Source organism: Copadichromis virginalis, linkage group LG16 (assembly GCF_057382275.1).
Source record: "Copadichromis virginalis isolate Kocher_CV1m ecotype Utaka linkage group LG16, C_Virginalis_male_GT1.1, whole genome shotgun sequence".
Lineage (NCBI taxonomy): Eukaryota > Metazoa > Chordata > Actinopteri > Cichliformes > Cichlidae > Copadichromis > Copadichromis virginalis.
In genome coordinates this window covers 27512754-27584842 of record NC_140633.1, presented here as the reverse complement: position 1 = coordinate 27584842, position 72089 = coordinate 27512754, and the positions used below count along the sequence as shown (strand labels likewise).

The 72089-nt window shown below is 41.0% G+C and overlaps 2 protein-coding genes and 1 long non-coding RNA gene across 4 annotated transcripts; all 3 read right to left on the bottom strand.

Annotated features, from left to right (window-relative positions):
* Nucleotides 1-3257: 3257 nt before the first annotated feature.
* Nucleotides 3258-6323, bottom strand: LOC146690983 (uncharacterized). The gene is made up of 4 exons (XM_085435101.1): nucleotides 5373-6323; nucleotides 4794-5135; nucleotides 4623-4715; nucleotides 3258-4373 (listed from the first exon to the last, which is right to left on the bottom strand). Exons 1-4 carry the CDS (start codon nucleotides 5793-5795, stop codon nucleotides 3258-3260), a joined length of 1974 nt encoding a protein of 657 aa, XP_085291227.1. The 5' UTR covers nucleotides 5796-6323.
* A 38077-nt stretch (nucleotides 6324-44400) lies between these two features.
* Nucleotides 44401-71537, bottom strand: LOC146690981 (neuroligin-4, X-linked-like). The gene is made up of 9 exons (XM_085434227.1): nucleotides 71147-71537; nucleotides 68919-69881; nucleotides 67953-68102; nucleotides 64980-65165; nucleotides 63008-63458; nucleotides 58937-59150; nucleotides 57600-57724; nucleotides 54273-54882; nucleotides 44401-47431 (listed from the first exon to the last, which is right to left on the bottom strand). Exons 2-9 carry the CDS (start codon nucleotides 69391-69393, stop codon nucleotides 47024-47026), a joined length of 2619 nt encoding a protein of 872 aa, XP_085290353.1. The 5' UTR covers nucleotides 69394-69881; nucleotides 71147-71537; the 3' UTR covers nucleotides 44401-47023.
* Nucleotides 47893-50612, bottom strand: LOC146690982 (uncharacterized). 2 transcript variants are annotated; one of them, XR_014915514.1, is made up of 3 exons: nucleotides 50262-50612; nucleotides 48595-49252; nucleotides 47893-48506 (listed from the first exon to the last, which is right to left on the bottom strand). It is a non-coding gene; the product is annotated as an uncharacterized LOC146690982 (long non-coding RNA). The 2 variants fall into 2 exon arrangements; XR_014915515.1 differs by having other exon boundaries at nucleotides 50271-50612.
* Nucleotides 71538-72089: the final 552 nt, after the last annotated feature.

Genomic DNA, 72089 nt, shown 5'->3' with positions numbered 1-72089 from the left:
GGGAGATCCTCTGTTGGTAACATGTGGTTCCATATTTTCAAGTTCCACTAAAAATTTATCTAATTTTCAGGCACCACGTGGCGATTACACCTCCTTCTGTGAGACTTAAATGAAGGGACAGCAAAAATAGACTGATGCTCCTCAGCTGTTGTCCCCTTTAAGTAACCCCACCCCCATTTGTCACAGTAAGTTAGTGACAAGCGAGTACACCTGGCAGAGGCTCTTTGCATTCCTTTAGGTCATTAAAGCGATATTTCTGAGAGAGAAAAAAATCACCTTATTTACCCTGGACAGAAAAACTGCTTGAGTTTCTAGGTCTCTCAATAAACTTTTCCAGCACAACTGAAAGGTTTTGTTTTTTTTTACTCACCACAGGGGGCAGCAGTACTGAAGTGCAGCAGCAGATGTGCAAATAAGGTCACCACTGAAAAGTTTTGAAGAATTCACATCAGCTTCCTGAATAATGGATTGTTGCTCTAATCCTGAATGACTGTTCATACCTGCTGGCTTGACAGTCGACAAGTGAACATCCGCAGACATCTGAGTGGATGGGATTTGATGCTTTACATTCACCAGCAAAATTCCCTCTGATGTTTTTCAACAGATGATCCAGTCTTCACCACCTTATAACCCTTGTCTCTGCAGGCAGTGTTGGCCTGTGAGAGCTTAGCAGCTCTCACATGCTGCACCGATTCCCTGTAGCTGTAATATGACTGTAAAAAGCATTAGGCCCAGTCCCAGCTCACTTCATTACAATACTTATCACTGTTATTGGAATGTATTGGACCATAATAAATGAATCACTGTCTGTCTAACTGGAAACAAGTAAGGAATGAAGACATAATGTAATATAAAGGCTCCTTGGGGGAAGAGAATGAATGAAGGGAGTCAAGAGAAAAAAAGAGGAGCAAAGAGAATGAGGGTTAAAGGCACTATGCTTTTGGCTTATGGAGAATGACCCACACTATTAAGTAAATGGTTTACATGCTGCATAAACAATTAGCTCCCGTCCCTTAGCTTCTTTTTTTTTATCACCAGTTATAGGCTTGGTTTTTGTGTTTTTTCAGTTTTGTAAAGTGAAACATGGCATCTTTACCTCAAATGTCCAATTTTCTGTATTTAACAAGTGAGGAAATAAAGGATGCTATCAGCGATGCTATTTGTGTGCTATCGGCACACAGAAAATAATATTTACCGCTCTCAGGCCCCTGGTTCTAAGAATAAATAAATATTTTAGTTCGAGAAGCTGGCGGCCAAGAGTTTTGAGGTATTTACTGACAAATTTCTCTGAGCTGAATTGAAAGCTGCAGTAATACACTAGACAAAACCAGGTCATACAAAAAAAAAAGACACCCATCCTGTCAATAACACAGAGTTACCACAAAGTGTGTTTCTCTAGACCTAACAATTTCCCTCAAACCCCCTAGTCCCTGCACCAAGCAATCACATCTGTCCACCAAATGCTTGGAGATGAAACTGAAATCCTTCATCATCATGCCTGCCAACACCAAAAATGTCAAAGTAAAGGAGCCCTACCAGAATATACTGTATGTAATTTTAATTTGTACCCAGCCATTGCTGGAAAAAAAAGATCTCATTTGCATGTTACTAAGGCAAGGCAAGGCAAGGCAAGGCAAGGCAAGGCAAGGCAAGTTTATTTGTATAGCACAATTCAACAACAAGGTGATTCAAAGTGCTTTACAGAGACAGGAATGCATTGCTTGCTCACTCCACAGCCTGCAGTCACTTCAAGATAAAAATTAGATCCCCTCACTTTTGCACGCTTAACCTCTTACAAGTGTAATTTTCATTTACTAAAAAAGGCAATTTTTCCAACCAAATTGGTTCCGTAGAAGAGACCTGGGCTGCTGGGAGTTTGTCAAACTGCATTTAAAAGACTCTGAGAACATGAGAGGAAAAAAGTAATTTAATGTGATGAGTTAAAGTCTGAACTATCTGGACAAAACTCCAAATACTATGTCTGGCAAATCCCAGTAAATGTAACGATGTTCATAGGAATGCTTAAATGCAATACAGATCGAAGCCTGCAGACTGCAGAGCAGAACCTGCGCGATGGGTGCAGGGAATGCATTATCTTTGAAGACGCTCTGTTCCAGGACAGACACGACCTGAGATTGGAGTGATGTTTCACCTTTCGGCACAACAGTGAACCAAAGTAATCAGCCATGACAGTACTGCAGTGCAATGGCCATCTGCAAATCTTCCAAAGATTTAAATACTTTTAAACTGACTATTTTGATTATTGGTAAACTTTAAATGAATTTAAATAAAATTCTATTTGTAAAGGCATCTTAAAGCTTTTTGAAGGAACTTTTCTGTATTCTGGTTCTGTTTGTCTCTCTTGGTGAGATTTTTTAAGAAAGTACATTGGTCATCAGTGCTGTCTAATCTCCTGGGTTTGGTGTTATCTAGGTCAACTACTGGAGTGCTGACTCATGAATTCAGGAAGTATACAGCTCCAGGAGGAGAGAAGTTTGCTGATACTGTCACGGCTGGCGGAGGGAGCCGTGTGGTGTGGAGGAAAAGGAGGACCCAAGATGCAGCGAACTGATGACAGAGTGATGTTTATTTACAAGGTGGTGGTGGTGGCAAAAACAGGCAACTCAACATGAGCAATTACAAACCTAAACTGGGAGAAACTAAAGACAAACCTGAGACCATACAAAAGGGGTGCGGGGCAGAGAGACGCAGAGACAGGAACGAAACACCATAGAATGCAGAGCTACACGGAGGAACGCAGTGATACATGGATGAACGCAGACGAGCCGACGAGGAGCACAGGCAGACACCAACTATAAATACACACACCAGGTAATGAGGAAATGGCACACAGGAGGGGACACAGCTGGAACTTAATGGGCATAACGAGACACAGACCTACAAAGTAAAACAGGAAATCTAGAACCCGAACCGGACACAAGGGGGGAGGACACAGAATAACTAGAACAGAGGGAAATAGTCACAAAACACAAAACGCTGGGTCAACGACCCAGGACCATGACAGATACATAATTTCAAATCATGTACATTATGTATTCTTTTTCAGCTGTCTTTCATGTATGAAAAGAAAAACTTTTTGAAAGTCCTGGGAGAGAAAAATCTGTGCATTTCATTAACTCTCAATTCTTGTTTTTCATTATTCAATTTTCTTTTTTTTTCAGCATTTTGGTTCTTTAATTGCTGTACATGTTCTCTGAGTTCCCCTGTGTTAGTAAAGCTGGCATGATAAAAATATATCACCGAACAAAACAAGCTCCAGCGGACCGAGGGAATTGTCCAAAACAAAAACACACATGCTGGAGTACCAGGACAAAACACAGTTCAGGAGGCCGGCCCAGAGGCTCACAGCTCAGAAGTCCAGGACAGTTTATCTTCTGAGGCCGGCCACGTCGGCGACACAGCTCCGAAAGCCGACCGAGTGGAAGGCAGCGGTGGCGGAGCGGAGGCAGTTCAGGGGGCCGACCGTGCACATGGCAGCGGCGGCGACGAGGAAACCGTTCAGGCGGCCGACCGTGCGGACAGCAACGGCGGTGACGAGGAAACAGTTCAGGCGGCCGACCGTGCGGACAGCAACGGCGGCGTCTAGGAGGTCGTCCATAGTGACGATGACGCTCCACCAGCGGCCTGGCAGATGACCGCCGATGTCGAGGCGGCAGTTTGGGACCCGAAGGTGGCGTGGCCGTCGCAGCACCAGACGAGACCGAAGCAGAGGCTGGACCAGACGAGGCAGCTGATGAGGATGCTGAAGCAGAGGCCGGACCAGGCGAAGCTGAAGCAGAAGCCGGACCAGGCGATGCTGACGAGGATGCTGGAGCCGGGCCAGGCGATGCTGAAGACACGAAGGCTGGAGCCGGACCAGGCGAGGCTGAAGACACGAAGGCTGGAGCCGGACCAGGCGAGGCTGGAGCAGAGGCCGGACCAGGCGAGGGTGAAGCAGAGACCGGACCAGGCGTGGGTGAAGCAGAGGCCGGACCAGGCGTGGGTGAAGCAGTAGCTGGACCAGGCGACGGCGTGGGTGAAGACACAGAGGCCGCAGCTGGCGAGGATGGAGACACAGAGGCTGCAGCTGGTGGCGATGATGGGTCTTGGGGCTGGACGGGCTCCTCGGGCCCCCCAGCTGACGAGACAGGAGGCTGGCTAGGTTCTCCTGAACCTCCAGCTGACGAGTCTTGAGGCTGGACGGGCTCCTCGGGCCCCCCAGCTGACGAGTCTTGAGGCTGGACGGGCTCCTCGGGCCCCCCAGCTGACGAGACAGGAGGCTGGCTAGGTTCTCCTGAACCTCCAGCTGACGAGTCTTGAGGCTGGACGGGCTCCTCGGGCCCTCCAGCTGGCGAAGCAGGAGGCTGGACGGGCTCCTCGGGCCCTCCAGCTGGCGAAGCAGGAGGCTGGACGGGCTCCTCGGGCCCTCCAGCTGGCGAAGCAGGAGGCTGGACGGGCTCCTCGGGCCCCCCAGCTGGCGAAGCAGGAGGCTCAGCTGGCGAAGCAGGAGGCTAGACGGGCTCCTCGGGCCCCCCAGCTGGCGAAGCAGGAGGCTCAGCTGGCGAAGCAGGAGGTTGGACGGGCTCCTCGGGCCCCCCAGCAGGCGAAGCAGGAGGCTGGACGGGCTCCTCGGGCCCCCCAGCGAAAACAGTCTCTGGACCAGTGGGCACCGGGGCCCCTGGAACACACAGGTCAGAACCAGCAGGCGCACGGGCCTCTGGCAGGCACAGAACAGAACCAGTAGGCACACGGGCCTCTGGCAGGCACGGGTCAGAACCAGCAGGCACACGGGCCTCTGGCAGGAACAGATCAGAACCAGCAGGCGCACGGGCCTCTGGCAAACACAAGGCAGACTGCAGCTGCACAGAGCATTGACCCAGCTCAGGCAGCGACAGCCGGATACAGTCCTCAGCTGGCTTCTTAATCTCCAGGGGTCCAGAGTCGGCCGGGGGCTGGGACCCAGCCTCTGGGGAGGCCCTGGAGTGCGTCACAGTCGCTGGGCTGGCCAGCTGTTGCGGACTGACAACTGCGTTATGTGGTGTGTCTCTCTGCTTGACATGAACAAGTGAAAAACAGTGCTTTTCCGGTTGGATGGACTCGACTTGTAATACAGGCGGAGCTGGTGAAGATGATGGCTGAATAGGTGATAATAAGGCGGATGAGTCTCTTGCCAACTGAGCTATGGACTGTAACCAAGTGTCTAATAGGTCTGGCTGTGACTGTAATGGAGGTGGCGATTGAGTGGCTAACAGAGCTAGTGGCTGCTGGGCGGCTAACTGAGCTACCTGCTGGGCAGCTGGCTCAACAAACACAGCCCCGGAATAAACAGTCATTCGAGCTGGCGAAACAGACGGAGTGTCTTTTCCACTCACCACAGCCGGCAGTTCCGAAGTCCTACTCTCCGGCTGTGGGGCGATGCGCCGACGGCGCGATCGTCGCTTCCTCCCGGGCGAAACCTCCGGCGGGCCGGGCGAAACCTCCGGCGGGCCGGGCGAAACCTCCGGCGGGCCGGGCGAAACCTCCGGCGGGCCGGGCAAAACCTCCGGCGGGCTGGGTTGGGAAGCGGTAGCGGCTGGAGGGCGAAGGTGCAGCTCATGAAGGAGGAAGTCCCGTGCCAGCGGGTGAAGCGAGTCTAGCAGCCAGGAGTGTGCAGAGAGTAGCTGCTGTAGCCTGGCTTCTACAGCGCGGTGGAACTCTTCTTCCTCCTGCTCGAGCCACAGGTTTACCAACCTTGCGACCGTGTCGGTTACCTCCTCCCGAAACTCCTGGGTAGGTGCGAATGCTGCTGGGTCCATGTTGGTCGGCTCGTACTGTCACGGCTGGCGGAGGGAGCCGTGTGGTGTGGAGGAAAAGGAGGACCCAAGATGCAGCGAACTGATGACAGAGTGATGTTTATTTACAAGGTGGTGGTGGTGGCAAAAACAGGCAACTCAACATGAGCAATTACAAACCTAAACTGGGAGAAACTAAAGACAAACCTGAGACCATACAAAAGGGGTGCGGGGCAGAGAGACGCAGAGACAGGAACGAAACACCATAGAATGCAGAGCTACACGGAGGAACGCAGTGATACATGGATGAACGCAGACGAGCCGACGAGGAGCACAGGCAGACACCAACTATAAATACACACACCAGGTAATGAGGAAATGGCACACAGGAGGGGACACAGCTGGAACTTAATGGGCATAACGAGACACAGACCTACAAAGTAAAACAGGAAATCTAGAACCCGAACCGGACACAAGGGGGGAGGACACAGAATAACTAGAACAGAGGGAAATAGTCACAAAACACAAAACGCTGGGTCAACGACCCAGGACCATGACAGATACATAATTTCAAATCATGTACATTATGTATTCTTTTTCAGCTGTCTTTCATGTATGAAAAGAAAAACTTTTTGAAAGTCCTGGGAGAGAAAAATCTGTGCATTTCATTAACTCTCAATTCTTGTTTTTCATTATTCAATTTTCTTTTTTTTTCAGCATTTTGGTTCTTTAATTGCTGTACATGTTCTCTGAGTTCCCCTGTGTTAGTAAAGCTGGCATGATAAAAATATATATCTATACAGGGAGTGCAGAATTATTAGGCAAATGAGTATTTTGTCCACATCATCCTCTTCATGCATGTTGTCTTACTCCAAGCTGTATAGGCTCGAAAGCCTACTACCAATTAAGCATATTAGGTGATGTGCATCTCTGTAATGAGAAGGGGTGTGGTCTAATGACATCAACACCCTATATCAGGTGTGCATAATTATTAGGCAACTTCCTTTCCTTTGACAAAATGGGTCATAAGAAGGACTTGACAGGCTCAGAAAAGTCAAAAATAGTGAGATATCTTGCAGAGGGATGCAGCAGTCTCACAATTGCAAAGCTTCTGAAGCGTGATCATCGAACAATCAAGCGTTTCATTCAAAATAGTCAACAGGGTCGCAAGAAGCGTGTGGAAAAACCAAGGCGCAAAATAACTGCCCATGAACTGAGAAAAGTCAAGCGTGCAGCTGCCAAGATGCCACTTGCCACCAGTTTGGCCATATTTCAGAGCTGCAACATCACTGGAGTGCCCAAAAGCACAAGGTGTGCAATACTCAGAGACATGGCCAAGGTAAGAAAGGCTGAAAGACGACCACCACTGAACAAGACACACAAGCTGAAACGTCAAGACTGGGCCAAGAAATATCTCAAGACTGGTTTTTCTAAAGTTTTATGGACTGATGAAATGAGAGTGAGTCTTGATGGGCCAGATGGATGGGCCCGTGGCTGGATTGGTAAAGGGCAGAGAGCTCCAGTCCGACTCAGACGCCAGCAAGGTGGAGGTGGAGTACTGGTTTGGGCTGGTATCATCAAAGATGAGCTTGTGGGGCCTTTTCGGGTTGAGGATGGAGTCAAGCTCAACTCCCAGTCCTACTGCCAGTTTCTGGAAGACACCTTCTTCAAGCAGTGGTACAGAAAGAAGTCTGCATCCTTCAAGAAAAACATGATTTTCATGCAGGACAATGCTCCATCACACGCGTCCAAGTACTCCACAGCGTGGCTGGCAAGAAAGGGTATAAAAGAGGAAAAACTAATGACATGGCCACCTTGTTCACCTGATCTGAACCCCATTGAGAACCTGTGGTCCATCATCAAATGTGAGATTTACAAGGAGGGAAAACAGTACACCTCTCTGAACAGTGTCTGGGAGGCTGTGGTTGCTGCTGCACGCAATGTTGACGGTGAACAGATCAAAACACTGACAGAATCCATGGATGGCAGGCTTTTGAGTGTCCTTGCAAAGAAAGGTGGCTATATTGGTCGCTGATTTGTTTTTGTTTAGTTTTTGAATGTCAGAAATGTATATTTGTGAATGTGGAGATGTTATATTGGTTTCACTGGTAAAAATAAATAATTGAAATGGGTATATATTTGTTTTTTGTTAAGTTGCCTAATAATTATGCACAGTAATAGTCACCTGCACACACAGATATCCCCCTAAAATAGCTAAAACTAAAAACAAACTAAAAACTACTTCCAAAAACATTCAGCTTTGATATTAATGAGTTTTTTGGGTTCATTGAGAACATGGTTGTTGTTCAATAATAAAATTATTCCTCAAAAATACAACTTGCCTAATAATTCTGCACTCCCTGTATATGTATATGTATGTGTAATGAATCTATCTATCTATCTATCTATCTATCTATCTATCTATCTATCTATCTATCTATCTATCTATCTATCTATCTATCTATCTATCTATCTATCTATCTATCTATCTATCTATCTATCTATCTATCTATCTATCTATCTGATAAATGTAATCCACCAGTCCCTTTATTAGGTACACCTGTTCCACTAATTTCATTTCAGAACAAGCATCAGTATGAGAAAGATTGGTGTTTTAAGTGACTTTGAAGGTGGCATGGTGGCTGATACCAGAGTATTTCAGATGATGCTGATCTACGGGGATTTTCGAGAACAATCATATTTACTCTGAAGCTTAAAAGGAGAAAATATCCAGGGAGCAGCAGTTTTCTGGATGAAAACACCTTGTTAATGCAAGAGGTCAAAGGAGACTGCTCAGAGTGCTTTGAGTTGACAGGAATACAAAGATACAACAGTGAGAATTTAGCATAAATTTAAAGCATCCATAAATCCTGCCTTATATCAACGGTTCAGGCTGCTGGCACTGTAATGGTGTGAGGGATATTTTCCTGGGACACTTTTGGACCCTTCATATCGGCTGAGCCACAGCCTACCCTGCTGACCAGAACAACAAAACGATTTTGGCCCACACCAACATGAACCAAAATCTCTGAGGAGTGTTTCCAGCACCTTGTTAAATCTACGCCACGAAGAATTATGGCATTTCTGAAGGAAGAGGGAGTCTAACTGTGTACTTGCAAGGTGTATTTAATAAAGTGACCAGTGAGTGAATACATACATGACAGTAAAACATAATTTAACTATGGCCAACTCTCTTGTAAACTTTTCAGATCTGTGGTTTGAATGACAGCTAAGCTTCCTGTAGTCTGACTTTAAAGGTGTGCTGCTCTATAAAGATGTGGCACTGGTCTGTTATTAATTTGAGGCTCCAGCACTCTATGGGGTCAAGGCCTGTCTGGCCAAATGAGAGGTGGAGCTTAGCCGCCCAGTGGGCAGTTATAGGAAGGCTCCACTCAGGTAGCTGTTGTATGGACTTAAGTAGGGGATCATTAAATCAGTCAATTATATTCATTTGTATATATATTATAACTTTTGTGTGACCTATTGTGAGTTTTGCTTCTAATCTGTTGGGTTTATTATTAGCAAACAAATTAAACTCAATGTGTTGCAAAGGGGTGATAGTCTGAAACTATAACTAAGCAAAAGGATAAAAAGATTTTTTTTTAAATTATATATATTATTAAAGACATATTATTAATATATTGCAGCAGACACAGGGTCATCATTATTTTGTATATATTTAGGGAGACAAAAGTCATCACTGAAAAAGCAGAAGTTGAGGGAGCTGAGGGGAAGGCAGCTGGATCTACCAGATCCAGATGTGGTTAGAGTAAAACAAAAAGCTAACATGTCATTTGATATCCTGAGGTCCTTTACAAATGCACCCCTGCATTAAACACCAAAATACAAAGTGTCATAGGAAAAGACCTCAGTAACAAAGGCTCGCGTGGGAAATTCTTCTCCTCCTTTCTCCATCACAGCTCTTTCATTCCCTCACACTGCTAAATATGTCACTCTGTTTCTCTCGTGTTTTTGCTCCATAGCTGTTTCAGTCAGGGGCAGCTCATTACGCAAGATTTCATTACACTGTGTAAGAGACACAACATAAATAACTTAATATTGTGTTAACTTGCTCTAATTAGGCCCATAAATTAGTCATGGCCACCTTATGAAAGATGATTTAATTTCACATGGCATCTATCAGCATGTTTGGGATAGTTATGAGTAGAATTTTAAAGAGAACACGGACCTGAAATTTGCTTTGCTTCCACATCACGACATTGTTATAAACAGCATGTATTATTTATTCAATGTAAAATAAACATTTGTCTTGCTTTGTCACTCCTTTAATTGTCTACTGGTGTGTTTCTTATAGACTGTGATTCTTAAAAGTATTTATTGGATCTGTATTTATGAAGCTATAACCAGAAGTCATTAAGCTTGTTAACTAATAAAGAAATAAATTAACGTACTCTTTATTCTTTCTGTTAAAGCTAAGCCACCTTTAAACACATGCTACTGTATTAACCTTTCAGTTGAACCCTACAATATGGGACTCTTATCACTGTCTGTTTCGTCATTAGAGATTCAGAATCCTTCAGGGGTCAGTTTCTTCTGCTCACCAAAAACCTCATCAGTACTGTTGATTAAATCCAGGTTCCAGTTTAAAAAAATCATAAAAAAAAATATTGTGGTATTTTACTGTGTAGTCACCATGTTTCAGCTCTTAGACAGTTGGTTACTCTAACTGATGCAGCTCACCATTCATGACCCTGAGATCCATTCACAGGAGGGTGTGAGTGAGCTGTTGCGCTAACTAGCTCAAACTGTGACTTTTTAGAGGTTTTTCTCGGCTCCCTTGAGCCCTTCAAGCCTTGTTTCCTACTCATGGCTGAAGGGTAAAAACAAACTGTGCTATTCTGTGATCTAACTCAGCTCAAATGTTGACATTCAAGACTCAGATAAAATATCTGAGGAGAAAACTATAAAGGAGAATATCACTTTGACTGCAATTGGGACTGACAGGATACAGCTGGGATCCAGTGGTTAAAAAAGGGGGTGGGCACTGTTTATTTTTATGCCCAAAACTGAAGAATTCCTCTACATAAATGTAGCAAGTCACACTTTTAATGGCTGGTGAAAGAGAAAAGTGGAAATTGATGCTATAAAAGAAAATCTGTTCTTTGTGCTTCTCTGTGATGACCATTACCACCAGATGTTTGCTGACATACGGCTTCTGGTGTGAGGACATTCTTACTAAAACAATAGCTTCTATCTATATATTTACAAAAATAAAATGCTGTGCAAAAGTCTTAAACCACCTCTCATTTTTCAATGTTCAATGTTTCAGTGTTTGCTAGGAAAATGGTACACGGGTGCAAAGATTGATTGAAATTTGCAAACATAAATGAACATGCAGTAAATAAGGTCAAAACAGAGTAACGAGCTTAAAAGTCAATATTTAATATGATATTATTTATACTTTAACAAAACCTGAACTCTCTACGGTAAGCTTTCTAGGAATTTCTTTAAGTAATCTTTAGGAATAGTTCTCCAGGTTTCTTAAAGGACATTTAAAGCTCTTTTTTGGATGTTGGCTGCCTTTAGTTCCATTCCTCTGTCAAGATGATCCCACGCTTTTTCAATAAATTTCAGCTCCGGGCTCTGCGGTGGTCAATCCATGACTGACAGTGATCCATAGTGCATTTTTCTCTCAAGGTGGAGTGTACTCTTACTTGTCCAGGTATGCACTTTGTTAGGGATCATAGTCAAAGACATGACTTTCATATAGGTTAATCTGCTGTACATGGCTTTTTAAGCCTGGTACTTTTCTTCCAGGTGTCTGTGCTGTAGTCCAGGCTGAAATATGTCAGGGTTTTGGCTCTTTGGAAATCCCCTATAGTGCAAAAAATACCGTGTTATGCCTGTCAAACTGTGTTAATATAAAGCATTTTTCATAATTTCACCTACAGAAATGGAGAAAATTATGTTTGTCATGTTTTGTGAGAGGCTGCTAATAACAAAGATATGATTTAAAAATTTCTCTATGCTATGTTGACTGTAATGTGTGGAATTTTTCTTTGTTAAGACACTTAACAAGTCACATCAAGGACTGGACTGAAAATGGGTGAAAAAGGACAAAAGATCTTCAGAAAGCATGGAGAACTATTTCTCAAGGCCAGTTTAAAAATACAGAAAAGTGTGTTTCCCTGAAATTCTAGCGTCTGGATATAAGGCATGTTAATTAAATGATTGGTAATAGTCATACATTTTAATTTGTCCAGCCCGCTCTGAAGCATTAATATCATTTTAGGCAAACACCTGCCTTACATCTGAAAGAAACTGTATAGTAATTTAATTAGTTTACTCAAAGAGTGCCAAAAATGACAGCCTACTGATCTCCAAAAAATAATAGCTCACGAGTTATATATGAGACAGTGACAGACCACGAGAAAACAAAACATCATAAATAACTAGCGATACAACACAAGATTAATCAAGCACTTCAGGGACATTAGTGTCAGATTGCAGACTGAAAATGATATACACAACAAAAAGCAAGAACTGTCATAACACTCACTCAAACACGCACACGCAGAAATGCTTTTCTCTCACTCTCGAGACATTCTTTTCTTTTTTTCGTCACACATAGACCTTCTGGATAAGCATACACTAATGTACCCGAGCAAGCACATTAGCCGTACTGCAGATCAAACACCAAATCTGTAATTATCTCAGTGGAACACATTTGCATTGAACCTTCACACACAAATTAAAATTCCCTAACGTTACAAGGTCTCGTCTTCCTCTGAAACATCTTGAAAACATTAATTCAACTCATTTCTGAGCATCACACAAATGCATCCCTTCTGATTAGATTTATATAATAATATATAACATAATATATGCCTGCATTCACTACACTGTACTGATTATCCTGCAACAACAAAATGAGATGCCACGCTGAGTAACAACCACTGTGATATTGTGGAATAGCTTAAAAATGTTATAAAATCACACCTGAAAAGCAAAAAAAAAAGAGTTTTGCTACGACTTGAAGATTAGACATTTATTCTCATGTAATGTCAGGACACCAGGCTCTGTTCTGCCTCATGGATTGGTCTCTATGCTGCATTCTTAGAAGTAGCATCCAGAAATATTATTCATTAACCACTTCACCACTAACTTTAAGCAACTTGCTCGTCACAACTGTGGAGCACATTGAGGCCACCTTTTCACGCCTTTAATTAAATCCTTTGTAATCCTGTAATTATACACATCACCCCCTCTCAACCTCCATCCTCTTACCCAGCAAGCAATACAGGCTGCCAGTGGAGAGACATAGTGATCCTGGTTACAGACAAAAAAGTGTCACTGCAATGAAAAAAAGAAATAAACATTTGGGCTGTAGCATGTTTGCTAATTAGCAAAAGAAAGCACTGATGGGTATAGCAGCTCATCAAATGGTTTCAAACGAACAGAGTAATGAATTAAACTAAACGAAGGCTCAACACAGCTGAATCCTGAATACGATAGAACAGCTTTCAGTTCAGTGGTACTGAATGACTCTTCAGCCCAAAACTGAAAAAAATGAAACTCAGACGATTGCTGTTTGATATTAATTTTTCCTGAACAGCTGCACAGTTTCCGTCTGGACGAGACATAATGATTAAAACCATGCTCTTTATAATCTTTTTTGTTGTTGTTGTTGTTTTTTTGTATATCGATTGTCTTAATTAAACTATCTTTGAAGCAGACACGTAAAGATGATTTGACCTTTTTCTCTTACTGCACATTGAGGGTTTGTAAACAACTGCTTCACTTCAACCTTAGCTAGGGCGTTTTTTACATTAAGGAGGACGGAGACTTCGGTTTAATTTTGTTCTAGTAGAAATATGATCCTTCATCTCCTACAAGAGCTTGTCCTTTGAATTAGCTATAAGAATGACTGAGATGAAAGGAGCTGATTAAACTCTCTGGACGACTCTATCCTTCATACCACTTCAAGAGCTTGTGTTCTTAATTAGTTCAGGCACTAAGTTGGCCATCTATCATACTGGCGGGCACTGTGCTCAGACTAAGTTCAAGGCTGGAAAGTGACTTACAGAGTAAGAAAGTTACCAATGTTGCTGTTGATTTTCATGCTTCATCCTTACTCCGAGTCATTGTGGTATATAAGGATATGTGCTTTCTAAATACCCGTAGAAAATATATATATATGCTGAGTGAGGTGGATTCACAGGCTGTATGCACACAGTCACAGCTGCTTGCTAATTTGGTGCTAATTAGAGCCAACCATTAGGCATCGTCGCCACAAACACTGCAGAGAGGTCCAGTTTAGTGACTCCAGTTAGCAGAAGTGAGTCAGCTATTTGTTACAGATGCCTACCATCCACCTGTAAATCAAAACAGTCCTAAAATGCATATTTTACTTATCTACTTAAAACTATCCAAAGAAACAAAAAACAACTATCCATACAATTGTCCAGAGGGGGAATATTTGTTCTGCTAAGGGCTAAAATTAGAGGCATGGCTGTTTGATTGATTAGTCTCCTGCCAGAGAGAGCTGCAGATGATTAGTGTCTGTTAGGCTGCTGAGTCACTGAATTGAGTCTGAGGATTGTGTTTGTGCTGTTCATGCCTGGTTGGAGTGTTTTATTGTAATTATCAGACAAATAACATGTGTTTTTTTTTTTGTAGTGCAATCGAAGACGTTTGAGCTTTGAGTTTTGGTGAGTGAAATTGTAACATGTCATTACTGTTACTAACTGTTACAGCTTGCTAAAAAAAAGCTTATTAGTGTTAGCTGATCAATTAGACACTTTAGTCCAAATATGGTAACTCCTGTGTCCAAAAATCAACTCCAGCATGGCAGCAGCCGTAATGATATATTCAGCGCTTTAAAGTTTGGAAACTGGAACCCAATGGGTGATATTATGGCCATGTCCATTTTTTACATACAGTCTGTGGTTTCGAGTCATATTAAATGCAATAAAATGGTCCCTGGTCGTGTCAAAAAGGACAATAAAGCAGTGTATGATTTAAGGCAGGTCCCTGTGACTCATGAGTTGCTTCCTCAGGTCCACCCCGTCTCTCATCACATGCAATTTCATATCATAAAGACAGAAATGACAAAAATATTCCACTAGAAGCTTTACAGGACTTCACCATCCAGTGCAGATGTTTCTGTCTTTTCTAAACTATATGGACAAAAAAATAAGGCCACACTTCTTAATCTTTGAATTGAGATGTTTTCAATCACATTGCCACTGGTGTATAAAATCAAGCACTTAGCCATGCAGTCTGCCTTTACAAACATTTGTGAAAGAATGCCACCATTACAACAAGTCAGTTCATGAAATTTCTGCCCTCCTAGTTATTCTGGGATCAGCTGTAAGTGTTATTATTGTAAAGTGGAAGCGTTTAGAAACCAACTCAGGCATACAGTGGCAGATGACATAAAGATAGAGAGCGGGGTTACTGAGTATTGAGGCACAAACTGTGTGAAAGCGAGCAGCGCTCCGCTAACTCAGTAATTGCAGAATTTTAAAACATCCTGAGTATAAAGCTATATGTGTGCTGGGAGCTTAATGGCATGGGTTTCCATAAGTGTTACATGGGGGTGGCAAGTGTTTCTTGTTTATAGGATTTAATAAATTTTGAAGGTAGCCTCAAGTGGCCATTTTTAAAAAAAACAAAACAAAAACAACTGTGATTTTTGCTGTTTGAGAGTCAGCCTGAAGCCTTGCTTATATTTTGTCACTAATAGCTGGAATCAAGAAATCCAAGTAGTCATTCCTGGTATTCTTCTTTGACGTCTTATTTATATCCACTGCCTGGCGTACGTGTACAGGTTTTGCATCCTAATGTAAATTCTCGGGGAACAAATTCCCACAGTCAGAAAACCAAACAGACGCACAGATGTCCACACAGACCCTCACGGTCACCATCTGATGATGATATTTTTATCTTTCAGACCTAAGTGGACCTTAGCAGACTCGCAAACCTGGAAAGTAGAATTAAGCCTCAATTTCAGCACTTGGTTCCAGCTCGTTCCACATCGTCCAGTCGCCAGTTAAGGGTCTCTCCTGTCTTGGCACAAGGTCAGTACTCATCACAAACTTTGCTACAGCTGAGATTTTGGGCCAAAGATGGTAAATGCATGCAATACGATGAGATTTAGATATACCAGGACCATCACATGGCATTAATACAAGATAATCTTCTGAATTATTGCATCTGAAAGCGATCACAGCACTTTGGCTCATCAGTGCATAGGCATGTCTACTGTGACATATTGTTGTTCTATAATGCACTTTTTGTTAATTTGTCTAGAGCCAGTTGAAAAATATTAAAGCTGTTGTAATCAATATTATAGATCAAATGACTCGGCACTGTATGTGTGTGTGAAAATGGGCACTTTGGGTGATAAACCCAAAGCTAATTATTCAACTCTGCAGTTCCACTCAGCTTTATGGAGCATAGCATCTTCAAACTCATTGTTTTAGTTTTCCTGCCAGCAGCATTTACTGTTTTAGTTCTCTCTCATCAGCGGTGTATCCAGCTGGAGCGGGCAGCTGTTTCCACCAAGACCCCACACTACCTTCCCACTGCCAAACAGCAGATGGACACGGCTTGCGGCTAGCTGGTGAGCAAAGTGGAGCGTTTAGCAGCTAAACGGCAGATATTTCCCCTCAGTGGCCGATAGCGATTAAAAACAACGCTTAAAGCGAACGCTAAACCTTTATTCACCACTTAGTCAAACACACAATTGCAAACGAATACTACAGTTGCAAACAATATTCCAACTCTTGTAGAAAAATGTCAGTGCACTGCTCACAGATGTTTTCACTCCCTTCAAGTGGTCCGAAAATCAGCTATTTAAGGTTCAATTTATAAATATGTATGAGGGCTTAAAAGAAACTGCATGCAATAGGGTGGAAATTTTCTGCTTGATAAGGCAGAAAATGCTGTCTTAAATCTGAACAAGATGAACTCAGATATACACAATAAATTCAGACTGTAAGTGTGCACAGGAGTAATTGCTTTGCATATATGTATTTGCAGCCACGCGTCACATAATGCAGCAGAATTTGGCTCTGAAAATGGAAAATAAACTTTTGTACTGGAAGAATCCGGAGACGAGCATGTGAGGACTGCACTGATGGCAGCACCCCTAATCATTAAAGTATAAAGGTGCAGACGACATAAGGTGCAGACGACAGGGAGGATTGAAATCACGTTCACCTTTAAACTGCTCATATATCTCTTTAGAATAATGTTGTTTTTTTTCTTATTTTCACCGTTTTTTGCACTACCCTTAAACCAATACATAATTCTGGATATGGAACATGTAATCATAAATAGATAAATAAATAATATGACAGCCTGTTTGACAGAAATAGTTCTGAAAGTGACACCCTGAGGAGATATAGGCATAGAGTCCTCATTAATGCACCTTCACTTTTTTCTCTCCCACAATAACTCACATTACTGTCTACCTGAGAGGAATAAAATCTGTTCTGAATAATGACAGCATGATATGTTAATGCCATTAGACGTCAGCCATATCTCTGAGCTCCACTCTGCTCTCTCCTTCTTCACCTCTGCCCCACCCCATACCCCGTTCCTTGTCTCGTTTCCTTTCTGGAGAAACATTTTTACTAGCATTAGGACAGTGTGTGTGCGCACAGGCACGTGTCTGTGTGCTGCTGTCGCGGTTTCTCAGCCCATCTCCAGATGTCAGGGGGCAGGAGGGCTGCAGATGGTTGTCATTCCCATCTGACAGCGGCAGGAAGAGCGAGACTGAGGGAGAAGCAGTGAAAGAGAGAGAGAAGGGGGGTGAGGGCGAGGTGGGGTAAAAGGAAAGAGAAATAGAGCGTGTGAGGAACAGAAGGACAGAGAGAGACAGCCATAAAAGACAGTAAAGATGCTACTCTTGTCACAATAGTGGCAATCTTGCTCACACTTAAACTCCACTCAGCTTGAGGGGATGTTCTGTACAGCAAAACTGATGGAGTGAAAACACATCAGAAATGTGTTTTTTACTATGGTAACACTGCACTGGAGAGGAAATAACACTTTTCCAAAAATCTGAACAGCATTGTTTTTTTATTTAGTTTTTTTCTAAAGCTGGACTCAAACATGGATGCTCAATATCTGGTTTTTATATGTGACCTGTCAAAGACAGTATTATTTCAAGATCAAAAGTTTCATAAATCTAACATTTTGTGGCTTTATATGAGGCTTTATACTTGCTTTCATTTAGCAGCTAAGTAAGGCTGTTTGCCTTAATATCGACAGTCTTTTCTTTCACGGGCTTACTCTATGTTTGTCAAAGTATACATCATTTGAGAGGTGTGTAAAAATTAAATTTTATTCAGACTAAACCTGGTAAACACATGTGAAACCGTTTGTTTTTTTTAATGGGAAAATGTATTTGAGTAGGGATTAAACGGCTGGGGAGAAAAAAAGCAATGTGTAACAGACAGAAATCTTTAATGAACGAGTAAATTCCCACGTAGGATATTCTTTGATGTGGATGCTGGCGCTTGCAGAGAAGTGAGAGGCACAGGTACTCGGGAATGTTGGATTCGACACAGAGAGGAAAGACAGGAACAGAAGGATGAAGTGAAGGTTAATGAGGAGTCTGACGCCGCAGGGAACCTGTCCTTGGCTCCAGACACGCACAGACACCTAAGCACTATGGTAAAAGCCCAATAAAAGCTGTTAACCTGTAGTTTAGCTTACTGGCCAATAACACAGGAAGGTGGCCTCATTAACACACCTAAATATACTCAGAAGACAACAGACAGTTTTGTGAGAACAAGAACAAGCGTCTGTGCAACAGATGACAGCGCACTGGCACTGCATGACATAGAAAGCAGTCATGATGAAGATTAAAACTCCCAAAGTGCCTGCGAGGAGCTTCATAAATAAAGGAGTTAAAAGGGTTGCAATTTAAAGTGCTGTTGTTTTGGCTTACTGCACATGTTACCACTCTTTTTAGTTGTGATGAACAATTTATTTTTGCTGTAAGCTACAGATAAATAATTTTTGACATCATCTGCAGTGTACAACAACAAGATTGAACGAACTGAAATGGAAGAATGGAAACAAGGCGAACTTGAACTTTTTTCTTGAATTCCATTTTTTAAATGTATCCATTTTTACTATTTACAGCTTTTGCTAAATATATCGTAAAACACTTGAAAATAGTAAAATTCCAACTTTATGCCTATATTGTTCCTTTTATACTCACTGACCACTTCACTAGTTACAGATTTCGAACTGCTCATTAACTCAAATATCCAATCATCCAATCACATGGCAGCAACTCAGTGCTTTTAGGCGTGTACTTATGGTCAAGATGACCTGCTGAAGTTCAATTGGAGCATAAGGATGGAGATGGCAAATGATTTATGACGCTTTGAACATGGCATCTTTCTGAAATTGATGATACTGGAATTTTCCAGTAGTCCGAGTGAAAATACCTTGTTGATGTCAGAGGTGAGAGGAGAATGCCCAGACTGCTTTTAGCTGAGAGGAATGCAGCAGTAACTCAAATAACTACTCATTACAACCAAGGTATGCAGAAGAGCATCTCTGAACACAGATGGACAACAGCAGCACAAAACCACACTGTATTCCACTCCTGGCATGCAATGTGTGGCATGCAGTGGCTACAAACTGAGCCTACAATTTGCATGAGCTCGCCAATATTAGACAAATTGCACACAGAACACTAAAAGGACAAGCTCTAGAGTATTTATCTCAGCTTCTTATTAAACACACTGTTGCTTCTTGTGTTCAGTCCAGGTTTGAAATTTGTTGTTTGATCCTTGTACAAGACTGAGGACTAGCGGGGACAGAGCCTTTTAGTCTGTGGCACCGACTTTCAATCTTCCACTTCAACTTCATTCAGCTGAGTCTGTGGACTCAGCTTTCTGTTGAGATTCTTATTGATAGGAAGTGTTTGAGTTTTTATTTTATTTTATTTTATTTCATTCAATGTTTTAACTGACTTTTGTATTGCCATTAACTATATTTTTTATTTTTCAATAACTATGATTATTCATTGCATTTTTATCCTGATTGTACAGTGCCTTGGGACTACAGGTTTTTATAAATAAAATTTACTTACTGCTATCACATGTGTGTACTCAAAACAACTATTGGTGTAAAAGTGAATATTCACTGATCAGGTATAGCATTATGACCACCTGCCTAATATTGTGTTAATCCTCTGACCGTCAAGGAATGGACTCCACTAGACCCCCAAAGGTGTGCTGTGGTATCTGGCGCAAAAAGGTTAGCAACAGAGCCTTCAAGTCCTGAAAGTTACGAGGTGGGGCCTCAGTTGATCAGACTTGTTTGTCCAGCACAGTCGACAGATGCTCGATAGGATTATCCTGTTGAAAGAGGCCACAGCTATCATTCCGCTTCCATGAAACAGTGTATATAGTCTGCAAAAATTCTTAGTTAGCTGGCACATGTCAAAGTAACATCCACATGGATGGCAGGACCCAAGTTTACCCAGCAGAACGTTGCCCAATGCATCAGACTGCCTCTGCTGGTTTGCTGTCTTCCCTGGCACTCTGGTTCCAGGTGTTCCCCAGGTAACCGGGTTTTCCACATAATGTAACAGAAAATGTAATTAATCAGAAGAACCCACCTTCTTTGAGTTGCTGCTTTCGGTATTGGGCAGGGGTCAGCATGGGTACTCTGACTGTTCTGCAGATATGCAGCCCTATACACGGCAAACTGTGAAGCACTGTGTATTCTGACAGCTTTCTGTCAGAACCAGCATTTCATTACTGAGCTACAGTAGCTTGTCTATTGGATTGGACTATTCGGGCCAGCCTTCGTTCCCCATGTGCATCAATCATCCATGATCCTGTCACTGGTTCACCACTGTTCATTCTTTGGACCACTATAGACACGGACCACTGCAGACTGGGAACACCCCACAGGAGCTGCAGTTCTGGAGATCCTCTTGTTGTCAAGCTTTCACAATCTGGCCTTTTATCAAACTCACTCAAATCCCTATGCATGCACATTTTTCCTGCTTCTAACACACCAACTTTGAGGGCAAAATGTTCACATGCTCCCTAATATATCCCGCCCACTAACAGGTGCCACAAAGAAGAAATAATCAGTGTTATTCACTTCACCTGTCAGTGGTCAATGTTATGCCTGATCGGTGTAATTGGCTGGGGAGATTGTGGCCTAGGCATTGGCAGAATCCATCCAGCTTACTGTACCCCACCTTTACATTCACACACATTGCTCAATGGGAGTCATTACTAACAGGATTGTAAACACATATCACCCTTACTATTCTCATACATTAGGCATGCCTGTGCTGCAGTAAACAGGAAACAGAGAGTGGCTGCTTGTTGAAAATTCAGTGGAGGAAAAACAGCAGTGTAAAATGAGAATAGAATTTCCAATGAAAGTAGCAGCAGTTATAAGTAGGGTGTAATTGTGGCAGTAAACACAGATTAGAAGTTGACACAAAGAAAATAGTGAAATATTAGAGCAGGAAGAAAAGCATTATCCACTGCAAGAGGAAGTGAAGGTGATGGGAAAGGATGAAATCACAAAAACCCTTTTTTTTTTTTTTTTACTGCTATGACCAAGTCAAGAAACAAACATGTCACCACTGCTTTCTATTCATTCCAGGAGCTTAGCGGTGTTTCTAAAATTCTTTGTCCTAACAGTGCTAAAATACCAGATGAGGCTAGATGCGTAAACAGTGAAAGAAATTGTCAAACTGCCCCATAGTCTTATTTAAGCAACCTTGCTCTATACCTGACAGTTCCTTTGTAAGACATCCTACAGCAGAAATACAACAAAGAAGCAGTTAAGATGAAGACTCATTGCTTTGTAGATCAACCTTGCAAAATCAAATTTTCATTGATTCAGTTTAAATATCCTGCCTGCAGGACCTTTGATCAACACAGACTGTCTCTACCGCTCTGTCCTTAGCTCTTCCCTGGAAGCTAAATAATGAAGACTTCCCTCTGCAAGCTGCATTCAAAGACCAAGTGTGAACTAAGTGGGCGTCAATTGTCAGTGGGCACAGTGGATGTGTGTTTTGGTGGAAGGGATACTCTTTAATCTTTGACCAGCTGGAGAGAAGACAATTGTGCTTCATCACTGAAGTGTGAAGTGATCAGTGCCAACCACACACACACAAACAACAGTCATTTACACTGCACAGTTTCTGTATGACCTCTCTGCCAAAACAGGAAGCAAACAGTCCCACAGAGTACATATAGAGACTGATGAGGTGTAGAAATTCTAATACAAGTGATATAAACCACACCGTGTGAAGGAAACTGTTTCCAGGGCCTACTCCGTGGATCGGCTTCCTCCGAGGCGTGGACGTCTATCAGCAGAGAATGTACCTTCACCTATCAGCAGAGAATGTCCCTTAGTCTGTAACACAGTCAAATATATTCTCAAGTAATATTCAAGCATGCCATTCAGCGTGTTAGTACGAGCAGCTCGGGAGCAGCTTGGGAGAACAAGAAAACAGAGACTGCTTTAGATTGTCTTCCCAAAGTGACTCAACTTTATTCACAAGTACAACAGTTTATATAGAGGGTAAAATTCATGAGACAGCAGATTATCAGTTTAAACCAGTACAGACCAAGATAAGGCAGCGTCTTCCTGCCCTTGGGTGAAGAAGCATCCTTTGTGTAGTTTATTAGTTCAGCTACAATTGTGATTATCTCAGCGACATATTTTCAAGGCACAAAACGAAGAGTTCTTACATTAGTGAAATCTGAAACAAACCATTTGGCCTTCAACAGGCGTCTAAAAGATTAAGAAACTAATGTAGCTGAGGGAGTGATCTCTGTGGTATTTCAACCTTGTACCAGCTTGTGATTCTCACACATCAATTCTTGGGTCAAAGAGAAAAATAACTAAAACAAAAGGGGCCTTATTGAATGACAGAGTTTTCCTGCATAATGTCACTATAAAACAATATCCAGTAAATGCTCCCATGGTACTAAAATACCTAACACCGTGTAAACTAGTGGAGGCACATTTTGGCAAAACAATGACGTCTCTTGGCTGGAGGCTTTTCTGTTTGCATTAATGAGAGTCATCAAATTCAGCGTACTTGGCCTAAATCCACTGAAAGTGTGAGAAAATGCTGAAAACATTGCCACTAAATCCTCTGCAATTTTTCGATGCATTTTAGCAAAGATCCCAAGAGACAGCTGAGCATGCACAACTGACAGTGAATCGCTGATGTGGAGAAATCCTCAAATTCAGCTTGAGTTCAATAGAATTATTATTATTGTACTTCTTTGGGCTTAAGATAATAACCAGCTTCCAGGCAGAGTTCCTTCAGACAATACTCAGACTTTGAACCACAGAACGAAGCAGAGGGACCAAGAGAGGAAGAAAAACACGACACAAGTATGTTAATATATAAAAATGTCTTTCATTTAAGTTTCAGTGCAGAGTCTTCAAACCATTATCGAATGCCCACCATCGTTCTGTGGTATTCTGGATACGGTTATACGCCGTTTCGAATGATCAGATGTGACAGGGGATTTTGCAGATAGAGCACAATGATCCCGAGATTCGATGCAGGAAAGCCATTGAGAGGGAAGTGGATTTAGGAGACATGCAAGAAAATGACCAAGAACTGGAAGAAGGACACGGAAAGAGGTTTAGTGGAGACAGAGAGCATGATAAAGAGTTGAAAGGATGAGGAGCTTGTAAAGAAAGATAAAAAGTAAGGTCAGTATAATTGACTCGAGGGATTAATGCTGTCTTCCACAGGGTTTCGGACATTTATATATGGTTCAGCACACATCCACATACACTTCAGCTAATGCAAAGTACAGTGTGGGCATGTGCATACACACATGCTGGATTTATCCTAATCCAGTAATAATCACATCACATCTGATGCTCTGTTCATGACTTCTGGCAAGATGCATTCTTGCTGACTCTCTCTCTTGCTTTGTGTATATGTGTGTGTGTGTGTGTGTGTGTGTGTGTGTGTGTGTGTGTGTGTGTGTGTGTGTGTGTGTGTGTGTGTGTGTGTGTGTGTGTGGCACTGCATATGCATCTGCTGTGAGACGAAGCAGTCTAATCTGATCTTCTTAAAAACATCTTCTCTCTTTCATCCTTCCAACCCTCTTTCTTTTTCACAACATTAAAGGACAATGTAATGCTCCTGAAGCCTAGGAGGGGAGGAGTCATAGATAAAAATGGGGGAAAGATAAAGGGTAACAGAGATGAAGAGATTAAGAATGAAGGCAGAGGAGATTTAGAAGGGATGGAATGCCATTTCCAGGATCTTTATCTCTTGCTTTTTCCCATCTTCTTCTCATGTCTGATTTTTCTCTCTCTTAAATTCAAATGTATCTTAGCAGTTGCATTAAATACAGTACTGCCAATGGAAGTTTAAAATGTAATAATTCACAATGGAAAATAGGGAAGATTTTGCACGGCAGCACACGGCACAACTCAACAAAATAAACATTTCACCTTATGAAATTACTGACAGAGAATGAAAATGGCTGCAGAGCATCACATTGCCTTTGCAGGTCAGTGTCAACTGTTTCATTCATGCTTTACAATCACTTGCTCATTCACTGCAGCAGTGGTTAGTGAAATCCAATTATAAACATGCAGGTTTAAAGCAAAGCCATTATAACCTGAAACTATCAATAATGTGCTGATGACAGCAGCTTTTTTTTCTGGTCTGCTCCCACTGCCACCCAGTGATCATCTTGATGTGCCATTTTTTGACATTTTTAAATATCTACCTGTTGCTGCTCTCATTTCCTTTTCAATATATGTATCTGTGTAACTGTTCGGTTCCTTGACGTAAGTGCTTCTGAATGAAATATACAACACAATAAGTTCCAGCTTAACAGCTGGGTGCAGCACCAGTGAGGGGATTCATAGAAAAAAGAAATAAAAGATCAAAAAGAGGAAGCTAATTTGATGTGTTGTCCAGCTGGTTTGCCTTCAGGCAGTGACATGCCCTGACATATTTTCAACCTCCACAACAAAGTTGTCGTTTTTTCCCCCAAGAAATACATGTTTAATTTTGTTTTGTCCCAAGAGTGTGTCAGACTTTCAGATTTTTGTTTTGGTAAGGAAGCGGGTTCTTGTGTCTCCATTGAAGCTGCAGCACAAAGTCTTGCCCTGCCTCTGATTCTTGCTGTTGGCTGAACTGACACCGTCTGTTTTCGCTGCATTGCCAGCTTTGTTCTGTTCAGTCTCTTTCTGGTTTGTGGTTGGTCGCTCACTAAGCAAGGATCTTTCACTTTAGATATCATCAAAAGTTTGCTTTTTATCATTTTAGTTATTTTAATTTTTTTTTTTAGTGGAAGAGTACGATGTGAAGCTGAACACTACTCGTGTTCCCTGATTGTCCCTATAGAATGTGTGCAATAACACGTGCATCCACTTACTGCATGCATTTTAAAAACGGGTAGAGAAACGGACTAAATGAAAGACAGAAAGCCCAGAAACCTCCATAAAATACACACAGACGCAGCTGCTTATATATCCACAGCATGCAAACACGTACACACATAGAGATAATAAGAATGTGTGACACACACACACACACACACATACTGTATTTAGTGCCCACTGAGCGTATACAGAGTCTACTGATGTGTTGTTACTGCAAAAGAAACACCGCAAACAGGAAATTCTGCAGGATTTCCCACAGATCTCCTTCTTTATGTGGTGGATAGTTGGTAGCTTAGGCTTGGCCACAAACATGTAAATACACAGAGAAAAGCTGTTTTTGCTGGAGGAGCACAGGATCTACATCAGACTTGTCCTGACAGTTATTTTTCAGGCCCTGACTTGCAAACTATCGCTATTTTTGATAAATGGATAAACACACTGATTTCGGAAACTAGATATATATTTTCGGCCCGATAACAAATTTTCTTAAAGAGCATTTAAGATACATTTAACTACTCACAGAAAATGAGTAATTCCTTGACTGTGACTCCTATTTACATTTACACGTCTTAAGCAAAAGCAAGGCTTTTTACAACAAATATTATTTTAATCCCACAATATAAAAATGTAATCCTTTAAATCCACACCATCTGGCTGTAGCTTATCACCTGGCTTCATATCCTCCCCATCCAGCTTTTTGAATTTCAGTCTTTTTATACTCCAGATTGCTGTGTACTTTGCAGTGGGCAGCCACTTGAACCTGCTTTATGTTATATTTATTCAGTCACGTCAATAAAAAATTAATAAGAGCACAATGTCTTTAAAAACACTGGACTCAAGTTAACGTTGCTGAGAGAAAACAGTAAATCTAAAACTCCCAACATCAGGAGGTTTGCTCAGCTGTTTCCCCTGGTTTCTTTATCTTACGCTAAAACTAACTGGGAAATGGCTCGTTGGAAATCTCAGAAAATATTTGTGTGTGTGTGTGTGTGTGTGTGTGTGTGTGTGTGTGTGTGTGTGCGCGCGCGCGCGCGCGCGCGCGTGTGCGTGTTACTCTAATTCTGAGCATATAAACACTTGTGATAGATATTTGGGGCATGACCACATGTCCTTAATAGCTTCAAAAAATTGTTTATTACCCTTAACGGCTCAAAGACACCAAAGCATGTTTTCAAGACGCTACTTGAGACCCCGTGAGTATTAAAATATTAAAAATAGATGTATTTGTTGATTATGATAAGTCTGAGTACATTCATGTGTGGCCACAGTCTTACCCGTGTTCTTATGCCAAATCTAAGATGTGGCCCAAAGAGATTAATTAAACCTAATACATCTGAGTAATCTTGAGGAGATTTGGCTCTTGGTTTTATGAGATCATCAATGCTCTGCATCCACTGACTCACCGTCTCCTGCCCCTCTGATAAAGAGCACACTTCCCTCCAATCTGTTCTCAAAGAATGACCTTTGAGAAAGCAGCGGAAAACTCCCCGTGGCAAGAGCATGTTTAGCTCTCACTAATGCCTCTGATAGGAACGGCCGCTCGGACAAACGAGCAGCAAATTTGAGACCGAGCCATCAAAAGCCCCGAGATCGGTGTGGAAAAGCACTGTTAAATTATTGGTACAAAATGTTTTAAATGTTAAATGTCTACAGTATTTATAAGACTCTGGCTTACTATTGTTCCCAGAAACAAAAGTTTACCAAACTTTAGAAGCCTTAAGTGAACAGTACACACCAAATGTTACGAATCCAGCTTGAGTGAGACTAAACAGAGAGAAAAGAACTGGGAAATGGAGAGAAAAATGGCAAACATAAATAAATATTAACAGCCTCAGGGTCATCAGTCCTGCTGACACGCTCACATGCGTTTAAGCCGTTGGGTTGGGCTGGCAAAATCATTGAAAATGTAAGACCCTCTCGCTATCTAAATCCATGTTGCCATGACGACCGCCAGGAAGAGGATGTGTAAAACTTTAGACTTTGTGGTTGTGGTTATATAACCGAGTCTGTCTAAATTCTGACTGGCTTTCATTTTCCACCATGAAAGGATCATCTGATAAAAATTCAGTCTCGAAGCTGTGACAGAGATCAAATAATCTTCTCGCTTTTTAAACTGGAGGAAACCACTTTGTCGCTCTTTAGACACCCAAAGAAGGATCAGATGTGCACTGCTAAGTCAAAGGGAAGTAGTTCTAATGAGTAAAATATTTTGCAATAAATCCCTTCCAAATAAAGTCTGTTCATTATTAAATAGGCTCTTGAGACCCAAGTTTGCATATTAGATCATATAATTGCTGTGGAAATGTTACCTGCCTCCACTGTTTGCAATACTGCGTTAGTGTTTGCAGGAGCACCACGCGTGTTAGTATGAGAAATCACACCTCACTTCAGCTCTTGTTCGCTGTGAATGAGCGCAGTGTTCAACTGTTTGTCTGTGGCTGCTGCTAGCAATAACACTGCTCATTGATCCCCAGGTACCAATAGACCATTTCCTTCCCTGGACATGCACACACACACACACACACACACACACACACAAGAACACATTATATAAGGTTACACACAGACACACATGGAACCAATATTGATGCACAGATGCAGAAAAGCACAAAATCAAAAACAAGAGATGCATTACAAATAAAAAGCCACGGCGGAGTAAATGATACAAACATTATCAAAAACACACATCCGTAGTCAGCTGACCGTATCTCGCCCCTCATCAGCACACATGGCTGTACAGGTATTAAATGTCGCCTGTGGCCTTTGTGCGATCAGCTACAGAATAACAATTACAGACACAAGGAAACACTTTTGGGCTGAAGGAGCCTGTAGATTGTGCACAAAGACAGACAAACTGACATCCACACATACATGAATAAAAAATATGCAAATAGACACATGAAAACAATTTTGTAAACAAAGAAACTCACTCACACATACTGGTCTTTCTGCGTTTTGATAGCAGAAGATGTGCATCAGACACACAAACCAAAGCTTGCTGCTCAGTCCTGTCTGTTTGCTTTCCCACTGATGTGGTTTGGTTGGGTTAGGCTGTCTCCAAACAAGCAGAGGAAGTCCAGAGAATCGCCGTTTCCTCTGTTTTCTCTTCATCTTGATGTCTTGAATAAGTCACCATGAAAAATATTTGACCCTCAACAGCTGTAGCCACGCAATTTCTTTATTGGCGTCAACAGATATTTGTGTTCTAGCTGTTATTTAACGTGATGCATCTTCTAAATGAAATGCTCCCATTCAAATATCTGTTCAGCAAAAAATAATAATTTAGATTTAATTAGATTTCTTTATAACTTGGACTTGGAAAAACTCCTAAGTGACACCTGAGCTGCAGACCAAGGTGCAGAGTTCACATTAACACCATGGCCAGCTCTAACACACACACATGCACGGGTGTGTCCACAAACTGATGCCAAAATCAGATTCAATCATTATTTGTCATCTTTGTATCTTCCAATTTGCAAAAGAGGTCAAATGCTTTGTGCAGTTTCTGTTCTGTGTAACAGATGAGTGAAAATAATTAAAGAAGATCTCATTAGACTACTGCATGCAAGCTAACATCTGATCCTGTGCACATTTCCTCGTCACATTAAATTCAGTTCCAGAGCGAACTGGCCAATTTATTTTTAATTATCAGAAATGACTCAACAAAATATGAGTGAATTATGGTACCACCCCATTCAGTTTTTCTGGAGGCCCAAACATGACCTGTGATGCACTTTAAGATACTCAGCATGTATTCACACACACAGCAGAGCCACTGAGCAACAGAAAGGTGGAGAGTCGGTCAGATGGACAGACTTTACCTAAACCTTTACTCTTTAGCTAGTATACTAACACAGATGATGTCTTTCACAAAGTCAGAGGAGCCTTGCTGAAATACATTTAAGAGCTTTATTTGTTTCTTTTCTTTGTTATTTACATAAAAAATCTATAGACTCTTTTTCTATCTGTGATTTACTTGGCTTGAAAAACTAATAGTTGTAGTAAATTTGATTTTCATCTGTTGTTTTTACCTTCTTCAGTCACTGTTAACAGTGACTGAAGAAGGTAAAAAAAAAAAAAAGGATGTTGCATTAAAAAAATAATACAATGAAGCACCTAAAAACATCAAATAATAACACAAATCTACTTCTTACCAAAGATATTATAGTGAATTAAGCTCATCCCATCAAAGTGGCTTCACTGTGAGGCTATTGCTGCATTTTCACTGTGAACCTTAGGTTGATACTTTGACTGGAGAAAACAGAGAGGGCACAGTTGATGTTTGTGACATAAAACACAGGAGAGATAAAATCTCAAGCAAAAGGTACAAACTGCTCAGCAAAGTTCACGGGAGTAATGTAGAGGAGCATTTTAATCATTTTATTTTTATTTTTATAGTCTTGTGTAGCCTGTTACTTAACCCTGTAACTGTTTAAAGAGCAGAAAGTCAGGAAAGGTTCACGTGAGATCACAAGCTTGGCTGTGTGACCCTTACAGGTTCCAGTTTATCTAGAGTTTCTTAAGTATGTGCCCTAAACTATAAAATCCTAACCATTATTATATTAGTGCAAATTTGTTTTCAGCATCATCCGTTCACTCTCTGTTACAGGTTTTCTCCGTCCTTGTAGGGCTGATGGCTGAATGAAGCCATCTGGAGAAAAGTGGATGCAGAGTGAATAATGCCAAGGTTACAATCATATTACCATATGTGACAAGGCAAAGAGTTGCTGTAAGACTATAAAATGCTGGATCTGTGGTCCAATAGAAAAAATGAAGTAAAGTGGTTGGCTTCAAGAGTTGATTTTTTTGTTTTTTTGGTGTGCTGTCAAGAGGTGCATCTTATCTGATTTCAATCATACTTCAAAGCAGTGTTTACATACATAGTTCTACGGTGCTTTCTTATATTATTGTAAGTTACTGATGCCTGTTGTAATTTTTTTCCGTGGTGCTCAGAACAATTTATGGGGAAGGAAGCAAAAACTGTCTGCAGAAATGCAAATCGTGATATAGAATTTTGATCTATTTCGATGTGTGTAGGATGTGCATGTATCTGTGTAAGTGTGTGGAGCTCCAGAACTCATTTTTGTCTCTTCAAGGTAAAATATTGCTCTTACATTTCTCCTGACAGCACAGATCGTGGCTCAGATTTAAATTCTGCAAAGCCGAGGGTGAAACTCGGATGAAATGTGGTTATTCTAAGCAGGCCATTGATTCCTGTAAGAGACAAACCTTTCCTGCTGAGAGTGTTGTGTCAGTGTTTCTCCACCCAGTGGATATCAAACCACCCCATGAGCACGAATGTAGACTTCCGTACAAAAGGAGACTGTTTAACTGTTTCTGTCTGAAAAGTGAAATACCAGACTTACATGATGCTCTTTGAGTAAAAAAGAACAAACAAACCACATTCCCAGACACATGGCTGTTCCAGTGCTTGAACGATTGCACACTTATACACAGACGCTTAACTAAAATAAAGATTATTAACAGAATATATGGCATGCAATAATAAACTGAAACATGCAGAATTGTCATTCAAACACACAGAAATCAGTCAGAAAAAAGGCCTGAAACACAGAAGCTGCACACACTGAAGCATAGTTAAAGGATTTACAGGGCGCAGAGGTAGTAGTTTGTTGTTGGAGGTGCACTTAGAGAGTCACTAATGTCAGCACTAAAACTAAATCATAGCCTGTAGTCAAACACGCCTCTTGAGTGACAAACACACAGGCACTACACAACACACACATGCCTAGGAAAATACACTCCTGCACAGACACACACACCTGTTTGCTGTCCATGACCTTGCCTCCGCTGGCCGTGACACACCTGCACTCTATCTGCCTGTTCAGACAGAAATTTAAGTGGGAATCCATCATGTTTGGCAACAGGGCTCTGCGAGTGCATGTATGTGTGTGCATGTGGGTGTATGTGAGAAAGGGAAAGAAAAAGAAGGATTTTCAAAGAGCAAAAAGAAAGATGAAACAAGATACCAGAGCAGGAAAGTTGTTTGAAGTGAATTTGAGTTTGTGAATTCACAACAGAATTGGCCACGGGGAATCAGCCTCTGCTGTGCGATGGTGAATCTGCTTCTCCTGAGAGAAACAGACAAGTGGATTTGTTCTGGGACCAGCAGTAGATATCAAACTCCAGCAGAGTGTTTATACAACAGATTTCTGATTCCCCTACAAGTTCCTAAAGAGAAGTTGTAGGTCTAGTCAATACTGAGACAGTAAGAAGCAGAGGAACAGACCGACATTCCTTCTGAAAAAAACCAGACTATGACGGATTCACGCTCTCAGCAGAAAATATTGGTTTTGTGAAACTGTCTGGTTAAAGGGGAAAGGAGGGGTAAAGTGAAAGGGAGAAAGCAGGGTGAGTCAGACAGAAAGAATAGAAAAGAAAGAACAGGTCACAGGCATTTCTGAGGGCAGAAAAATGGGAGATGGAAAAGAAAATTGTGATTCTCCTCATGTACTGTGGCAGAACTAACAGGAGGAGAGGAAGAGGAGAAGCCTGAGAGTAGATAAACATCAAAGAATGAGTAGGGAATTTGAGTTTAACCTTTACAGCCAAAAGGGTTTGACCCTTAACATCTGTAAAGATACATTTACTCCAAAACACCTCATATAAACGTACGTTTGCACAGAAAGAAGAGGAAACACTATGAAAACACTTTAAAGCACAGTCCTTACTATTTGCTCCGCCCGGCCTGCCTTTTATCTTTATCTGTTCAACACATACACTCGCTGCTACACTTAAGAATACTTTAAATAAAATAAAAGCTGGCTGACTTAATCTTCCCCCTGATACACACATTCTATAAATTCACAGATAAGCATGCGTGGGCGTGTGGTGAAGAAGATCTAAGTGCTGCAAAGGTTTATAATGGCTCCACTACACGTTAACACACTTGTTTCATCTGCCAAAATCGTGGAGCGGATCTGCACCAGATCCAAGTGTCACCTTCCACCTAATTGAGAAACTGCAGTTTTCCCCTGTTTGCTCAGTTTATTGGTATTCTAGTGCTGAGTTTCTAGTGCTTTCACTGGTAGGAAGTCATATCAGCTTAACCATCAAAGCTGAAGAGCAGAATACAAAATTGCCCGTACCAGTACTAACAAAGCTGTGTTCACCAACAACAGCTGAAACTGCTGGGGAAAAAAAACAAAACATTTTTCTCATTTCCTGCAGACACCAAGGAGAAGATATTAAAACCTCAGAAGTAAACGGCTTACTGATGTGGCATATTACAATTTCTGGATGATTAAGGATGTTTGATTTCAGCTTTTGCTACTTTATAAAGCAACTCAATTTGCAAGATTGAATGAGGAAACGTTAACTGTATTTTATTAGTGCAGGCAAAAGTAAGTTCTTAATATCTTTCTAACCAATCCCACCTAAGCCCTTAAATAGTGAAATTAAAGACCTATAGCAAAGGAATATGTAGAAGGTTGAAAAATGTTACCTTACTTAATAAAGATGTGATGAAGATATAAAGGGAAACAAAAACACAGCTATTGGAAATTGTTAAATGTGCATTTTCTGTTTCATTTCTCATGCTCTTGAATAGTCCTATGTAAATAACTTTGTGTACTTAATGAAATGCATACTCGGAACCTGACCTGATCTGTCCTTGGGTTTTTATACCTTTTTCAGAGAGCCCTATCAGACAGCTTTTGGTGTGAACACTGTCAGGTATACTTAGGTCTGCAAGAACACAGAGCTGAGGGCTATTTGGTCTGTTTTCCTGAGAAAACATTTCACCATGACAAGGTCAAATGGGAATCTTATTCAGTTATAATCAGCTTAACTACATAAGGCCACATCCAGAGTGCATACAACATTGAAATAATTGAACACACACACACACACACAATCATCCTGGTAGTTATCTGCGTCTCCCAGCTGCAAGCTTACTATCCTGAGTTACATCAGAGACACCTGGGATTGCTTTGAATAGCACACACATGAGCAGAGAAGCATGCACATTGACCAAAAAAATCAAGAATCACACTTGCACATACTGTACACAGGAATTGTAGGTGACTTTGTGCAGGTCTGGAGCAAGCTAGATAAAAGTAGAGGTACATAAGTCTCTGTGGACTCGGCCTGTGCATCTGTCAAGTGAATCAGTACACAGACAGTACAGTACCTGGCTAGCTAGCTAAGTGATTCTGTTTGTCTCATCTGTCTCTACATGACCAGACTAGAAAAGCAGAGCTATTTGTCTCAGAGTATCCTGTCGCTTAAACCACAGAGGCCAGAGAGGTTCCACATCCTGGATGCATAATGAGCAAAGGATGTAAGGTGACAGGAGGTAAAGGGTAAGTAATAGCACTGCAGGAGGAAAAAAAACATGGTTTGAATTATATGTTTGTAAATATAATACTACTGTAATACAAATCTAATAGTACTACAATGTAGGACTATTTGAAATCCACAGAATACTGGATCTTTTTCATGTCCAGAAGTATGTTATTTATTCATTTGAAGATTGGATTACATAGCTTCAGTCAAAGATTTTGAATTTAAACAACCTTAAAAAAAAATGCAAAGGAATGTCTCCCTTCGGTATGGGCTTTTACAATACCTTATTTGTCTGAGGCAGGAATGGAAGTGGCATTGTACAGACACTGAGCCTCATTTAAAAACAGTGCACACAAACAAATCTTTGCTTAAACCATGCATACAAACCTTTCACACACAGAATTTTCTTTTCTGAATCTGTTCAGCTCTCATGTTGTTTATGCCAAAGCTGTGGTCTAACAATTCTGACCCTATCGCCCAAATGTTAGGAAAAATGGAGACTCATCAGACAAGGCATCTTCTGCTGCTGTAGTCCAGAAGGTTTCAAGGTTTGATGTGTTGTGTGTTCAGAGATGCTCTTCTGCATACTTTGGTTGTTGTTGCCTTCCTATCACCTTGAAGCAGAGAACTGCTGTTAACTGGATAGTTTCTCTTTTTAAACCCTGGCTCGGGCTCATCTGGCAATAACAAACATGCAATGTTCAAAGTCACAAAAATCACATTTCTTCCTCATTCTGATTCTTGTTTTGAACTTCACCAGATTGTTGCCATAACACTGGCTGATTGTATATTTGCGTTTACTGGAATTATTAGGTTTTACTAGATTTCACTATTACTGTAGGTTTCACCACTGCAAAAGTGATTTTATCTCAGTTTTAAATATTTAGCATTTGCATCCTTGCTGGATTTCTTAACTTGCACCCTCATTCCTTTGCACTATCCCGCTTCTGGACATGCAATAACTGCTGTGGGTTTTTTCATCTTGAGTTGACAGACTGTCCTTGTCTTTTCTACCTGCTCCATTCCTTTTTGCTCCTTCCTCCTATTATTTATTTATTTTTATTACTTCAGCTTTGATACCAAACCTTTCTTTTTTTTCTGACTGCACTGGAACCTATGTCTCAAGGGACAAAACACTGACCACCTCAGTTATTGCAGTCCAAGCCTTTTGTGCCCTTTCTGGCTTCGTCCGTGGACACTATATTTTTCTTCTGTTTCTTCTGTTACAAAATTATTCCGCTTTAGCAGTCAGGCTTTTATCTTACAATAACCTCAGCACTTTTCTCCATTTAATACATCAAGGTAAACATATTTCTTTAAATAGCAAAACCAAAGCATGGCAGTGCACTGACTGTAGCTTGTGTAGCTAGAATGATTGTGAATCACTAACCTATGCATAGTAATAAGAACAAAATTGACTAGTATGCCCATTTCATGAATGTGACTATAATTTTGCACTGCATGCACACCTATTTAGTAAGACATAGTAAGAACATTTCTACACATATGTTACTCAATGGAGAGCATAACACAACAGGAACTGGCACAGAATAACAACCATTTCCTTGCACAATACTGTCATCATATGAACACAAGGATACAGGGGCTTTACGGCTGACAAAAAAACAATTGTTATAATCCTGTAAATATTAATTTTGCTTTGTGAACAGATTCAGTGGAATACTGGTAGCTGCTGTTGTTCTTCTATTGCTATCAATAGAAAGCTTACTGACGTCCTGTCTCTGTGTGGGATTTTCTAGCTGGACAATGAAGAAAGCACTCCAGGGGGTTATAAAGGTTGCCCAGGAAATCTTTGGCTGCCCTCTCCCCTCTCTGGAGGAACTTCACAACACCCACTGTCTCAGAAAAGCCCAAAACATTTTGTGTGACTCATCACACCCAAATCCTAATCTGTTTGAATTTCTGCCATCAGGCATACAATAAAAGACAATAAAATCAAGGACAGTCAGACTAAAAAACAGTTTCTACCCCACTGCCATTAAACTCAATTAAACCATAGTTTTTATTATTTTCATAGGATCGAGTTCATATTGTGAATGCAGGGACTGGCGACACATTTGCTGAATATCCATCTTTTATTATATTTCATTTTTAGCCTCATCTATTTATATTTCTTTGACCCGTAGGAGGTACTATTTAAATAGGAAATGAGCCATAGACATGCAGTTAGTTCACAAGGTTTAATGCTAATACAAAAAATATATATTTCTATACATGTAACAGCAGACACCAAGTAAACAATTAAAAGATCTGCTTTAGTAATAAATTAAATTAAAAACTATAGTACTGGGAAGACAGGATGATCACTGCAGGGAAAATATCAAAAACAAACATCATGTGTCACACGCTGTTTGCACAACGATCTACATTTTAACCCAAAAGGACAAAAATATATAAGAGAAAATCCTTAATGCCCATCATCACTCAAGCTCTATGTGGTGCATGGAGAAAGTGCAAGAAAAATCACACAGTTTCTGTCTATTTAAACCAAGAGATCAACTAGTTACCTGCACCTTATAAAGGGGAAAACAACAGGGTTGGTTCCAAGTCTCGGGTCTCACCTCTCACATTTCCTTTTAACACTGCACTTAATTTTCTTGTACTTGTAAATGACAATAAAAATGTCCTATTCCATTCTATTGTTTTCTATTCTATTCTAGCCAATACATAGAGAGTAGACTGTGAATTTAAAAGAAAATGCAATTCAGAGACTTAATTCTGTTCTCTGAATGTGTCAAATGTGATTTGGTCCAAAGAGATCAAAATTCCCACCCTGCTCCTGTGAGTGGTCTTTAACCTTCAAAGTAGGGTAATTTACCAGAGGCCTGGGAGCTTGAGCGTCCTGCACAGTGTTTTTGCTGTTCCTAAGATTTTGCTCTTCTGAACAGAGATCTCTGATGTTGTTCCTGGGATCTGCTGGAGCCACTAGCATAGCTTGGCGGTCACTACCCCAAGTGCTCCAACTGCCATGGGGACCAATGTTGCCTTCACTCATCACATCCTCTCGAGTTCTTCTCTCATCCCTTTGTGTTTCTTGGGCCTCTTATGTTCCTTATGTTCCTTCTTCCTGATGTTGGTATACAAATAACAGCCTCTATCACTGCATCTATCACTACAGCCATTGATTGCTTGTCCACTACTACTATGTCTGGTAGGTTAGACATCTGGAAGTCCCACAGGATATTAGCTTGGTCAATCGCACCCAAACTAAGGGGAGTATCCCATTATGACTTCAAGACTTTAAGACCATACAGATGTTCCTGTATACTACACCAGCCGCTTGATTATGGTAAACCATGTATGTCCTGCTTGCTAGCATCTTGCACTCTGCTGTTATGTCCTGGATTATTTCAGGGGCATCTCTGAAAGACACTTCTTCTATCGGCCTGTGGTTCTGATACTCACTAGGCCTCTTTCCTTCAACTTAGCATTCAGTCTCAGGGAGTACAGTTGTACATTTCCAGGCATTCCAGGATTCATTAATAAGGCACTGAGTCTGACTCTTTCTTGTCATCCAGGCAGTGCACAGGTTGGTCAGTCTGGTCTTGCAGTCTTGAGTGATTGCTCTGCTGATCTACCAGTAGTGTTTTGCCCCTCTGGTGTTTGTGCCTATTCCTGACCTCTTCCCTGTCGTGCTGAGGACGGATATTGGCCAGTAGTTGCATGGAACTGCTCCCATCTGGAGATTCTTAGGGATTACGACTGTCCAGTCACTCTGGGTGTGTCTCATTCATTAGAAGCTGATTCCTTTGTGTTGCCAGATGCTCATAAACTGCAGTTAGCTTCTTTATCATGTCCATGCCTGGTGCTGTCCAACTCTCCATGCTGGAGATTCTGTTTTGGATGTCTATTACTATGATGGTTACTGGATCCTGTTCTGGTAGGTTGCTGTGGTCAGCTCTTAGCTCCACCAGCCACATGTTATGGGTTATGTCCTTTTTCCATATGGTCTTCCAGCATTGCTCCAGCTTTAGCCTGGGTGTTTGTGTTCTTATATTGTTCCCCTGGCACTGAGAATACACCTTGGATGGTTTGGTATAGTACAGTTGGTTTATCCTCCTGGGTTCTATCTCTATGTTATACCTCTTCAAGCAGCTAGAAAAGACTGTGAGTTTTTGCTTGGCAGTTTCTAAGGTCTGACGTATGGGCATCTTGCTGTACTTCTTAGGAATCCCTTTTTCATTACTCCTTTCTGCAGATCGAACAGTTGGCTAACTTCCCTCTGTGTTACCTTTATCTTGGCCTCTAATCGCCTTCTTCAGAGAGGTTACTACTACTTGTGGCTGTTCATGGTTCCAGATGTTGGGACACTGAGCTACTGTTTAACCATTAATTTAGACCTTGGATGAAGTATCCATAAGTCCCACTTTGTCTTCATGTAAACCCTTCTGCTGGAATAGCTTGCACAGCAGCATTTCAGTATCTTCCTATTCTGTTGCTAATCATCTCTTGGCACCTGTTATTTGGGAACAAGAGAACATGTTGCCCTCAAAGTTGAGTTGTTAGAAGCATGAAAAACAAGCAAGTGTAAGGATTTGAGAAAGTTGAACAAAATGCCAGATTGTGATGGCTAGATGACTGGGTATGAGGATCTCCAAAACTGCAGCTCTTGTCAGGTGTTCCCAGTGTGCTGTGGTCATTATTAATCAAAAATGCTCCAAGAAAGAAACAGTGGGGAACCAGCAACAGGGTCATTGGCAACCTAGGCTCATTGATGGGTGTGGGGAGTGAAGGCTGGGCCATGTGGTCTGATCCAACATATGAGTTACTGTAGCTCAAATTGCTTAAATATTCCATGCTGGTTCTGGTAAATAAAAAGGTGTCAGAATACACAGTGCATCACAGTTGGTCGCATATGTGGTTGCATTGTCTCAGGGTGTCCGTGCTGATAATTTTTCACTGCTAAAAGCCAACAATGTGCATGTGAGAATCAGAACTGGATCCCAGAACAATGGAAGAAACCGGTCTGGTCTGATGAAACACATTTTCTTTTACATCATGTGGATAACGGGGTGGGTCACTTACACAGGGAAAACCTGCACCACAATGCACTATGGGAAAAAGGTAAGCTGACAGTGGTGCTGTGATGCTTCGCGCAATGTTCTGCTGGTAAACCTTGGGTCCTGCCATCCGTGTGGATGTTACTTTGACATGTACCACCTACCTAAGCATTGTTGCAGACCATCTACACCATTTTATGGAAGCAGCATTCTGTGATTGCTGTGACCTCTTTCAGCTGGATAATGTGCTCTGTCACAAAAAAAATGGTTGAGGAGCAGAACAATGATTTTGAGGTGTTAACTTGGACTCCAAATTGGCCAGATCTCAAACCAATCAAGCAGCTGTGGGATGTGCTGGACAAGCAACTCTAAACCATCGAGCCCTCACCTTGCAACTTAAAGGATCTGTTGCTATCTCGGTGCCAGATACCACAGCAGGCTGCTGTTAAAAGAAATAAATTAAAAACAGAGTAGGAGTCTAGAACTAGTCACAAATCATATGGCCGAAGCAGCAAAATATGGCAGGCTAAAACAGAATAAGCAATAACGTATAACATGAGCAATAACAATGAGATATTTTCTGCATTAATTTATCACACTCAGTTGCTCAGCTCATTTTAATGTGGCAAACATGCAGAAAAAATTATTAAATGAGGCCCAGTGGGAACACGGAGATGCACTCCAGTCTTAAACAACACAAGCAGTCAGATAAACTCAGAGCACAGTGGGTTTCAGTGTGACACTGAGGGTCACATTGCAATACCAATTAGCCTAACTTCTAAGCTATTTGAGGGGACATTGGGGCATAAAGCACAAGAACTTGTAAGGAATTTGAGAATAACTCGAAATGACTTTAGTTTTCTTTGCCTGCAGCTACCAAGGTTGCAGGGTGTGAGATGACCAGATTTTATCCTCTAAGGATCACAGAGAGTTCACACCCCTGTGTGTGTGTGTGTGTGTGTGTGTGTGTGTGTGTGTGTGTGTGTGTGTGTGTGTGTGTGTGTGTGTGTGTGTGTGTGTGAGAGAGAGAGAGAGAGAGAGAGAGAGAGACCAAAGCTCAGTGCTAATGAAGAAAGATAAAATGTCTGGGGCCCTGCTAAGGGTTAAGGTTTTGGTGTGAGCTGAGGTTAGGTTAAAGCTTGGGTTGATTTTCCACAAGGAATGAAAGTCAATGCAAAATCCTAACAAACACAGCTGCATTTGCAATTGTGTATTACTCATTTTGTAAGGACATTAACGTGATTAGTGCATCATTTTTGCAACTCGACTACCTTTTGGGGGCAAACAAGTCCTAATATCGATATGCACTGACATGGATATGCATGTAAGTCAGCATAATTCCTTTCATGTGATTGAAACTGCAGTGCCCTTCAGTGTGTTAGTGTGTGTTTTTGGTAAGAGCTTTTGCAGTAAGGAAAGTCAATTCTGAAGAGCCGAGCTTCCTTCCTGTCTGACAGGCATCACAGGCCAACAATAACACACATTTTCTCTCTATTTTATCTTTCTCTCTGTGTCTGCCTGACAGCAGAGTACACAGATCAGACAGGGATGGCCCAAGTGAATGGTAAACACATGCATAAATACACACACTCACAAACAATCATGTCAAGCAGCAGGACTGCCTGGAAATGGCACACATGCAGGGAGCAGGAAGGGTTTTTTTTTTTTTTTTTTTTGCTGTTTTTGTTATATACCCTGGTGTTACTGGCTAATATATCTATATATGTATTTTGTATCTGACTTTAACACTGGTTTAGGTCTATATTAGCAGATGTGACTGCTTTATAAAAAAATAAATTATTTGAAGTTTTGCAGGTTTTTAAAAAACTTTGCAATAAGCTCTCGCTTATGTTTTCTCTTAATTATCAGGAACAATGCTGACCTCAGCTGGACCAAGTGAGTTACTGCTGTTGTTTACCCTCCTTTATGAAAAGCAGTGGGCATCAGAGAAAACTGAATCATGTAGCAGTTCACCCGCAGAGACAGTCTAACAGAGCATATCAGGGGAAAAGACAGACAAAATGGAAAATGCAAGGCAAAGAATAGAGAAACCAAAGACAGAGAGAGAGGTGAGGAGAAGATGTCCTAACAGGTAGGTAGATGGTGCCATAATGGTGAGAAAGAGGTGAGAGACAGTCAACAGAGAAAAAGCAAGCGAGACAGATGAGCAATATTCAGACTAAAGCATCCTACGCTTAATTAATTAGAGAGTGAACACACTGCGGGGCTCTCGGCTGCTTGAAAGAGAGTTAGGCGTATAACATCCTCACAACACACACCCACACTCAAAACCCCAGACACGTGCAAAAACACGCATGGAAACGCACAACAAAGGAACCCCGTCTGACCTCTTTTTCAACAGTATTTTAGAGGAGACACAGCGAGAGTGAAAGCAGGGGTGAATAACATAAGGAGGGAAGTGCACAAGTTGGGCAAAAAGAAAAGAAAGAGAGAGAGAGAAGAGTCAAAGGGAGGCAGAGATGAAGCGAAGATCAGATGAGAGGCGATGAGACCAGATGAGGTAGAGATAGATGGTAGCAGAGAAGGAGAGAAATGGAGTGTGAGATGAAAAAAAAGGAGAATGATGCTTGGGGAGAGAGTGGAGGAGGAGGGCAGATTAGATGGAAGAAGGAGAGGCAAAAAAAAAATAAGTGTAGTGAAGTGCAGTGGAGAGGAGAGAGGAGTGGAACGAAAGACGAGCAGCGGGCAAATGAGAAATGAGAAGACCAGAGACTGGAGACGCTGTGACCTCACATGCTCGGCTGCAATAACTCTTTGAAAATCATTTCAAGGTTGTAGATAAGAGGGAACACATCCAGACAGGGGGAGGAGGGTGACAAAGGAATGGGGAAAGGGGGGACTGGGGAAGCGAGAAGACCAACAGGAGACAGGAAGTAAGAAGGGGGAGATGAAGACAAGAAGTACGAAGTAAAAAAAAGCAGGAGAGAAGGATTAGAGGGAGGCACGGGGAACCGTGAAGAGATAAAGCGATAGTGAGAGAGAGTGATAAAGACCACAGAGAAAATGATTCAATGACTCAAGTTGCCATCAGGCATGCAGTAGTGTGTTTGCAAGTGTAGAGGCATGCATGCATGAACATGCGCATGGTGTATGCATCGGTATTCTGGAAACATGCAAAAATGTGTGAGCTTGCATGCAGGAGTGTGTGTGGTTACGTGTGCATGCTGGGTGCATGCTTTCTGGCAGGAGTGATTAAGTACTGCGAACCTTCACGCCAATAAACAACCAGGCAGGCTGTGTTCCATTCCTTAATGAGTTACCCTTATCAGTTCTCCTCTCCTCCTTCTACGCATCCTTTATTTAATCTCTCTTTCCATTATCTCCTTCACTTTCCCTCCCATATGTCCCATTATCATTCGTCTTGCATCCTCCACTTATGCTCCTCTTTTAATATTTTCTAGCTCAACAGCTTTTTTAGTCTTATCTTCATTTCTCCTCCCTCTTTTTTTATTCATCCTTTTAATTTTCCAAGAAAGAAACAAAGGAGGAGATAGAAGTGACACTCTTGTGTTTTTAGAATCTCAACAGATACGGGCCAAATTAGAAGTCTGACATAAACTATATGATCAAACGATACAAAAAAATCGGTGTAGCTTTACTACTTTGGTCCAGCCAGAAAGCAACTTTTGAATGAACTACTATGAAATATTGTACATTCATGTTTCTCTGAGGAAGGTTAATGAGCTTGGTGGTCCTTTGACTTATGACTAAATAGATGCAAAATTAACTTATGCTGTCCTTCTGCTTCAGCAGCACTTTGTGTTAGAGCCAATTAGCATGTTAGCATGCTGATGTCAGTATTTAACTCAAAGCCTCGTTGGGCATAAATGCACACAGAGCTGCTTGCACTTCTGTAGACCCATAGTCTTAGTTAAACAGCTCCTTAGTGCAGTCTCCGTTAAAGCAAGTGGATAAAACACCCCATTAAGAATATGTCTACTAAATGACATATATTCTCCATATGGAAACACGATGCTCACAACATATCACACATAGGACAGCGAACTGTAACATGCTGAAGAACGGCATTTGAATAAAAAACAACAGCATTAAAGGGACAAATTTAAAGCAGTAAGCCTCATAGAGTTAGTTACATTCAGGCAGATCTCACTGTTAGATATAAATTCAGCCAGGTAACTGAAAAATAATCAAAGCCTCACCATCTCTACACATTAGCACGCATAAAGCCTGAGTGCACTTGTTCAAAAATTCCTGATGAAATGACATTAATCCAGTTGGAACCACTGAAGTGAAAGCCAAGATTAAAGACGTTACAAAGGAAGCGTTTCAGTGTCCAAATGGCTTTTGATTCATTAAAAAGCACCCCTCTCCCGAACTGTCAAACTGACGGTGCAGTTTGCAGCAGCTTCTCAGGGCTCGTTCATGCACATGTTGACGTCAAACCAAAATTTTAAAAAAAGAAAAACAACCTGGTCATGACTTGAACTCATGCTTTCTGGTGTGTTGCCTTCCATAAATCAAATTAACCGCAGTTATATCTAGTTAATGGGATTAGAGCAGGGACACAATGTAGGAGACATCAATCTGGTTTGGAAGTCAGCCATGAATTTGGTTCTTTCACATCTTACAGGGTCTCTGTGGCCAGCTGGCAGGGGCTGTTAGTCCATGATGATTTACAGTAATGTCTCCTTGCTGCAGTGGTGGCTTCAGTAATTGCGCCATATATGCACTATAGAGTAAAGCTAAACATAATCAATATATGATTCTTTTTACATGGCTTTGAAATCTAATGGAATAGTTCCACATTTTGGGAAACACCCTGTATTCCTTCAGGACAATGTATAGCACACTCTCATTTGTTCTCACACAGATATGTAGCTTAGCATATAGATTAGAATCAAGATACTTTAGATTTATAAACTCTATTACACATAACTTTCTTCTTTTTTCTTACGAAAAACTAAGTGGGATAACAGCAAGCTGTAGTTTTACCAGGAGCTGAAAATAATTTGGCTGAAACCATTTCTTGGCCGAGCAAGTCCTAAGCAGAGGCTCCAGGAAGTCACTGTTCCCAGCCAAGAAAGAGACACATAACTAGACCCTGAAGCCATACATTCTTATTTAGGCACAAATCAGATATGCACCAGTAATGGGGAACTTCAGGGAAGGTAGCAGGCTCCTACTCTTTATGCTAAACTAAGCTGAGATAAGCTAGTCTCCTATTAGTAGCTGTTTCTGAAAGACTCCATTCTTCCACAGCATTTCCCACACTTAAAACTGGCTTGAAATAATAAATGACATATCATATTTATTTACTGCTATGACTAATATGGGCGCTGACATATATTTAGTTTCAAGTGGGAAGTAGGAAATCTCAAGTCTGAGTGCAAATTTTCAGCTGGAGCGCTCCTTGAAGTTGGATTTCCCGCTTGAAAAGCCCCACCAATCTGGACAGTACAATCCAACATGGCAGCAGTGAGTGTAAACAGCATTAAGACTATAACACTTGTAATGTGTACTACCTCTGTTGTGTATTTCTTAATGGCTAAATAAGCCACACGTAGAGAACCGTCCACACGCTATCTGTAAACGCCCTGCACAGCTGTATTAAGCTGAAAAATAAGCATCGTGTTGTGTATTGCTAGTGATGGATGAACAGCATCACATGTCTAGGGAGCACAACAAATGCGGATTTCCCTTGCATTCAAAGCTACCAATACTGGAAAGCAGTCAACTCTGGAATGAAGTCACTCCCACCTCTGACATCAGACCTCCGATGTAAAAGGAATGCAGCATATCGCCCATAATATCCAACGGAAAACAACCACTTTATCTAATCAAAACAGAGATGACATTACTGGAATCCTCCTATTTCACTCTAATTGTTTTAAAAATGAAGACATACAAGGCATTTAAAATGCTCATAATTGTAAAATACTGATATTTTTATTTTTCAAAAATGCAGCAGAAATGTTTTATGCTTGACACAATCCAGCCATCCGCTGAGTCAGTAAACCCATATATGAAAAAAATATTCAGTCAATCAAACATTTGTTAAATGTTATTTTTATATCTCTTTGTAAAAGGTCTTTGCTTACCATCCACAATTTTTTTTTCAGCTTTCATTTTTCATGTATTCTGTTGACAGGTAACTAAAATCTCTCATGAAGAAGTTACTTAGGATGAGAGGAGGTTAAATAGGCCTCGCTGTCAAAGCTGCAATGTAGCTGCACAAATGAGGCTGGGAGGGGGAAAGGAAGGGGTTGGATAGGAACCAGATCAGGACAAGGAAGGCAGAAATAAAAGGGAGTAAAATGGGAGCTTCTCTGCGCCATCGTTATGGCTTTTGGTGAAGTTCCTGGAATCTGGGTTTTTAGTTGGAGCAAAGAAAAAAAGTTTTTAGCTTCACAGTAGCAACCAGATAAGACTATGATTTCATAAATGCTTCATATCCTATTATGATGACCAAAGCAGCAAGTACTCACGCTAAAATCAGCCATTATTTCCACATGATGTAGTCTGGGTGGGGAGGGGGGGAGTGATAATTAATTTAACTGCTTTCCCGGTGTGTCTTGATAGAAATTTGGAAAAATATTGCTCCATTAAGAGGATGTTAAGGCGTAAAAAGCAGCATGTTTGCCTCACACTGTAACACAAAGCAACTGTGATTGTCCCCTCTTCTGCTCCACCCAGACTCCACCTCATTTATCAAATCTGGCAAACAATTGGCACCATGGTGGCAGGTAGTAAGCCAAACATCGAGCTTACTACCGATAAATTGTTGGTGACACCGCCACATTTCTCTACAGACTGTGGGTGACAGCGTCAAGAGAGTCTAAGCAACAAGACTTCTTTGTTTTATTTAGGAGGGGTTGGCAGGCGTGATGGCGGCTTTTATATTTTAATGGGTGCAATCCAGTCGTGGGTTCGTAAAACAGTGGGGCTTGAAAAAAACAACAGAACGAATCCTTGAATTTTGAGGGACATGCTGTGATTTTCGACAGCATGTGTCCCAAAAAAAAGTCTTTCCCTCATGCCTTCTGTAACAACCCCGCAGGGTTATTAGTAGAGGTATTTAAGCCTTTTGTTCTTTGAATGTTTGGGGAGACATGCAGTGATTTTTGAACTCCTGAACAATCACCATCTGTCTGTAAATCTTCAGATTACATTTTGGTTTTTTAGGTAATACGGGTAAGGCCTTGACGAAGAATTTTAGGAATGCGAAGGGAAGGAGAGCAGGAAAGGTTCAAAGGGTTCGTGGTTTTTGGCTGGTGCTCAATCATCAAACCAATATTGCATTATCTACACAGTACTAGCTCATCTTCCCAATGATCAAAAAAAAGACAGGATGGAGTGAAAAATGTCCTATATTTCAACAACTAAACAAGTACCTAAATGCTCACATTGTTAAGAATTACTCAAATGACTGTGCATAGCAAATATAGTCTGTAAATAAAGGTACTGTGTACATATTACAGTGGGTTGAGATAGAAAGACAACCAGCCTTGCTTTAGGACATCTATACAATAATATAGTAATATCTGAAATGAAAGCAATAATGTGGTTAAATAAGTCATGTTTTAATGCAAGAGCAGGTAAATGCTGTAAATCATAATATATCATCTGTATCTTTCCATTCTATTTACAAGAGTTTAACACATAGCTGGTTAGAGTGATTCTTCAGTAAGTCTGGCAACACTTCAGAGGCCCCTTCTTCTTCTGAAGCTAATTTCTTTCTCTTGGCACACTTTCCATTTCTGTGTGTGTGTTTTTTTTCTTCATATCACTCTATCTCCCTTTGTCTTCCTCACTCTCACAGCTGTTAAATCCCTCTCAATGAAATCTTAATCTCTTTCCCACCATCGCGCAAACTTTTTCCTTCAGCTTATGTTGTCTTTTCAATCCCCCTCTTCCTCTTTCTCTGCTTTTTCCTTTTTTGTTTTTTTTTTACATCCATCTCTCGCTGGAATTTGTTATTTTCTCCTCAGCTTAGTTTGATCCTTGGCAGATAGGGCCTTTGATCTTTTAATGAAAAAAAAAATGCTACATTCACATTTCACAGGTTGTTCAAGTTGACATCAGCAGTCTGTGTGTGTGGTACTTCATAACTCAGTTCTGCATCTACATCTGCTCTCTTCAGCCTCAGCACGGTTTGCACTGCGCAGCTCAGGTGCAGTAAGAGATGTAAAGTAACTGACCCCTTTGCCACAGTGCTCCTCATCCTCCTCCTCAGTTGTAGAAAAAGCAGATTTAAAATCCAAAGCAGGTTTTCAGACATTTGATGGATGTCCTGGCTCATCGGGTTATGAGCAAATGAGTATCTCGTCTGATCCAGTTTTAGGTTTCAGTTCCCCAGACATGCAACACACAGCTGTTTGTCTTTACATCCTGTTACTGAAAAATGTCTCTCTGTCATTCCTTCTGTAACAATCCTGCAGGGTAATTAGTAGAGGTATTTAAGTCTTTTGTTCAGTGTGTGTGTGTGTGTGTGTTTAAGTAAGGGTGTGTGTTGTATCTATGTGCTGCGGTATCTTGCTGCGGTTATACACGCGTGGTGGAGTGTGTGTGCGTGGAGATGTGTGTGTGTGGCAAGTGTGTATTACTATATGGGCTATGGTGTGTGTATCCCTGGTGAGGATGCCCCATCCTCATCCCGGCCACCGATCCAGGCGTCATTGGGGTCATTGGCGTCGCAGGAGTAACGGGGTGAGACCCCGGGGTCACGGGCAGCGATCCCGGGGTCAGAGAGGTCATGAGGGGGACATCGTCGGGTGAGCGGCGCAACGTGAGGGTGTAATCAGGTGGGCAGGTGAGGCGCACAGTGTCCAGTGTGCTGTAGATGTCCTGGGTGTCCAACCCATCCAGCGCATCTAGAGTATCCAGGGTGTGATGATGGTGAGCGTTGTTCCGTTCATCTGCTGAGGCAGCGTCACACTCCAGCTGCTTCACCTACAGGTTTGGAAAGTTGGACGAGAGAAAACAAGGAGGTCAAAACAAAACAAAAAAATGCATTATTAAATAACCACATCTAGGGCAGCAACTGAGTATTGTTTCTACACTCTAAAAAATATTTTGTTGCCTCAACTTAAAAAAGTAAGGTAACAATTTCCACTCAGCTTTTTAAGTTACAAATTTTGCATATTATTAAGTAAATTCAGCAAGTAATTTTTAGGTTTGGCTAACTCAACTTGTTTAACAAACCAACATGATTTACCTTGACCTCCACAAGCATAATTAAGTTTATTCAACCTAATATTAATTTAAAATTTCTGGTAAAATTAAGTTGAGAAATTACATTCGTTGAGTTACACCAACGAACTTTTTTACATATATCCTACTCACAATTATCCATGCCAATTAGTTTAGGTTTCTATAGTAGCTTTTCTAAAAATCACACAAAGCCATTTCACTTATTCCAATTGATTATTTTATTACAAAACATTTTCAAAGTAATACACTTCTGTGTCAATACAACATAAATGAAACATTACAGCAGCCCTTTAATTATAAATGACTAAAAAAAAAAAAGTACTTCATGTACATTAACATTAACATAAATTGGTATCAACTTGTTCAACTTGTCGCAGAATCAAGGAAATGACAAAAGATTTTAATGTTCAACAACAGAACAATCCAAAGCTAAGATTATATGTATTACAAACTTTTCTCAAAACTACACTCATCTGGGACTGCATACAAAAACGTAAGAGGCACATCGGAATACTACAGTCCAATTCACATTCGTTTCATTACAGAAGTTTGCACTTAACAGACATTACCCGTGGACTGGTTTAAGCCCATCAAGTTCCAGAAATACCTCTAGAGTGTTCTTTACTTGTTTTGGGTAGCTCAGATTGAGAGTGTATATAAGCCCCATCATTAAGGCACACACTCTGGGCACATCAAGGTCTTCCAGGACTGCTGTTCCTTCAATCACAATTTTAGCGACAGCTTTGAGAGACACTGCTGCACGTCTGGTGACTACAATCTTTACCACTTCTTCTGGGAACTGTTGTTCACCATCCTGGCAAGTAGGTAGTTTAAATGGAAACATGTCAGCATTTTATGTGCCATTTAAAAATAAAACACAAAAGAATGCGAGATTCACCTACCAGCTGTTCTCTGAAGAGATCCTCTTCCTTCTCTTTCAGATACACCTTCAGGCAACGGATTGCGACCTCTCTCTTCATTTCCACCGAACTCTGGAGAATAAAAAAAGCAAAACAAAACTTAAACTTACAGTTTATTAGGTGAAAAGTCAAAACTATTACATTTATGTGACTTGCATTGTGCCAAATATTGATTTTAAATATGTTTTTAAAAGAAATAAAGATTTAATCTTTGTAACTTCAATTTAAACTGTTACACACTGGCCTGCTTTAAATGCCCACTTTGCTAGCAATAGGATAAAGTGACTAAAAGTAAATGTAACCTAAATTTCATCAACAGCACAATTGTGCTTTTGATGAATAGGACCTGAATCAGAGAATGACATGAACTATAACTGTAACTGTAACAACTAATTCATCAATACACCTGCGAGGTATATTATATATACTTTCCAGTTTTAGTAGTAGGTGGGCTAAATGTTTCTCAATTAAATTAGGCAATTCCCCAATTTCTTCATCCTCTTCATTTGCTACATCTTCACACAATGGATTTTCATTATGTTCCTCAAGAGGATCATCTCCTGCATTCAAACGACTGACACACCGCTGTATCAGCTCAGGCTTGAAGTCATCCAATGAGTGAGGAGTGTGTTTTCGGTTCCTATGAGAAGCATATGTTCAAATGAGCAGTTACAATCCCAGTACAGGCAAGGCATAAACAGTCCACCATGGCTATGTTTAAGCCTGTAATGCTTTAAGAGCTCATTCCTTCTTGATGTTTCAAACTTGCAAATTTTGCAAGTCCAATGCATTTTGAAATTTACTGCAACCTTTTGTAATGCAAAGAATTATTGAAGCTTTTGAGTTAACAAGCTATTTTAAGTATAAAACCTTCTCTAAAACACTACAATGCAACACTGAAAAAGATTAATCATAAAGACTGAACAAAATTGAATTTTTAAATTGACATCTACAGACTGCAGTTTAAACTTGTAATAAGGTGTCAAATCCAAATGTGCAAGAGAAATTTCTTTTAAACTATTTAAATACCACTGTGGACATGCCACAATCCCACACTTTACATTATGCTTACAATTACAGAAAGCAAATGCAAGTCGTATGCACGCGCGCACACACACACACACACACACACTAAATATTGTTTTTTGGGTTTTTTTTGCTAGGTCAACCAACTTTAATCTCAGGCAGAATTCCCAGTCGAGCTTAGAACATCAACACAATTGATAGAAATACTTTTAGTCAGGGATAAATTCACCACATTTTACTCTGTCAGTAATTAGTTACTCACCCGAGACCATCTTGTGGAAACACGAATTTACTCTGACACCATGATAAAAATGCAGGCAGCTACTGACCGGTTAATTTGAACATATACGGGTTCAAATTGAACATGCTCTGCTGTCGACATAGTCTATCAGCTAACCAAATGTACCCTGACAAGTGACATGTTTTAATTGTATCTGTACTCTTTTATTTGTGAGGAACGTTTGCTAGCTAAAAGAAACGGCTAGCTAAACTTAAAAAAACAACAACAACTATACTCTGCTAAATTACGATTAAAACCATCAAATTTCAGTTTTTTTTAAATATGACATTTTAGAGTGTACAAATATAACTTGTAATTCATCTATTTAGAATTCAGTACTTACTTAACTCACCGAACACAGTCGAGGGCAAACACACCTCTTCTCCCACGAAGCCACAAGAATCCAGAAACTGTTGCGCACGATACGAACATATGCTACGGGGTTGCCCTTGTCTGTCTGAATGGTCTCAATTCAAACAGGAAGGATGTTGAAACTCATTTTTACATGTTACACAAACTTAATATTTTCTGTTGTTGATTGATGACAAAAGTATTTTATTCAATATACTCAAACATTTAAGTTAAGGAGCTGTTTTTTAATTTTTGTGTTGCACTGACTTCTAACATTGATTATTCAACTCACTAAAACGTGTACATGTAGGCAACTTACTTTTTTTAGCAGAAAAATGCTTTTTTGTTAAGTTCTACCGACAAACACAACGAATATTTTTTAGAGTGTATGATAAATTAATCTACCGGGTATTTAATCAAGTAATTAATTTATCATTACTCCTGAATAAAAGATAACATGAGAAACTAGTTTAATGGGTTTGGATTTCATGTTTTACCCAGCAAACAGTCCAAAAACTGAAAAAATATTGAATTCACAGTGAAATAAATCTGAGAAAAACACCAAATCCCCACATGGCCAACATCAGCACAATTATGTATAAAGCCACAGTTCAGTAAAATAAACAATTAATCATTATACCTACTTCAGTGGGCAATTTTCTTCCCTTTAAATACCATTTAGCAGGTGCTATCCAAGACCAGCATAAAATATCACTGGTTTATATAAATATATAATGAATGCACAAGCCTCTAAATGCCACCTCGATCTAAAATGAGAAAGCGATATCAAGTGAAAGCTCTCAGTGGGTAGCATATGATAATAGAAGGCTTTCACTTCAAACCTGGCTAAACCAGACACTGAGCCTCCTCCAAAATAAGCACCGCTTTCCTTTGTCAGGAAAAGCCTCCATGTTCACAGCACCACCAACGAGAAGATGTGAATAAGATCATCTGACATTTAATCAGGTCAAGTTCCATTTATCATTGTGGTCAGACTATTATCATGATGTTGTTTGCCCCTTTCAGGCACTACTTGATATTTTAGACATGGCATGGTTTTTTAATTTTTGGAGAAAATATTATATTTAACCCTACTTTTTGAGAACTTTGATATATCAAATATACACATGTGATTCAAATGATGGGCAGTAAATGACAACATAATCCTTCATAAGTCTTTTTGAGCAGTAATGCTATTAAATTTTGCAAAATCTGCATTTAAACACCCAAATATATTTCTTCACATGTTCAGGCATAGGAACATATTTTTGAATGTAGCGATTTCAACATATAAAGGACGGTAGTCTGGGCACCGTGTCACACATTTGTGACATGTGTCATGAAATAAAAATAGAAAAATAAGAATAAACCCTTAAATTGACCCATTAATGCCTGTGTATCATTTTTGAAACACGGTACTTTATTCATTGTTGAGACTTCTACATCATCAGTGTGATTTTTCCCCCTGAATAACTTAAAAATGACACAATACAATTTTAAGCCTGATGCAGCAAATATGACACAAATGAAAAAACAGAAATTATTATTAAATTCATTTTTTAAACAAATTTGTCTAATAGTTCCAACTCTCCATTTTTTTTAAAAAATTGAATTTTCTGGCAATTATTTCATGGTTCAGGCTTTAAATGGTTAAAGGGACGGTTTAATAAGCAAAAGTGTGGTTTGTTGCCTGAGGCAACACCGTGCCATGGAGGGTTAGCTTGCTCGACACAACAAGTATTCACTGGTTTTAGAGTAATTTATTTATTTGATATATCATAATTCTGTTTTTATTTTTTATTTATTATAACAACAGCACAGGGCATAGTGATTGTGTAATCTCTTCTATTTATTATTTATTGATTATTTTGTTGTACTGTGTGGCTATTGTTCAGTTATTCATTTTGAATCATTTATTTCCAGTTGAATCTTTAGTGATTTTGCAAGCCTTTCCTACATCTTGTACAAAAAGTATTCTGCAAAACCAGCACAGATGGACAACAGGGGTTTGGCTGCAGAAGACAATTGAATTTGTTGAAAACCCAAGAACTGACTAGAGTTTTTGAAAATAAGGCATTTAATTCAGTCTCAAATGAAATTTTACTATAATTTCTAATCAGGAACCTGATTTTAAAAAATGCTTAAAACAAAATGTGTCAGATGGGCTTAGAGGTATTTGCATCTGATCTTTCATATATACTACAGTAATTTGCACTGTATGAAAGTCATGATGAATGGTAAAGATTGGCAGCCACTCTGCATCTTAGTGTTGTTAGTTATGCCCTCTGTCAATCGTGGAAGGAAATTATGGGGGAACAAGGGCAAAAAACATGATAAATAATAAAATAATATTAACTGAAAGCTTGTGTGTTAATTGCATATATAAAAAATTACGTTTTGAAATATGTCTCATAGTTGCTGGGGTCCATTTCCGACCATTCTCTAACTCCTTTACCTTGAAATGGTGCAACGATGTATGAGTCATTGTTCTACAACTCAATTGAATAAAACATATTTAAGGCTCTAACCAGACCGCCTTTTGTTAGCTCCATTACCCTGCGATTGAATCTTGTGCTTCAGTGAAGCCACTATATTGTTACAGGGCAAGCATGTCTCTTAATGCATGTTTATGGAAGCAAGAGGTCTGTCTGCAATTAAAATCAATATAACACTGATTATTGGCCCAATTTTCTGATATTCCATTCCACAGCCCCAGACTAGTACTCGGGTCCCCCTATGCCACCCCATTTTTAAAAATCCTAGATGCACCTGCACACCGATGTGAGACATTCACATTAGTGAGATCGCCTTTAAAGAGTCAAACGTCTTGGTAAACTGGGATTTCATTGCACCTGATTCAGAGCCAGCTTTGAGCACCTCCACACAGAGTTAGGACTTGAATCCATAAAACAAATCAAATCAAATTCTAACTACCTCATGCTATTTGTCATATAAACCCCTCCTGCCTTTATTTGACTGATTTTTAGGTATTACTCTACATCAGCGGTGGGTAATTAATTTTCCCAAGGAAAACTGGGACCTTTGCGGAGGGCCACACGAATAAGTTGAACTTAGTTTTGGTCAGTTAATTTTATTTCTTTATAAATAAGCTTATTGGTGTGGCCCTCCTCAACAGTCCAAGTTTTGCCTCCTGTTCTACAATCATATGTTTTTCTTAGCCAGAATAATGTAAAACCCAAGAATACGTTCTAATAAAATGTTAGATTTTTATATTTAAAGAAACACAGAATTGAAAATACGGACTTAAAACATAAATCTGGCAGCTGTTGTGCTGAACTTGATTACTGTAGTTCAATTGCCAATTAAGATTTGTCAGCTATAAAACATATCTAACATTTAGCACTCGCTGTGTGAGATTTAAAAGCGACAAGCGGCTAACAATGCTCCAAAGAGGCCAGATATTGAATGAACTCGAGGCAAATGAAAGCAATTCAGGCAATTGTACACAGCTAACACCTGCACATGCATCAACACTCACAGATACACACGGATCCTCACACTGATAATGTCTGCTGATGACGGGCTGTGTTTTGCAAGAGTGCTCTACTGGCAGCTGCTACACTGACAAGAGTTTAATTACGTCGTCACACAAAACCTCAACTGACTCGCTGACAATGAGCGTGATTATTTTCCATATAGCTTGAATCTGAAAGGGCACTCAGGGAGCACAGACCTCTGCCAAGGCTGATCCCCAATTTTGCAGGATTCAAAGAAAGCGCTCTGATTGTGCACACAAAAATGGAATGGGGTCTTACTTTGCCCATGCTCCACCTCTCCAAGAAGGTTGATGTAATTCTATAACTTTTGCTACAGAATTACAGCTAATCTTGGTGACAAACAAACAAACAAACAGACAAACCGCCAAGCTAAACAAAGATCTTTGAAGAGGATTTCTGTGGCTACACAAGCACACCATGACTCACTGCAATCTAGACTTCATCACATGTGCAAAGCATGTGCAGCCACCCACACTGTGACTTACCTGTAATGACATCAGTCCCTCCCCCTGTAAGTGGGCTGCAACGTCTGCTGGCGTGATGTCTCTCCTCGGTGGGGGAAGCGGACGTGGCCTACGATGCTCCAGACGCCTTTTGTCTTTTTTGTAAAGAAGAGCCGCAAATGCAAGTATGTTAAGAAACAACAGTGACGCTCCTACTGCAATAGTCACTGAGAGCTCAGTGGAGTAGTCCTCATTAGGGACACGGACCCCATTTTCTTCTCCACCTTGTCCTAACGCGGGCTCGGGTGGTTGTGGAGTACCTCCTGGGGAACCCGGGTGGCGTGTACTGCTAGGAGGCCAACCTTTGGATAGACGCTTAGTGTAAGAGTAAGGGGTGTCATCCTGTGGAGAGGGACTGTGAGTGAAAGACGACACCGACTGGAGGAGCTCGTTGACATGATGCAAGTGTGGGACCAGCTGGAGCCAGAAGGAGATTTTGGTAGCACGGTAGTGGTCTCTGACACGGGGCTTGAGGCCAATGTGGAGATACAGCTGCTCCTTGGGGGTGTATTTAGACCAAGCCACTTCCTCGAAGCGATTAGGCTTTGTGTGGATAAACTTGGTATCTTGAGGAACTGGCTGGTTTGGATCACTGAAAAATGCGAGAGAAGGATTTATTTGTTGCTAACAAATAACTGTAACCTTAAAGAAAATAATACTAAAAGAAACAAAGAAATTAAACACATTTAGCAAATGATCTCATGTTGCACCACGTGTGGCTCAGATATTCATTTGACGTACAAATATCAATGACTTTTTTTTCCCTTGCTTCTCAAATGTCAGGGAGTTCTCAGCTCCTTCTGTGCTGGCAATCATCCTCCGAGGATGCCGAGTTTCGCTCAAGCTGGCACAACAGTTTCATCAGACTTTCTAATCAATATTAAAGTGACATAAGACAAACCAGAGGCAAAAAATATTTGCTACAACGCAAAACAAGATTTATTTTCCTGTAAACATAGCTGCGAGGTGGTTTCGTTTTAGTTCATTGATTTTTGTGCAGTTTATATGCCTCTTACAGAACATTCCTGTTAATGCACAGTTCAAACTCCTGCAGTTTGAACTGCGTGCAAACCTGTCAGATATCTACATTAGAGATGAATGTGTGCGTGGTACAGTGGAAATAGCTTGAAAAATCACTTCTCTGACACATGCCGACAGGCATTTATTTGTCGATTTACCGACTTATTTGTGTCAGCAGCTAAAATGTTGGGAGTCAAACGGCAGCGCATCTTCACAGACTTGCCAGTTACGTGCTATGTGCTCGCTTGTCAATCAACACCTTATGAACAGCACAAAAAGGCTGCTAGCTTAAAGACCCACCGACACACAAATGCACACAAGCTGAGGATTTATACGCCTACACAGAGGCGTGCAAAATATACATCAGGGAGCATCACATCTCCCCCGTTAAATTGAGCTGTCGCAGAGTTCCATCACCATCCGAGGCACTCAGAGCCGAGAGAAATCTTTCTTCAGAGAAAGTTCCCCTTTGATAATTGAAGTGTATACTGAAATCTTCACATGCCTACTTGGTGATTTTGCGCTGCGGCTTGCTGCGACGGTAATGACAATACAGACTATGGGCTAGAAACAGCTAACTTAATGCAATGTGACTGCCTTAATGCATTCACATTAAAGATATCTTTATTTCATGCCACAGTCAAATTATGTGAGCGCACTGTCCTGGTTCTTTACGCTGTGAAACAGCGAGGCTCTGCGGTGATTTAGATCAAGGTTTAGACCACAGATGTTTCTGTTAATCTGAAGAGGTCTCAGTGGATTGAGCCTCAATTGGATTAATTACTGGTAATTACTCACTTCAAGCACTGCAGAAAGAAGGTCCATCTTCAACAATTACTTTTATCTTGTATATAATGTCAGCGTGGAAAGATAAAAGGCACTCTTATCAGTGTGGATTGTCAGGTTTGTAAAGTTTTAATGCGGGCTTTTTCTGTGGCAGCAATATTTTTCAAAGCTATGGGCAGACCACTTCAGTCTGCTTTTATAATTTGGATTGCTCTTTGCTACTTAGTTTTAATTCAACATACTGAATAAACTATATTTCTCATTGCGTCAGAGAAGAGAAGAGAAGAGAAGAGAAGAGAAGAGAAGAGAAGAGAAGAGAAGAGAAGAGAAGAGAAGAGAAGAGAAGAGAAGAGAAGAGAAGAGAAGACATTTGTCAAGCAACAGCAAATTAATCAATTGATTCCTCTTTTAGGACATCACCTTGGCTGTCCTCAAAGACTTTTTTTTCAAGAGCAGGAGCTCTTTAACTATTTCCGCCAAGGTCCCAGAAGAAATGCCTGTCAAGACATTGACATGACAGACAACCTGTATGCCCACTTTGCCAAAATTAGTCTGCGGTGCTGCTTTCATTATTGTGTCTACAGCGGCGTCTTCTCGTCAGACATCAGAGAGCTCTTGAAGGAAAAGGCATTACAATAACATATCCTTTGCCTGTGAGCTCATTATTTTTGTTGCTCTAAAAGTGCGAAGTTTTCATCTAATGCTACATTAAAATTCAACTTCTACGACAATTGCAATCAAATTTTTCTGGAGAAATGTGGTTCTCGTGCCATTATTTGCTATGTTAAATATTGCTTAATTTAATAAAGAAGCTGAGCGATTAAGCTTATTACTCCTGCCTGTTTTCGATAAACTCATGCCAATGCCTACAACTCAATGCTAACAATCAAAACTTTTACATTCTCCTCTTTGTTCCCTCTTTGACTGAACTCTCTGTGTGTAAACATTGACAGATAGCTCGGTGCCTGTGTTAATCTTTATTATTAATCTGTCCACAAATTAAGCACATGGAAAGGATATCAAGCGCTGCAAAGTGGAGAGGCTGTTTATCTTGATAACATTATAGACTTGAAACTTGGCTGTCCTATTTCAAGCCTGGAGGAGATTTATTCCAGTAAAATCAAGACTGAAATGTCCACACTTTCAGAAACAACACTTTGCGTTGCCAAAACCTCGTCTTTGCATAGTCAATTAAAAAAAAGGACAAGGAACGACTGATCTTTGACTTTGACAGCTGTGCATTTTCTTTTGCACTTGTAAAATGTGATTAAGTGTCTTGGCTTTCATTCTCAGTCATGAGACATTTTACACATGTGGGAGGGGATTATGTATTAATAGCAGAAATTAGAAACGGGTTTCTCCGTTTGAAAAGACTGAATGACGCCGAAGCCATCCTCTGTTTTTTGTCTTTTTTATGGACTTTTGCTTGTGTTTGCTTAATTCTCCGCGGGATTTTCCAACAGAACAACATCTCACATTGCAGCGGACATTTTATTAACTCACCCAGTCTTGGCAAAGTTGGTCCAGTAGGTCATAACGACCGCACTCAGCATCACATCGTTTTTGGAGAAGTTACAGTTGAACAGATCGGTGGGTCCCACCATGGGCACGCCGAACACATAAGGCACCTACACATATACACACATATTCATGTTAGAGTCAATACATTTGTTCTATGGACTCCAACCATAAGTATGACTGAAGCACTACTGAGTCAGATCCTGCACATTTAATTTGATCATATTTCCATACTCTGGTATCTAATCATTTTCATATTACATGTTTTGTTTGTGATCTTACTTTGTAGCAGGGATAGTGCAATATTTTTTATGCTTTTTCATGTTATGTTATCTTATGTTGACTAACAGAGGACTACAGTAGAGCTCTACACCTGCATATCGCTTTCGCCCTTCAGCTATTACATACTTGAGCCAAGGAAAGCACTTACGATTAGCCAATCAGCGCCAGGGGTGGGACAAACAAAGAACAGGCATTTATGTATATCATCACCTGTGCACCCATATGCACTGGCAGCAGAGCCCAGCTTCAATTATTTATTAAAAGGGTCTTAGCTTCGTTACAATGTTCAATCACATGTGGAGTGGCAAAAAGTGAGATGGGCAACATTACTGAAATTGCACTGCTGGCTTTAATGGGTAATTTAAGTTAATTGTAAATGTATTTCACTTGTCTTAGTGGACATTTTTTATGCAAGGGTGAAAAGATCAAAGTACTTTCTTACTTAATGCACAACATTTGAAAACCTTGTGAATTACAGCCAATTATGCATTTTACATTTATTTCATTATTTTGAAAAAGAAATGTTGTTGGTGTGCACAAACAAATACACAACCAACAATGACTCTGTAGTCGAAATTAGACTAAAGTGTGAATTTTGTGTCCTGTTATAGCCATATTGTTACCATCATAATTCAGTCATCACATGCATGAACAAAGAGCTGTTTCATATAAATAGTCAGGAAAAATACACATACACAGCATATAACTACTTAACCACCTAAAAGGCCTGTAGCACAAGTTATTTCATGAACATTTCTGATATTTAATGCTCTAACAAATTCCTTAATCAAGTATTTTGAACAGATCAATGTGAAGCAGTAACAAACCCCAAAGCTCCTCATTCATTGTATAAATCTTTCAAGATTCTTTGAGAAATAAGTCATTTTGTCAAATTTGCTTTAGAGTTAATTACTCAGATTAGTCACCGTCCTTTGCGAAGTCTTTCTTCTATCCTCTTTGATATTTAGTCTCATTTCTTGAGCCTAGTGCTTAATAACTCTTCCCATGTAACAGATACTGCTCATGTACTTTGATCTCACCTCATCACCGTGGGCAGAGTCGGCCCAAGGTGGCGTGGCGTCACTCTGGCAGTGGTGGTAAAATGAGTAGAAGTAGGTAGGAGACCCATACTGAGCGTGGAGATCAGCTGTTGCTATTGCTGGTGCCACCCACTGATGGTCAGTAAAAAGCGCCACTAGTGTCTTCCTGCGGGTTTCTGCATTGTCCCGATCCGCCCAGTCTGTGTACATGAACCTTAAATCATAAATACATTTGAAATTTAGTCAATCGATCATCTCATCTTTCAGCAAATCTATTATATGCATTACAGAGCAACAAGATTTCACAGCGAACGGATATTTATATACCAAGGATTCAAATTCTGTTGTCCTTGCACAATGACAATAAAGGTCTTGCACCTTGAATCCAGATGTCGAGAGGAAGAGATGGATCCGCATGCTTATACAGTGGTGATTCAACAGTCACAAAGTAAACCAGCCCTAAAGCATGCAAGCATTATTTGTTTGACACTACATAGCTAACTCATAATGTATAAAATTAACAGTAAATTGCATGAAATAATACCTAAATAATACCTCCTGCAAAACTAGAGACCATAAACTCATCATTGGAAACTATGGTCAGCTCTTTTTGCAACCAGAGCAGTCACCCTATGCAGCGCATCATAAGGAATTCAGGTTTAAGGTCCCTCTGCACTGCTTCAGTTTTAAGACACCACACTATGTCTACAGTTGTCTATGGCTTTTAGATTTTGCTAACTATGCTTTTTGCCATGCCTTTGACCAGAAGATTGTTCCCACTTGCATGTCAGTTTGATATATTTGAAGCTACAATGAGGGATCAGTTAACTTAGCTTAGCATGCAGATACTACAGTGTAGTGGTTTACACATTTGCCTAACAAGCAAATGATCCCCGGCTCAGTCCCAGGAGGAGACTCAAATCCCTTGGGCGATGTGTCAGGAAAGTCATCCGGTATAAAAAATCTGCCAAATCAAATATGCAGAGCAACCCACTGTAGTGACCCCTCTGTGATTAAGGGAGCAGTAGAAGTAGCCTTTTGTTCTAGCAGTTGGAGAAAACAACTCATTTTGTCCGTGTTAAAATAATTGCTAACCAACACCTCTAAAACTCACTAATATGCTGTGTCTTTTTCCACTAAGTCTCCTGCTGGTTTCCTTTATTCTAGGAATCACTGCCTGGAGGCAAGACACTGTCAATGTGAAGGGAGGAAGTAACAAATTACATTTATTCTCATTACAGTGCCACTAGTGTTTTATGAGTCCAAACTTTGGCTACATTGGTATATGCTGCAGAGTCAAAACAAATGTCACATGAAATAGGGATAATAAACACGTGAGAACGGAACAAGAAGCTGTAGCTGACATAAAAACCAGCTTGTTTACTGTGAAGCACACATGTTCTCCGTGAACTTTACCTCATGAATATAGTTGTTGCACTGCTTGTTCACGCTGTTTCGGGTTCAATGCTAAAACACTTGTGTGGGGGGGGCTTTGCTATCCCTTCATCACCTATGACCCGCATGTGGGCGGTTGGTTTTCTCAGACCCATGGCCTGCTTGCAGTCGCCCTTACAAGCTATGTCTCCTAGTATGAAGTATGCCTTAGATTTGGACATAGTACTTTAATATAGTGTGAAGTCTGTGAGGCAAAAATTTAAGAAAAAAAATATGCGATTTGGAAGGTTACTTAAATCATCCGTCTTGTGATGCACGGCTCATATCTTCTACCACACAGAGGATTGTGAGTCATAATAGCCAGAAAAGCATGTTGGTTTGCATGCTTCAAATAGTGACTGGATGCTGTGGGACATCCTTGTCATTTTGGCATACTGTTTTGGACATACTGTATTGTGACATACTAAATCTTTATCTTATATAATAAGCAGCATGGTAGTAAGAATATTGGAACAAAGGCCATCTCTCTCCTCTGATCTCTGTCTGTGTCATGGATGTCTTTAGAGCCGCAGGTCTGTGTGTCTGTTTGACCAACAGTGGGACTGAGGCAACAGTAGACAGGACGACAGTGTGGGTGTGCTTATTTGTGCTTCAGAACGCGACCGCCATGTAACGATCAGAAAATAATGTTTTTCTTGCTCGCACTGCTCTCCTCATCATCCACTTTCTAGCCTGCTTGGCCACAGCTGCTCTCCCCATTTCTCTCTCTCTCTTTCTCTCACTCAGGAACAAAGGGGTTGGGTTTGAATGTTGGTAGTTTGCACGTTCAGATAATCTAAATTTTGACTACTATGACAAATATCCCAGTATGGCCACTTGAAATGAAACATCCAGCCAGACAAAGAAGGCAAAATAGAGGAAAAGCTGAGACTGATTTTTTTTAATTTCCTGAATTTTTAGAAACAGGTTTGCTTTAAGGCCGAGGAGTAAAGAGTTATCTTTAAAACAGGTAGGCATGTCAGCAAGTTCATTGTCAGTAGGCAATAAATGTAAAAATAGCTCAGGTTTGTAATCTGCTTTAACCTATAACTGCAGATCTATTAAAAAATGTAAATAATGTAAAGGGGATGTAATGATCATGCAGGGATCCCATGGGACAGGCAATGTCATTTTGTGTCTGAAAGCCCCATAACTTATTGCACAAATGTTGTAACTTCAAAAGTCTCATTCAGCTCAGTGTTTGAAGGCTTAGAGGCAGATTAAACTGAGAAGTGAAAAACAGAAAAGCTGAACCTGGAGCAAAATCAGAGTCAGGAAGGAACTACAACAAACTAACTGTGAGCACCACAGTTAGTGCCTATGTAATCCATGTGTGTTAGTGGGCTGCAGCTGCTGTGTGTAATTAGCTTATATTGTTTAGAGATTTCAGTGTTGTCAGCTGTACTGATGCCTCATCAGCTGAGGCTGATTATTTGATTTATGTAGCTTAATATTGCTACACAGAGTCTGAGGACACCCACTCTGGTTGTTCGGTTCTATTTTCTTCTAAATTCTGTAAAGGCCACCACCTGCAAAATACTCTATTGACAGTTGCCATGTTAATTTTACTCACATTTTAGTGACTACATTTGAAGGAAACTCTTTTTATTTTAGCATAAAATCTCTTTAAGGAAAGGGATACTTTTCTTTTTTCTTTTTACGAAGGAGCAACCTCCAGAGCTGAAAAATGAAGCCAACTGCAATTCCTCCAGGTGCCACTTTAGGCTGGCTGCAAGAGACTCAATCTTCATAGTGGTAAAATGTCCAACTTTGCAGCATCAAAAAGCATATTCACAGCATGGATCAAAAACAATTTTGGGCTCTGCGGATAGTTTCCCTCCTCTTAACCACTGGGTAATTGAATTATGGGCATAACCACATTGATTGACTAACCCATCATAGGCAGATGGCGCTAACTGGTGTCTGCTAGGCCTCACCTTCACTGCTGCAATAGAAGATAAAAACTGGACCTTTTTATCTTCTATGTACTATTGGGGCCCTGTGGAGCATTTTTAATGGATTATCTGATTAATATTGTGGCTTCTTTTGCAGCCATCCAAGACATTTCTCCTTCAGTTTTGGTGAGTACAATTGTCACTGTGTTATTTGCACGTTACATAGCGCTAATTAGCTGATATGTGTGTCTATGTGTTGCACCGGAACAGTTTATGAATGCAGCTTAGCTAGTATTAGCTAATGAATTAGCACTCCACTTTTCCATCCATATAAGCTAACTTCTGGCTCCAAGAAAACAACATGGTGCTGGGGAAAACACTAACACTGATACTTTAAAATGTGAAGATCAAAACCAATGGGTGACATTAAACTGTCTGATTTTTACTAAGTACTGTTGTAAAGTGCTTCTTCCATCCCTGGTCACAGCCATGACAGATATTTTTTCATAAACTTTAGACATGCTGGAGTCTGTTTCTTTAGGACAGAACATCAAGCTGTTCACACTATTACATCACAGCTAGCTGACACACTTCTAACTGCAGGGTCACATTTATTAGCTTCGTATCAATGATCCCATCTAACTTTCTAAAAGAAATCTGATAATTATATTATTTGGAATGTCACATTATTATCCCCTCACTTATTACTCATTTTTTAAGTATATTCAGAAACATAACTCACCTTATGCTTTCTCTCAATGTGTCTCGGCCCTCTGGGTATCCATACAAACTATCCACAAAGTCCGACACTGCAAAGTCAAAGTCCTCAGCACTGACACCGTCCTCTGAGTCCACTATGCCCTCCACAAACTTCACGCCCTCGCCCTGATTAACCCCCAGCATCACGTCGTAGTTCAGAAACTCTCCCTGCTCCATCAGAATCTGGGGGTCATCAGGTATAACATCACCATCAATCACCGGGGCAAAAGCTGTATGATATTTGGCTGGTGTTATGTTCTGCTCCACAAGTTCACGGTAACTCCGGCCCTGGAGGCAGGCAACCAGTTGCGTGCTGTCATCGATGCCGCAGCCCACTCTTTCACCGAGCTGCCGGGCATACTTGCTTGGCTGGTAGTTGACAGCCCAGCTGGCTAAAGCACTGCCACTCTGGATGATGGCTCTGTGGAACAGGTCTGATACACATGAACACACAAACATACTGTAAATACAAATCTGGGTGTAGATGTAGCCTGTATACACTGAGGCACATATATATGGGTGCACATGCACCCACACATGTGTGCATGGATGCACAGCCACTTGAATGCACACCGGAAGGTTGCACAACACATTTGCACACATAAATAGATCCAGAAGCAATCATTCCCACGGCAAGGGAAAAAAAATTGGCATCGAAGATCTGCATTATTCTGATTTAAAGTATGACAGGTTATATCTGGCATACTAAGTTGAAGTAAGAGTTAAATGTTAAAAGTTAAAAATAATAACAGCCCTAGGCTATATGAGTCACGGGCAGGCTATATTATTCACAGAATTCAAAGGCTTTTTCAGGCATTAAGACCACTAAATGAAAGCTGCAACGGTTCACTGGAGACCTTGAAAAGATTCATAATGGTAAATGTCAGAGCTTACAAAGCAGCCACCTACCTACCAACCACCATCACAATCTGTCCATTCTCTTTATATATTTTTAAATGCAAAAAAAAGTTTAACATACAGATGGGTGATAATGATCGCTGAATTCTTGAAATCTATGGCAAGGAGATCAAGTGACTGGTGGTGGATGGGGGGGGCATTTTTTCTGCCATGATTTGGTTCTCCCCTTGGAGATTCTTGGAGGTGGGTCACTGCAAATCAATACATTGTTATTCTGACTGATCACCTTTATCCTACGATGAGGCATTTATTTATTTTTTGTCTTGATCGCCGTGCTCTCTCCCAGGATGACAGTGCCTCCACCCATAGGGATAGTGGACTCACTTAACTCATTCACTGCCAGGGTTTTTGAGCATTTTTACTCATTTTTGAAGAGCCACAGAAAACTGTGTGTTATGATCATATAAACGCTGAACCTACCAAAATGAAGAACAGACTCTCTTCTTCCATCCAAAAAAAAAGCTTGTTTCTACCATTTTCCATTCTTTAGTAATCAGCTGTAGAAGAGAGGTGGGTTCCACCAAAAATGCCTGTTTTGACCACAAAAAGGGAGAAAACGAGCTTTTTGTGAAAAATACATTTCAAGCAGTCTGATGTTCACTGACAAGCTGCCCGAGGTTGTATTCTAGCCCCTCCCATTGGAAACGTAATTGTCGTCTATAGACGTCAATGGCAGTCAACGTAAGTTTTTCAATTGACGTCTATAGACGTCAATGGCAGTGAATGAGTTAATGATGTAATAAGTATGAAATTACTTAAGTCATACATTGTGGTCTTCAGAGTTTTTGGATGTCGACTCCAATGAAAACACCTATGGGAAATTCTGGATTGACATGCTAACCAGGGCTCTTAACCGCCATCATCAAAAGACCAAAAAAGGGGGAAACCTTGATAGTCCACCACTACCCTAAAGTTGCACTGATGGCATGTTGTGGCTTGACAGTTGGTTTTTCTTTTCATTTGTCACCCATCTTTAAAGGTTGAACTGAATAAAACACAGTACATCAATACACTTTTTATCTTTGATTCTCGCTCACCCTCCGAGTAGTGCGACAAGGTGAGGAGGCTCACGCAGGATGCTCCAGCCCCTGATCCAAACACCGTGACCCTGTTTGGATCCCCACCAAAGGCTGCGATATTTTCCTTCACCCAGCGCAGGGCCTGGATCTGGTCAAGCAAGCCGTAGTTCCCTTTTGCTGCCTGGTCACCTGTACTAAGGAATCCTATAGGTAGGCAGAGAGAGAAGGAAGAAGTGGTGCATCTTTATCTCACAATAACAAAAAGAAACTCAAAAGAAAACACAAAGTTGGGCACAAGATTACAGCATTCATACTGTTAATTATTCACAAGTTGTTTTTATGATACATTGAAGTTTAAAATTCATGAAAAGTGATGTGCCTCTCCTGCAATTCCTCAAACTGAATCAAATCAACAAGTTACATCCATATTCATTCATTCATTGTTGGTTTAAAATGGAGCACTGTAACAAAAAATAATTTCCCCCAGGGATCAATAAAGTATTCTGATTCTGATTCTGATTCTGATGTCAGGAAATATCAATTACACACGGAGATAAACGCATAAATCTACATGTGCATGCAGTTACAACTGCAGCGATCCCTTATTCCCTTTACTACTGATGTTAACTAAACACCAGGATCCTAACGGCTCACTCCTCTATCTCATTACTGCAAAAGCTCATTTCTGTGAACCTCAAGCACATAAGAGTATAATGAGCAAGAAAAGCAATGCTAAAATACATTTCACCACTTATGTGCATTTGTCAGAAATTTCTCTGAAGCAAAAAGAAGGACACTGTAAGGATTATATTCGTTTAGAAGAGCTCTGTGATTATTATAACTGTATAATGTGCTTTCATATTCTGGGGAAAAAATTTTTGAGTCAATCGTTTATTTATTTCATTTATGCTCATGTGCATAATTGTACATCGCTTTTAATAAATGGGCTCACCTCATGCATCCAACTTATGGTGACAATGGCGAGGAGAAGGAAGAAGATGTACTCGAGATGTAGCTTGATGGTGATAGTGATGATGATGGAGAAGGCGCAGGTGGTGTAAACACAGGGGATGGAGTGAAGACACAAAGAAGCATGTAGGAGGGTCTTTATTTGGCTCTGAATGATGATTACAGCAGTAGTTGCTATATTTTCCCCAAGGTCAGAATTAAATGGAATTTCTTCTCACCCACTAACCACATGCAGATTTATTCCATCTTATAAAATCAATGTCTAATGAAAGCCTTGGAAATTAGCATTTAAAAACGTATTAACCTTTTAGCATGTATTCAAACCCAATTTTCAAAAAACATTCTCTGCCTAATTAAGGAGGAACCCAGATGTGTCCTTACTTTTGGGAGAGAAATGTCTCTCAAACAGCCTGAAAATGATTTGCATGTGCAAGTAAAAGATATATAAACCGATAAAATTTAATTAAAAGCCACCTATTAATTAATACAAAACACCAGTCTAGTTTTTCTATTACTAATTTACATAATCATGCATATTATAATAAGGGATGTCATTTTTTTAGCTGTATAAGCTAAATCAGGCATTAAAGTAGAAAAGATACAGTATCCACATGTTTCTAACTTACATATTATTTTCATATTTTCCTCACTCTCACTGCTAAATAGTGGGCACCTTCTTATTAGAATGCTTTTACCCAGTCAGTGGGATGTGTTGCCTGTATATTGATTGAATCAATATACGGGCCTCACACAAACAACTAAATGTTCATGCCCTTAGTGTAATACAGTAAATGAGGCCTCGCATTTATTTTTAACCCTCCTGTGGCCCTACTCAGCTCTTTGTAATTTTAATAATTACAACCACAAGAATGCTTAATACCAGGATTTTAAGACATTCTGATTATCCAACCTGTGAGCTTTGCATAGCTGCCTAAAATTAGAAAAACCACAGGGAATCAGATTTTTGCTGTTCAGAGAGCAATGAGTCAGAGAGTCATGGAGGTAAAGTGGATCAGATTTGAGTCGATGCTAGTAGTGGTGGTGGGGGGGTGGCTTCAGGGGGGGTTTCTTTTTCCACCAGGGACCCCCATACTCAACATGTTTCCACTTAAAGAAAAAAATTTAAAAAATAAACGGAAAGGGCGCTCTGGGTAAAAACAGCGCACTAATGGTTTTCACATTTCATAGCTCGTTGAAGGATTAAACAATCCAGATGGTAAGTATACTCTAGATTTGACTTCTGTGTTGAGACGTAAAAACTGAATTTTGTTTTAAACGAAACTGTTGTATCTTATAAAAGAAAGTTCCCACATAATGAGAAAAAGCAGAAATATTACATGTAAAAAAAATTCATTTACAAAGTACACACTGCATCAACCCTGAACTCTCAATTATAGCTCATAATATCTAATAAACTAAAACTAAAACTGAATTAGTGTAAAGCAACAATGTAAAATGCCGTTTTCTCCAAACTAATGCATTTTTTTTCCTGGTGTAAGATCATTCTGATAAATCTCACCACTGCGGTGACCACTGCCATCGGTGGACCTTTTGATTTATGCATTCCCACCTTCATCTGCTTCTATCATGGGGTAAAATATCCATCTCTTCCTATGCAATTTAATTTTTCTGGAAAAGACTAAATTCCCAGATTAAATAAGTGCCACTGAGATGTGGACAACGCATTTCAAATTATTATTCATCCATCACCCTTTAGACTACCGCTTCATAATGGAAATTACCATACAGTAGGTGTATGACACTGCAGTGATACCCAGAGCACCTTGGCAGTAATTGCTCTGCTATTGTTCTCTCTCGAAGGGTGGAGCACAGTTTTGAAGCTCAAATTCAGCCATTTTAGAAGCGATTCACTAAAAACCTGCTTGTGGCTGCTTGGATTTGGGAGACTTAAACTTAAAAATAAAGGCAATACAAAAACAAACCATGAGCATATACACTTAATACAGCCAAATTGTATACATACTGGAGACAGGATGGGTATGAAATGTAGATAATTTTTACCTAATACTCCTAGGCGGTAGTTGAGAGTTATGACGATGACATTGCCATAGCTTGCAAGCACACTGCCATCCATCATGTTACCGGTGCCTTCTGTGTATGAGCCACCGTGGACGTAGACCATCACTGGCCTCTGCCCCTCCTCATGGATGTCTGGGCAAGAGAAAGATAGAGATGGGTTAAGATAGATAGATAGATAGATAGATAGATAGATAGATAGATAGATAGATAGATAGATAGATAGATAGATAGATAGATAGATAGATAGATAGATAGATAGATAGATAGATAGATAGATAGATAGATAGATAGATAGATAGATAGATAGATAGATATTAGCATCACATGGCATTTTTTTGCATAACTTTTTGCACAGCTTTATTCTGTTTGTGTGTGCATCTGTGGCTGTGTGTGTGTAAATGTCCATGTGTCCATTTTTATGTATCTCAGCCTTTGATCACTCTTTGGGTTTATTTGCTCCCCTGCCTTCATTTTTCAGTTGGTGGGTATAAATTGAAGTGGTGGGAGCGTTCAATGCCATGGCGTGTGTATGTGTGTATGCGTGTGCGTAGGGTCACATGCATGTGTATGAACCAATATGTATGCATGAGTTAGTCTGTGTCCTTCCCACTTTCCTCCACAAGTAAAGGCGTAAACCCCATGGCGACTGACGCAGGTGTCTGCATATTAAGTGTTGGTTCAACCAGCAGTGTGCAGAGGGGGTTGAGGGAGCAAGGTATAGTTTAAAAAAAAAAAGATTTATTTGTTTGTCAAGGTTATGTCTGTGCTCTGACAGGACACTCATGATTTAATCATTTGTCATGCCCAAAATATTCCCACAATCAAGTATCATCCTCTTAGCCAGTGTAGAGCAAAATGAACCTAACCATGTAATCCTAATCCCAATCCTGCACGCTTGTTTTCCTTCCCTGCCCCCAGATTTCACTGCACACCACTAGGTTCACTTACCTTCCTCAGTTGGCACATAGATATTGAGGTAGAGACAGTCCTCGCTCTGGTGAGTGAGGTACGTCGCTGCTATATCCAAGTTAGCAGTGAGCCAGGATGGCATCATGTCTCCCAGTATGCTCCTCTCATCCAATGACTGTGGGCACACAGGAGCAAACTGCGTCACGTTTCGTATTCCTGGCCAAGGTAAGGGCGGCTCAGGCGGCTGGAAGCGCCGATCCCCCGTTGGAGGCCTGGCGTAGGGTACTCCAAGGTACTGAATGACAGGCCCAAGGAGGTCTGAGGGCAGCGGGGTCAAGATGCCACGGATACGGCCCTGTGCCGTAGAAATGACCGGCACAGTCTGTTGTGCCAATAAGGAGGGTGGATAGAGAGAAAGGGAAAGGCAGAGGGAGAGGAGGAGGGATAGAAACCTGAGGTGGAAAGAGAAGGATGAAGGGGGGGATAAAAGTCTGCTGGTCCTCAGCTCGGACATGATGATGTGTTTTGGGGATAGCTGGAAGAGGAGGGATAGGAGGGGCAAGGGGAGGAACTGGGGGAGGCAGAGGGTTCCGGCTGCTTTGACCCTTCAGAGATATCCAACACTCACACACAGCTGCTGCTCAGCTTGGCCCATAGCACACACAACACAGTCCTGGCTCCTGCAAACAACCTTTTCCCCTTGTGTATGTGTCTGTCTGTGTGTGTTCCTGTGTGTGAGTCAGTGATTCTGTTCCTCTGAGTGTGCAGTGACTCAGTCAGTGACTCCGTTCAATACGCCGTCTCAGAGTGTATGCATGTGTGGAACTGTTTAAGTGAGTGTGTATGTCTTGGACTGGCGATTTGAGCCTGCTTGCATGTCTGTGTGTATATGTTTGTGCATGTATGTGTGTGCAAGTCTCTCCTGTTATGTAAACAGTGGCATCACTGTTCCGCTGTCACTTTCTCCTTCGGGTCACCCCCATAACAAGCCCAAACTGCCGCCTGGATAAGAGAAAGAGAGGCAGAGAAAAGCGGAGGAGGGGAAAAAAAGAGAAAGAATGGATTTAATTAGTCCTGATTAGAATAATCACAGGGCAACAAAAAATAAATAAATAAAATGTCACACACACACACAAACACACAGGAGACACACATATGACATCACAAGGCCGGCTTGTGCACCTTGCTTTCTTTTCATGATAAAAATAGATATGGGAGTGATAGATAGGGCAAACGAGATGTTGTCCGCTCAGCTTAACTCGGTGTCAGACTGTCAGGGCTGCTGTGTCACATCCTCACTACACACTGTTTCACAGATCACAGGACCCCGATGGGGGGATGGGAGGGTGTCACGTCACACGCTTAATTAAACCCCGAATACACCGTAGGGCTCCTGACCTGCATGTAGCATAAGGTAGGAAGCCTGTGACGCGCGCACGACCACGCACACGCATACTTTGCTCTCTATCCCACCACCTAAGATGCGTGCAATACACCTTTTTTTTTAAATGTCTCACACACACTTTCTTTGTCACCTTACATGCTCAGTCTTTTTCCCTCTCCATCTCAAGCGCACTCACACACACTCTCACACACACACACTCACAGCTGCTTCCCAGCCGACACTGCTCTCTCTCTCTCTCTCTCTCTCTCTCTCTCTCTCCCCGAGGGCCTGAGGGCAGAATATTAACACACGCGTCCACATACGCGCACAAAGAGAGAGAAACATCAATTCTCTGTATAATCACACACACATCCGCGCGCGCGCACACACACACACGCCGACCCACTGTAAGCTGCAAAGATATTAGAGTGTAAAAGGATCAGCGCGCTGTCGCTCCTCTTATGTTAGATTGTATTGGTGTCTGCTGTCCAAGGTGCTAGTTAACATTCCAGTGGTGATCACACACACGCTGATGAATAACGCTCCATTTATCAAGGCAAACCCGCCTGCCACCCTCCCCTTGTGTATTTTCATATAGAAAGAACAGATAAAAGCTAGGCTGCTTTCTTATTATAACGAACGAGAGGGAAAGCGTGTGCGATGAAGAAGAATAAAAACAAATAAGTGTGGAAAAATGCTTGCCTGTGAGGTAGAATTCCCTGTCTAAATCTCTATCGGCTCTGAAGCTGACTACGGCAAAACACGCTCACTCACTCACACACACACTCACACACACACTCAAATGCAAAGCCTCAACCTGCATCCCCGCTGCAGTAGAAGGGGAAAAAATCCTCAAATGACAAAAATGTAGGATATACCGTACCCAGGCTGGGTGAGAGGTGTGAAATCCCATGGACCTGCTCTCCTTTCCCTTCCACCGCAATATTTGCCGCGTGTTTTCGCTGCTGCAGCTTATCCGACGTGCCCGGGATGGGATATTGGGAGATATTCCTCTGCTGCTGCTGCTACTGCTGCTGGTGATGGTGGTGGTGGTGGCACGTCTCCGGGGTGGGAATAACCCAAAAAAGAAACAAGAAGAAAAAAAACAAAACAACCTACAAGCCTTCCGCCTGAGAAAGGTGGGAAGAACAAGAAGAAGGAAAAAAAGATTTGTTTGGAGCTATAGTAGAAATTTTAATGTTTCTCCGAGGAATACAGGGCCCAGGACGTTCAAGTGATCAATCTCCTTCTCTCCCTCTCTCCCTTTCTTTCTCCTCCCCCATCTCCCCCTCGCTTCCTCGCTCCCCCCCCCCTCTCTCTCTCCCCCTCTTTCTCTCTATTTTCTCTTCCTAGATGCGATTGGACAGTGTGGCAGCCAACAGCTACTGATCCAATGATACGCACCTAGCTCCGCGAGGAAGCGCAGACATGGAAAGAAGGGGGTGGAGGAGAGGACAGGACAGGAGAGGAGAGGACCGACCTGTTCATGGGAACACACACTCACACACATACAGAGAGGTGGACACCATTACACAATAAGTGCATAAATACACACACACACACACACACACACACACACACACACACACACACACACACACACACACACACACACACACACACACACACCCCTGTGGAAAGTCCCTCAAAGCCTAGAAACACACAAAAAGCATTAATGCATATTCCGACTCAACCGCATACTCTTGCATGGCCACAATCACACCTTGACAAATTTACAAATTTACTGGAGTAGCTGCACAGTAACCTCCTCGGGACCAGAACAGGAGAGTCTGTCCCCATTCTATTTAGCTATGCCTGCAAGCAGC

Bases quoted from the DNA above. Each gene is read 5' to 3' on its own strand.
- LOC146690983 (XM_085435101.1), bottom strand. From the start codon at position 5,795: ATGGACCCAGCAGCATTCGCACCTACCCAGGAGTTTCGGGAGGAGGTA. The intron at 5,136-5,372 runs GTGAGTGGAAAA...TCACCTATTCAG, and splicing joins CTTCGGAACTGCCGGCTGTG to CCATCATCTTCACCAGCTCC. The intron at 4,716-4,793 runs GCCCGTGTGCCT...TGCCTGCCAGAG, and splicing joins CTGATCTGTTCCTGCCAGAG to GCCCGTGCGCCTGCTGGTTC.
- LOC146690981 (XM_085434227.1), bottom strand. From the start codon at position 69,393: ATGTCCGAGCTGAGGACCAGCAGACTTTTATCCCCCCCTTCATCCTTC. The intron at 65,166-67,952 runs GTAAAAATTATC...GCCTACCTATAG, and splicing joins CTACCGCCTAGGAGTATTAG to GATTCCTTAGTACAGGTGAC. The intron at 47,432-54,272 runs GTAAGTCACAGT...CCAAACCTGTAG, and splicing joins AGGGACTGATGTCATTACAG to GTGAAGCAGCTGGAGTGTGA.